The sequence below is a fragment of the Oncorhynchus clarkii genome, chromosome 20 (assembly GCF_045791955.1).
Source record: "Oncorhynchus clarkii lewisi isolate Uvic-CL-2024 chromosome 20, UVic_Ocla_1.0, whole genome shotgun sequence".
In the NCBI taxonomy this organism is placed as follows: Eukaryota; Metazoa; Chordata; class Actinopteri; order Salmoniformes; family Salmonidae; genus Oncorhynchus; species Oncorhynchus clarkii.
In genome coordinates this window covers 84,457,712-84,528,554 of record NC_092166.1, presented here as the reverse complement: position 1 = coordinate 84,528,554, position 70,843 = coordinate 84,457,712, and the positions used below count along the sequence as shown (strand labels likewise).

The 70,843-nt window shown below is 43.5% G+C and overlaps 5 protein-coding genes and 1 long non-coding RNA gene across 8 annotated transcripts in view; 5 read left to right on the top strand and 1 right to left on the bottom strand.

Moving 5' to 3' along the window:
- Positions 1-1,110, bottom strand: part of LOC139375737 (5-hydroxytryptamine receptor 7-like) — a 3,160-nt gene extending 2,050 nt beyond the window's left edge. The window contains exon 1 of the mRNA XM_071117551.1: positions 404-1,110. Within this exon, the coding sequence (XP_070973652.1) occupies positions 404-936 (533 nt within the window). The 5' untranslated portion in view covers positions 937-1,110. The remainder of the gene's footprint in view (positions 1-403) is intronic.
- A 13,489-nt stretch (positions 1,111-14,599) lies between these two features.
- LOC139377003 (pantothenate kinase 1-like) lies at positions 14,600-43,061 on the top strand. Of its 3 annotated transcripts, none has more exons than XM_071120054.1 (7): positions 14,600-15,604; positions 31,189-31,541; positions 34,517-34,770; positions 38,593-38,769; positions 40,781-40,904; positions 42,360-42,485; positions 42,630-43,061. In XM_071120054.1, exons 1-7 carry the CDS (start codon positions 15,346-15,348, stop codon positions 42,687-42,689), a joined length of 1,353 nt encoding a protein of 450 aa, XP_070976155.1. In that variant the 5' UTR covers positions 14,600-15,345; the 3' UTR covers positions 42,690-43,061. The 3 variants fall into 3 exon arrangements, with proteins under 3 accessions (XP_070976155.1, XP_070976157.1, XP_070976156.1); XM_071120056.1 differs by lacking the exon at positions 14,600-15,604 and adding an exon at positions 16,218-16,345; XM_071120055.1 differs by lacking the exon at positions 14,600-15,604 and adding an exon at positions 17,581-17,616.
- Positions 43,062-49,642: 6,581 nt separating this feature from the next.
- Positions 49,643-50,494, top strand: LOC139375736 (uncharacterized). Its single transcript, XR_011627838.1, has 2 exons — positions 49,643-49,939; positions 50,282-50,494. It is a non-coding gene; the product is annotated as an uncharacterized lncRNA (long non-coding RNA).
- A 2,196-nt stretch (positions 50,495-52,690) lies between these two features.
- LOC139377000 (CDGSH iron-sulfur domain-containing protein 1-like) lies at positions 52,691-57,254 on the top strand. Its single transcript, XM_071120049.1, has 3 exons — positions 52,691-52,933; positions 54,729-54,931; positions 55,213-57,254. Exons 1-3 carry the CDS (start codon positions 52,906-52,908, stop codon positions 55,300-55,302), a joined length of 321 nt encoding a protein of 106 aa, XP_070976150.1. The 5' UTR covers positions 52,691-52,905; the 3' UTR covers positions 55,303-57,254.
- A 4,044-nt stretch (positions 57,255-61,298) lies between these two features.
- LOC139375735 (CB1 cannabinoid receptor-interacting protein 1-like) lies at positions 61,299-66,519 on the top strand. The gene is made up of 3 exons (XM_071117550.1): positions 61,299-61,855; positions 62,940-63,084; positions 65,734-66,519. Exons 1-3 carry the CDS (start codon positions 61,683-61,685, stop codon positions 65,896-65,898), a joined length of 483 nt encoding a protein of 160 aa, XP_070973651.1. The 5' UTR covers positions 61,299-61,682; the 3' UTR covers positions 65,899-66,519.
- A 2,756-nt stretch (positions 66,520-69,275) lies between these two features.
- LOC139376998 (calcineurin subunit B type 1-like) overlaps positions 69,276-70,843 on the top strand; it is a 60,748-nt gene continuing 59,180 nt past the window's right edge. Inside the window, exon 1 of the mRNA XM_071120048.1 lies at positions 69,276-69,468. Coding sequence (XP_070976149.1) covers positions 69,466-69,468 — 3 coding nt within the window. The 5' untranslated portion in view covers positions 69,276-69,465. The remainder of the gene's footprint in view (positions 69,469-70,843) is intronic.

Genomic DNA, 70,843 nt, shown 5'->3' with positions numbered 1-70,843 from the left:
TGGCCATGCTGCTGCTCCAGTTTCAACTGTTCTGCCTGCGGCTATGGAATCCTGACCTGTTCACCAGACGTGGTGCCTGTCCCAGACCTGCTGTTTTTAACTCTCTAGAGACAGCAGGAGTGGTAGAGATACTCTTAATGATCGGCTATGAAAAGCCAACTGACATTTACTCCTGAGGCTATATAAATACATTTGATTTGATACACCAATTGGTGCCCACATGGGCTTATAAAACACGATTTCATCAAGTATGTGTGCAAAAAACACGAAACAAAAATGTAAGACTCAATTTAACAATTAAATGCATAATTAACCGTCATATTAAAACGGCTTTCACCTTGTCACACTACACAAACAATACGTTTCCTTCTATGCAGGTAATAGGCATTGGAATGACACTTACCTGTCTATGCTAATTACGCACAACGTCATTATGGATGCAGTGCAACACATCACGTCCATGGCAATAAAAACATTGCAGAAGACTTGGCCAAAAACCCATTGCCCCCCAATAAGGTCCGTTATACTGACAAACGGCATAACTGCCAGCGCGATTGAAAGGTCGGCAACCGCCAGAGACACGATCAGATAGTTGGACGGCTGCCGCAACTTTTTCACGAAGCACACCGAAATCACCACCAGCAAGTTCCCGCAGATAGTAAACAGCGTGAGCATGGTGAGAATCCCTCCAATAAATACCTTCTCCACCTTGTCGTAGTTCAGAATTTGCTCCCCACACCGAGTCCCATTCTCCATCAGCAGAGTTGAAGACTGCGAAGTGGCGGATACTGCCTCCGCCGCCTCTTGCGCAATCTTCAGCAAGTGTGCAACGAGCGCCTCTGAAATCATATTTGTTGCACCGGGCTCTTTCGCTTTCTCCATCACATAGGATTTCATGTTGCTGTTGTTGAAAGTTCCATCTGCATCCACGAACATGCTGGTTGGTTTTTATCCATGAACTTGCAACCCCGTAAAATGACATAGCCTACAGGCCTACGCACAGATGTGCATGTGTGATGTAAATGACTAATCTGCATCCTCCGCGCAGAGCGCACATTCATAGTAGTAGGAAACACGCAAATTGCTCTATTCTAAGAACATTATTCATTACGCAAGCATGTATCAAAAACGACCTTAAAACGTTTCTCTGTGAACATCTCTGGTCACCACGGAGAAATAACAGCTCCTGCGGCCGTGTCAGTGCAATTATACGCTAACTGATTGACAAGTGACGTCAGGAACACCTAGAACATTGGAGTCGTTCTAGGTGCTACAATATGGCCACAACAGCATCATTTTATTTGATTTTTTAAAGACATGCATATATATATATATATATTGTCGTAACCCTTTTTGGAACAGTAGCTAGCATAGAGTGTGCAGAGCTGTCATCAAGGCAAAGGGTGGCTACTATAAAATATATTTGGATTGGATTTGAACACTTTTTTTGGGGGGGGGGGGTTACTACATGATTCCATATGTGTTATTTCATAGTTTTGATGTCTTCACTATTATTCTACAATGTAGAAAACAGTAAAAAAAATAAATAAATAAAGACAAATCCTGGAATGAGTAGGTGTGTCCAAACTTTTAACTGGTAGAGTACATTGTTGTAACCCTTATTGGAGCAGTAGCTAGTCGGTGTGCCTAGGGGCTAGCAGAACAGGGTTTGAGACCTGCATATAATTGCTACACTAGTGTCAGAAGTGGGATGGAGCCTTTGATGGCCATGGCGTGTACATGTGAGGAACCTGTTGTAGAGAGGGTGGGGACAGCTCACCTGAAAGGAAGCGGTAAATGTAGCGACTTTAACTCAACACCTAGCGACCTTGTCAAGAGGTTCGGACCTCTTGGTGTAGCGGTTAAGATGTAGGCTCGACAGTTGCTCGACCCAGGTTTGAGTCCCAGTCAGGGCTGCCCCCTCCTGAATTAATTACAACAGATAAATAGTTAGGTATATGTAATGGCGGTGGCAGTAGCCTCAAGGTTACCAGCTTCAATATCCTGTATAATACCTACTGCTGTTGTGCACTTGACCCCTACGTGTGTGTGTGTGTGTGTGTGTGTGTGTGTGTGTGTGTGTGTGTGTGTGTGTGTGTGTGTGTGTGTGTGTATGTGTGTGTGTCAGCTTGGGTACTGGAACAGCAAAATACATTATCTGTGCAAATGTACCAATAAATGAAGTACAGTAATCTGATTGACACCTGCTCTCTGGATCACAGCTAAGTATGTCATGGAGCTGTCCCTGTATTAAAGGGTGTTTATCTGACCTGTCCTGTATTAAAGTAGGTTTATCTGACCTGTCCCTGTATTAAAGTAGGTTTATCTGACCTGTCCTGTATTAAAGTAGGTTTATCTGACCTGTCCCTGTATTAAAGTAGGTTTATCTGACCTGTCCTGTATTAAAGTAGGTTTATCTGACCTGTCCTGTATTAAAGTAGGTTTATCTGACCTGTCCTGTATTAAAGTGGGTTTATCTGACCTGTCCCTGTATTAAAGTAGGTTTATCTGACCTGTCCTGTATTAAAGTAGGTTTATCTTACCTGTCCTGTATTAAAGGGGATTTATCTGACCTGTCCTGTATTAGAGTAGGTTTATCTGACCTGTCCCTGTATTAAAGTAGGTTTATCTGACCTGTCCTGTATTAAAGTAGGTTTATCTGACCTGTCCTGTATTAAAGTAGGTTTATCTGACCTGTCCCTGTATTAAAGGGTGTTTATCTGGCCTGTCCTGTATTAAAGTAGGTTTATCTGACCTGTCCTGTATTAAAGTAGGTTTATCTGACCTGTCCTGTATTAAAGTAGGTTTATCTGACCTGTCCTGTATTAAAGTAGGTTTATCTGACCTGTCCTGTATTAAAGTAGGTTTATCTGACCTGTCCTGTATTAAAGTGGGTTTATCTGACCTGTCCTGTATTAAAGGGTGTTTATCTGACCTGTCCTGTATTAAAGTAGGTTTATCTGACCTGTCCCTGTATTAAAGTGGGTTTATCTGACCTGTCCTGTATTAAAGGGTGTTTATCTGACCTGTCCTGTATTAAAGGGTGTTTATCTGACCTGTCCTGTATTAAAGTAGGTTTATCTGACCTGTCCCTTTATTAAAGGGGGTTTATCTGACCTGTCCTGTATTAAAGTAGGTTTATCTGGCCTGTCCTGTATTAAAGTAGGTTTATCTGACCTGTCCTGTATTAAAGTAGGTTTATCTGACCTGTCCTGTATTAAAGTGGGTTTATCTGACCTGTCCTGTATTAAAGGGTGTTTATCTGACCTGTCCTGTATTAAAGTAGGTTTATCTGACCTGTCCCTGTATTAAAGGGGGTTTATCTGACCTGTCCTGTATTCAAGGGTGTTTATCTGACCTGTCCCTGTATTAAAGTAGGTTTATCTGACCTGTCCTGTATTAAAGGGTGTTTATCTGACCTGTCCTGTATTAAAGGGTGTTTATCTGACCTGTCCTGTATTAAAGGGTGTTTATCTGACCTGTCCTGTATTAAAGGGTGTTTATCTGACCTGTCCTGTATTAAAGGGTGTTTATCTGACCTGTCCTGTATTAAAAGGTGTTTATCTGACCTGTCCTGTATTAAAGGGTGTTTATCTGACCTGTCCCGTATTAAAGTAGGTTTATCTGACCTGTCCCGTATTAAAGTAGGTTTATCTGACCTGTCCTGTATTAAAGTAGGTTTATCTGACCTGTCCTGTATTAAAGGGTGTTTATCTGACCTGTCCTGTATTAAAGGGTGTTTATCTGACCTGTCCCGTATTAAAGTAGGTTTATCTGACCTGTCCCGTATTAAAGTAGGTTTATCTGACCTGTCCTGTATTAAAGTAGGTTTATCTGACCTGTCCTGTATTAAAGGGTGTTTATCTGACCTGTCCTGTATTAAAGTAGGTTTATCTGACCTGTCCTGTATTAAAGGGTGTTTATCTGACCTGTCCTGTATTAAAGGGTGTTTATCTGACCTGTCCTGTATTAAAGGGGGTTTATCTGACCTGTCCTGTATTAAAGGGGGTTTATCTGACCTGTCCCTGTATTAAAGGGTGTTTATCTGACCTGTCCTGTATTAAAGGGGGTTTATCTGACCTGTCCTGTATTAAAGTAGGTTTATCTGACCTGTCCTGTATTAAAGTAGGTTATCTGACCTGTCCTGTATTAAAGTAGGTTTATCTGACCTGTCCTGTATTAAAGTAGGTTTATCTGACCTGTCCCTGTATTAAAGTAGGTTTATCTGACCTGTCCTGTATTAAAGTAGGTTTATCTGACCTGTCCCGTATTAAAGTAGGTTTATCTGACCTGTCCCGTATTAAAGTAGGTTTATCTGACCTGTCCCGTATTAAAGTAGGTTTATCTGACCTGTCCCGTATTAAAGTAGGTTTATCTGACCTGTCCCTGTATTAAAGTAGGTTTATCTGACCTGTCTTGTATTAAAGTGGATTTATCTGACCTGTCCTGTATTAAAGTAGGTTTATCTGACCTGTCCCGTATTAAAGTAGGTTTATCTGACCTGTCCCTGTATTAAAGTAGGTTTATCTGACCTGTCCCTGTATTAAAGTAGGTTTATCTGACCTGTCGTGTATTAAAGTGGGTTTATCTGACCTGTCCTGTATTAAAGTGGGTTTATCTGACCTGTCCTGTATTAAAGTAGGTTTATCTGACCTGTCCCTGTATTAAAGTAGGTTTATCTGACCTGTCCTGTATTAAAGTAGGTTTATCTGACCTGTCCTGTATTAAAGTAGGTTTATCTGACCTGTCCTGTATTAAAGTGGGTTTATCTGACCTGTCCTGTATTAAAGTAGGTTTATCTGACCTGTCCTGTATTAAAGTAGGTTTATTTGACCTGTCCCGTATTAAAGTAGGTTTATCTGACCTGTCCTGTATTAAAGGGGGTTTATCTGACCTGTCCTGTATTATAGTAGGTTTATCTGACCTGTCCCGTATTAAAGTAGGTTTATCTGACCTGTCCCGTATTAAAGTAGGTTTATCTGACCTGTCCCTGTATTAAAGTAGGTTTATCTGACCTGTCTTGTATTAAAGTGGGTTTATCTGACCTGTCCTGTATTAAAGTGGGTTTAAATCCACCCTGAAGCCACCGTTCTAGTCTTGATCATCAATAGAATCCTGATTTTCGGGCATCAAAACTATCCTAATCTCTACCTTTTGAGTTTTGAAAAACTGAAAAAAACGACCTTTCAATCAGGCTTGAATGTCAAATTACCAAACCCCTATCCAGAGGGTCAGAATCTTATTTTTTCAGTTTTGTAAACCCAAATTCTAACATTTAAGCCTATCTGACTTGCCCAAATCTGATCAGATCATTTCAATTCGGCCAATTTCTCACAACACCGAAGATCAGGGAAATATGTAGAGGCTTGATTTTGAGTCATTTTTCAAATGTGTTCTTTGAGAAGAACACAACTATGAATCAAGGAGTATATCATCAGATATTGGCAATGAGACTATGGACCATTGAGCAAAATACTATTTGTACAGTATTTTACAATAGCGCCACCATGTGTCCTTATAGGATTAACTGACCAACTGTAGTCTTTAGCCTTAAAGTCTTCTGGAGACACTAACGATTAGGCCTTCTCAAGCAAACCAAAATCATCTTCAATGTTAATACACTGTAAATCACTCCTGCCGTGTTGGCTGGGGCTGCAGAGCAGAGCAGAGCAGAGCATCCCCCCGCCCCAAAAGAAGATGATAAGTGACACTATATCTGCCAATAACAGTGTTACATTGGACCTCTTCACATTGCTGCTGGTGTTACATTGGACCTCTTCACATTGCTGCTGGTGTTACATTGGACCTCTTCACATTGCTGCTGGTGTTACATTGGACCTTGATATGATAAGTTTCACCAGCTTGAACAGTAGACTGAACAAAAGAGCTGTTGACACATGGCAAGTTTTGAAAGGAGAAAATATCCCCACGTAACAGTGGTACTGTATATAATTGTAATGTTATTCTCATGTGAGCAATTGGAATACTATTTTGTTCTGTAGAATATTATAGTTTTACAATTAAAAATGTAACATTTTCTTTTAATTGTACACTGAACAAAAATATGAAAAACGCAACATGTAAAATGCTGGTCCCATGTTCCATGAGCTGAAATAAAAGATAACCGAAATTTTCCAGACGCTCAGAAATACTATTTATCACAAATGTTGGGCACATGTTTGTTTACATCCCTGTTAGTGAGCATTTTATCCTTTATCAATATAATCCATCCACCTGACAGGTGTGGCATATCAAGAAGCGTACACAGGTGCACCTTGTGCTGGGGACAATAAAAGGTCACTCTAAAATGTGCAGTTTTGTCACACGATACAATGCCGTAGATTTTGTTCAGTGTTGTTTGCAGGCCAAACCGTTCAGACGTTCTCATGAGAAGACCAATTTTTTGGGGATGTCTCTCCTGTTCTGACAAACACAGCTGTAGCTCAGCCACTTTCCACCGCAGAGAAGCAGCCCCGGTAAAAAACTTTATATCTCTAGCTTAAACAAAGATTTTGATGGGGATTTCTTCATTATGTTGCGCACGGGGGCGTCAATAGACTCTTAAGGATTAACGAGCTTAAATTACGAGAGTACACAGTCCTTGTGACGACTTTCCATGAATGACGCTGGTATAGTTGTCCTGGTATAGTTGTCCTGGTATTGTTGTCCTGGTATAGTTGTTCTGGTATAGTTGTCCTGGTATAGTTGTTCTGGTATAGTTGTGCTGGTATAGGTGTTGTGGTATAGTTGTCCTGGTATAGTGGTCCTGGTATAGTTGTCCTGGTATAGTTGTTCTGGTATAGTTGTGCTGGTATAGGTGTTGTGGTATAGTTGTCCTGGTATAGTTGTCCTGGTATAGTTGTCCTGGTATAGTTGTCCTGGTATAGGTGTCGTGGTATAGTTGTCCTGGTATAGTTGTCCTGGTATAGTTGTCCTGGTAAAGTTGTTCTGGTATAGTTGTCCTGGTATAGTTGTGCTGGTATAGTTGTCCTGGTATAGTTGTCCTGGTATAGTTGTCCTGGTATAGTTGTCCTGGTATAGTTGTTCTGGTATAGTTGTGCTGGTATAGGTGTTGTGGTATAGTTGACCTGGTATAGTTGTCCTGGTATAGTTGTCCTGGTATAGTTGTCCTGGTATAGGTGTTGTGGTATAGTTGTGCTGGTATAGGTGTTGTGGTATAGTTGTCCTGGTATAGTTGTCCTGGTATAGTTGTCCTGGTATAGTTGTTCTGGTATAGTTGTGCTGGTATAGGTGTTGTGGTATAGTTGTCCTGATATAGTTGTCCTGGTATAGTTGTCCTGGTATAGTTGTGCTGGTATAGGTGTTGTGGTATAGTTGTGCTGGTATAGTTGTCCTGGTATAGTTGTCCTGGTATAGTTGTGCTGGTATAGGTGTTGTGGTATAGTTGTGCTGGTATAGGTGTTGTGGTATAGCTGTCCTGGTATAGTTGTCCTGGTATAGTTGTCCTGGTATAGTTGTTCTGGTATAGTTGTGCTGGTATAGGTGTTGTGGTATAGTTGTGCTGGTATAGGTGTTGTGGTATAGTTGTCCTGGTATAGTTGTCCTGGTATAGTTGTCCTGGTATAGTTGTCCTGGTATAGTTGTCCTGGTATAGTTGTCCTATAGTTGTTCTGGTATAGTTGTCCTATAGTTGTTCTGGTATAGTTGTCCTGGTATAGTTGTGCTGGTATAGGTGTTGTGGTATAGTTGTCCTGGTATAGTTGTCCTGGTATAGTTGTCCTGGTATAGTTGTCCTGGTATAGTTGTCCTGGTATTGTTGTCCTGGTATAGTTGTCCTGGTATAGTTGTCCTGGTATAGTTGTGCTGGTATAGGTGTTGTGGTATAGTTGTGCTGGTATAGGTGTTGTGGTATAGTTGTCCTGGTATAGTTGTCCTGGTATAGTTGTGCTGGTATAGGTGTTGTGGTATAGTTGTGCTGGTATAGGTGTTGTGGTATAGCTGTCCTGGTATAGTTGTCCTGGTATAGTTGTCCTGGTATAGTTGTTCTGGTATAGTTGTGCTGGTATAGGTGTTGTGGTATAGTTGTGCTGGTATAGGTGTTGTGGTATAGTTGTCCTGGTATAGTTGTCCTGGTATAGTTGTCCCATAGTTGTTCTGGTATAGTTGTCCTATAGTTGTTCTGGTATAGTTGTCCTGGTATAGTTGTGCTGGTATAGGTGTTGTGGTATAGTTGTCCTGGTATAGTTGTCCTGGTATAGTTGTCCTGGTATAGTTGTCCTGGTATTGTTGTCCTGGTATAGTTGTCCTGGTATAGTTGTCCTGGTATAGTTGTCCTGGTATAGTTGTCCTGGTATTGTTGTTCTGGTATAGTTGTCCTGGTATAGTTGTTCTGGTATAGTTGTTCTGGTATAGTTGTCCTGGTATAGTTGTCCTGGTATAGTTGTCCTGGTATAGTTGTCCTGGTATAGTTGTCCTGGTATTGTTGTCCTGGTATAGTTGTCCTGGTATAGTTGTCCTGGTATAGTTGTCCTGGTATAGTTGTTCTGGTATAGTTGTCCTGGTATAGTTGTTCTGGTATAGTTGTTCTGGTATAGTTGTCCTGGTATAGTTGTCCTGGTATAGTTGTTCTGGTATAGTTGTGCTGGTATAGTTGTCCTGGTATAGTTGTTCTGGTATAGTTGTCCTGGTATAGTTGTTCTGGTATAGTTGTTCTGGTATAGTTGTTCTGGTATAGTTGTCCTGGTATAGTTGTCCTGGTATAGTTGTTCTGGTATAGTTGTTCTGGTATAGTTGTTCTGGTATTGTTGTCCTGGTATAGTTGTCCTGGTATAGTTGTTCTGGTATAGTTGTCCTGGTATAGTTGTCCTGGTATAGTTGTTCTGGTATAGTTGTTCTGGTATAGTTGTTCTGGTATAGTTGTTCTGGTATAGTTGTGCTGGTATAGGTGTTGTGGTATAGTTGTTCTGGTATAGTTGTTCTGGTATAGTTGTCCTGGTATAGTTGTTCTGGTATAGTTGTCCTGGTATAGTTGTCCTGGTATAGTTGTTCTGGTATAGTTGTCCTGGTATAGTTGTTCTGGTATAGTTGTTCTGGTATAGTTGTTCTGGTATTGTTGTCCTGGTATAGTGGTCCTGGTATAGTGGTCCTGGTATAGTTGTCCTGGTATAGTTGTCCTGGTATAGTTGTTCTGGTATAGTTGTTCTGGTATAGTTGTTCTGGTATAGTTGTGCTGGTATAGTTGTCCTGGTATTGTTGTCCTGGTATAGTTGTCCTGGTATTGTTGTCCTGGTATAGTTGTCCTGGTATAGTTGTCCTGGTATAGTGGTGCTGGTATAGTTGTTCTGGTATAGTTGTTCTGGTATAGTTGTCCTGGTATAGTTGTCCTGGTATTGTTGTTCTGGTATAGTTGTCCTGGTATAGTTGTCCTGGTATAGTTGTGCTGGTATAGTTGTCCTGGTATAGTTGTCCTGGTATAGTTGTCCTATAGTTGTCATGGTATAGTGGTGCTGGTATAGTTGTCCTGGTATTGTTGTCCTGGTATAGTTGTCCTGGTATAGTGGTGCTGGTATAGTTGTTCTGGTATAGTTGTTCTGGTATAGTTGTCCTGGTATAGTTGTTCTGGTATAGTTGTCCTGGTATAGTTGTCCTGGTATAGTGGTGCTGGTATAGTTGTCCTGGTATAGTTGTCCTGGTATAGTTGTCCTGGTATAGTTGTCCTGGTATAGGTGTCGTGGTATAGTTGTCCTGGTATAGTTGTCATGGTATAGTGGTGCTGGTATAGTTGTCCTGGTATTGTTGTCCTGGTATAGTTGTTCTGGTATAGTTGTCCTGGTATAGTTGTCCTGGTATAGTTGTCCTGGTATAGTTGTCCTGGTATAGTTGTCCTGGTATAGTTGTCCTATAGTTGTTCTGGTATAGTTGTCCTATAGTTGTTCTGGTATAGTTGTCCTGGTATAGTTGTGCTGGTATAGGTGTTGTGGTATAGTTGTCCTGGTATAGTTGTCCTGGTATAGTTGTCCTGGTATAGTTGTCCTGGTATAGTTGTCCTGGTATTGTTGTCCTGGTATAGTTGTCCTGGTATAGTTGTCCTGGTATAGTTGTGCTGGTATAGGTGTTGTGGTATAGTTGTGCTGGTATAGGTGTTGTGGTATAGTTGTCCTGGTATAGTTGTCCTGGTATAGTTGTGCTGGTATAGGTGTTGTGGTATAGTTGTGCTGGTATAGGTGTTGTGGTATAGCTGTCCTGGTATAGTTGTCCTGGTATAGTTGTCCTGGTATAGTTGTTCTGGTATAGTTGTGCTGGTATAGGTGTTGTGGTATAGTTGTGCTGGTATAGGTGTTGTGGTATAGTTGTCCTGGTATAGTTGTCCTGGTATAGTTGTCCCATAGTTGTTCTGGTATAGTTGTCCTATAGTTGTTCTGGTATAGTTGTCCTGGTATAGTTGTGCTGGTATAGGTGTTGTGGTATAGTTGTCCTGGTATAGTTGTCCTGGTATAGTTGTCCTGGTATAGTTGTCCTGGTATTGTTGTCCTGGTATAGTTGTCCTGGTATAGTTGTCCTGGTATAGTTGTCCTGGTATAGTTGTCCTGGTATTGTTGTTCTGGTATAGTTGTCCTGGTATAGTTGTTCTGGTATAGTTGTTCTGGTATAGTTGTCCTGGTATAGTTGTCCTGGTATAGTTGTCCTGGTATAGTTGTCCTGGTATAGTTGTCCTGGTATTGTTGTCCTGGTATAGTTGTCCTGGTATAGTTGTCCTGGTATAGTTGTCCTGGTATAGTTGTTCTGGTATAGTTGTCCTGGTATAGTTGTTCTGGTATAGTTGTTCTGGTATAGTTGTCCTGGTATAGTTGTCCTGGTATAGTTGTTCTGGTATAGTTGTGCTGGTATAGTTGTCCTGGTATAGTTGTTCTGGTATAGTTGTCCTGGTATAGTTGTTCTGGTATAGTTGTTCTGGTATAGTTGTTCTGGTATAGTTGTCCTGGTATAGTTGTCCTGGTATAGTTGTTCTGGTATAGTTGTTCTGGTATAGTTGTTCTGGTATTGTTGTCCTGGTATAGTTGTCCTGGTATAGTTGTTCTGGTATAGTTGTCCTGGTATAGTTGTCCTGGTATAGTTGTTCTGGTATAGTTGTTCTGGTATAGTTGTTCTGGTATAGTTGTTCTGGTATAGTTGTGCTGGTATAGGTGTTGTGGTATAGTTGTTCTGGTATAGTTGTTCTGGTATAGTTGTCCTGGTATAGTTGTTCTGGTATAGTTGTCCTGGTATAGTTGTCCTGGTATAGTTGTTCTGGTATAGTTGTCCTGGTATAGTTGTTCTGGTATAGTTGTTCTGGTATAGTTGTTCTGGTATTGTTGTCCTGGTATAGTGGTCCTGGTATAGTGGTCCTGGTATAGTTGTCCTGGTATAGTTGTCCTGGTATAGTTGTTCTGGTATAGTTGTTCTGGTATAGTTGTTCTGGTATAGTTGTGCTGGTATAGTTGTCCTGGTATTGTTGTCCTGGTATAGTTGTCCTGGTATTGTTGTCCTGGTATAGTTGTCCTGGTATAGTTGTCCTGGTATAGTGGTGCTGGTATAGTTGTTCTGGTATAGTTGTTCTGGTATAGTTGTCCTGGTATAGTTGTCCTGGTATTGTTGTTCTGGTATAGTTGTCCTGGTATAGTTGTCCTGGTATAGTTGTGCTGGTATAGTTGTCCTGGTATAGTTGTCCTGGTATAGTTGTCCTATAGTTGTCATGGTATAGTGGTGCTGGTATAGTTGTCCTGGTATTGTTGTCCTGGTATAGTTGTCCTGGTATAGTGGTGCTGGTATAGTTGTTCTGGTATAGTTGTTCTGGTATAGTTGTCCTGGTATAGTTGTTCTGGTATAGTTGTCCTGGTATAGTTGTCCTGGTATAGTGGTGCTGGTATAGTTGTCCTGGTATAGTTGTCCTGGTATAGTTGTCCTGGTATACTCCAGTCCTCAAGTGGCCTGATTGGAGTCACACTTTTTTTTTTTTTTACATCCCTAGCAAACACAGATGATTTGTCAAATGTCATTCTAAACTGAAGGTCATGATTAGGTGATTATTGGAGTCAGATGTGTTAATAAGCTGGGGCTGGGTGCAAAACTGTGACACCAATCACAGGCCCTGGAGGAATGGAATTGCCTCGCCCATGTTCTAATGTCTCTCTCTTCCACTTCCTGTTTCTGTCCACTAGATGGTAGTAATGCTCCAGTCAGATAACCCTCAGTTTAGTTTCTATGGGCAGTCGTCAAAACTACATTTACCAAGTGAAAGCCAACTAACTCTACACCATGTGTATTATTCACTGTATAGAATAATTTACTGTAAAACCACTGAATTTTTTTTCGTAAAATCACAGTGCAAAGAAAATGTGAATATTAATTACAGGAAATGTCCAGAAAAATGCATGCATGCAAAAATGACCTATTAAAGTACTGTGAAATAACATATATATATTTTTTTACAGCGTACTGTTCCTCATACATGCTTAATTGAGTCTTATGTTGTGATGCAAATAGCACAAAAAAAAACAGTACATACTGGTGAACATTTCTACAAAGATCGCAGACATGAACAAGACTAGAATAACATCTCTCATAGGGTGAAACCGATAGATTAAAACAAATGTACATTTCAATAGGAACAAAATAATATCCTTTTAGGCACTTGTTATATGGGGCAGACAGCAATCAGACTATCACATTTTTTGTTGTATGTTTTTGATCCCTTATTGTACCAGGTAAATTGACTGAGGCCTCGATTGGAAGCATTTAGGCTTTTAAAGACAAACGTTCAAACATTCGCAAAGATCCCATTCACCTTAAAATGCCTTAGGCTACGTCGCCTCAATCGGAAATGGTCTTTAAAAAGATGCAATTCCTAAACATAGCCCTGCTGTAGTGAGCGGTGGGGGCAAGGGGAGCAAACCCGGGTGGCTGGCGTAAAATACAAACACCACACGCATCGCGCCAACAGGGTGGACCACTTGGTGGGGATTGTAAACGCGCCTCATATAGCGAGGATCGCTACACTGCCCCGTCCGGAACGAGTAGGTACCAGTGGAGGCTGCTGAGGGGAGGACGGATCATAATAATGGCTGGAACGGAGCGAATGGAATGGCATCAAATACATGGAAACCAAGTCTGAACTCAGTCCAAACCTGAGTATGTCTTGTATAGAATCAGGTTCTGGATGAGTGCATTTCATTTTTAAATGATTAACCTTTTTAGATTTGTGTTTAGGTGAGACAGTCATGTCTGTCCATCTGTGAAACAACTGTTTTTGAAAGCTGTATAGTTCAAATTACTGTCTTTATTTTACCAAATGTTTAATTCAATTGAATTCAACACATGGAAACCATGTATTTGATATATTTGATACCATTCCACTTATTCCACTCCAGCCATTACCACAAGCACGTCCTCCACAATTTAAGGTGCAACCAACCTTCTGTGGTATGTATGTTCCGTGCGTCAACTACTCAGCACCCTCACACGTCCGGGCCGCCATCCCACTTCTGACACCAGTGTAGTGAACCTTCGGGGCAGGGAACGAAGCAAATCTGGGTCGCTGGCGTGAAAGGCAAACACCCTACGAGTCACACCAATAAGGTGAACCCACTTGGTTGGAATTGTGACATGGCTCGTGTAGCGAGGATCGCTACAATACAAACATTGAAATAAACAAACAACTGACTGAAATACAAAAAAATGAACGCTCATTTAAAAATTACACAATTTAAACTACACAGTAATTAAGCAGTCTCACAAACTAGGGTATAGAGAACTTTTGGACTGGAACAGCTTCACTCAAGAACCCGAGGAGCCTTAATCTATTATGTATGTAACAGTATAACTGTAGACCGTCCCCTCGCCCATACCCGGGCGCGAACCAGGGACCCTCTGCACACATCACCCACGAAGCATCGTTACCCATCGCTCCACAAAAGCCACGGACGGCCCTTGCAGAACAAGGGGAACCACTACTTCAAGGTCTCAGAGCAAGTGACGTCACCGATTGAAACGCTACTTAGCGCGCACCACCGCTAACTAGCCGTTTCACATCCGTTACATGTACACACGTGGATGAACACCAGGTGGGACTGCAAAACTATTACACAACTTGGAATATGTCACTGTACTGTCTGTGTTTACAGTAGGCCTTCAGTAGAACAATCAACTATAACCAGGACTAATTATATATAAATATTCTGAAAATCCTACCAACCCAACACCAGATCAGTGTGCCCAGACCATTACTGACAAACGATGAACAATCCAACCATTTGTTGACCTGTTGGTATAGTTTCAGTGCCAGAACAATACAAGGTAATGTCGACAACACCCAAAGATACACGCTGACAGTTTCCTCGTGATGTAGTCTACAAAATATCGACCCTTCAACTCTGACCCACTGAGTGATACACAGGTGAAAACCAAAGCTTCATAATCCCCTCTGAAAAGCTAGGGTGGGGAATAACAACATGACATAGCAGAGAAGTAAACAGCTTTTCCATCTGCATCAGTTTCAACACATAGGAAAATGTTCATCACAGCCTGGCTGGTCATGCCCTCTGCTTGGCGGCGTGTGTGTTATAAATCACCTCAACATGACGGCAACTGACGACAACTGCAGCACATACCTAGAAATATGGCACAGCCATGGCTGAACGTTAGCCTACATCCAGAGAGAAGTAACTTTACATAATCTAACAATAATTATTTTATCCATAGCCCAAGGTTACGCTATAACACGACCGTTCTGCTTATTGGATTTATAAACCTGAACGCTTGTTTGTATTTTCTGTATAGAACGAGAACGGGTGCCTTTGGGACCGTACTATCTGGGATCGTTGGGACGTCCCTACCCCTCATTGCAGTCGACATGGTTAAGGTAATGCGTTAAGGTAATGCGTTAAAGTAATGCATTAAGGTTATGTGTTAAGGTAATGGTAGGGACGGCCCAAGGATCACAAATAGCAGTGACCATAGCTCGTGTCCCCCGGAGAGGGCAAACGGGTTCGGGAGCCATTACTTGTGACGTAACTAGCTCGTTAACCGGCTGTTTTAACTCAGACTGCGGTAGCGGCGGGGTGTAAAAGTCGGAAGTAAATGACCGACAGTGACCTCCTGGCCAAAACGTGTTGAGGCGGATAGGTCTTTACACCTCTTGTCAACTAAATAAAACGCGCACATTATTGGTATTAAGAGCGAAGAAATATTTTATACTCGAGCAATTTCGTTAAAAAAATATATAATTAAGGAGGGTGCGCAGGGTTGTATTTTATCGTACGAGCTAGATAGAGATAGCAGCTCTTTGTCTCGTTTCGGTTAGTTTAGTTAATTTAGTCTGATATCTGAAGTAGCTAGACAACTGCGACAATGGATAAAGCAAAATCAATTATCGGACAAAAAGGGTCAGGATCTTGTCATGCCAACGGACTTCAGAGGGAGTTTCATTCCCAGGCTAACATCGGTGGCTGTAACGCATACAAATCAAGTGGAAACTGTAGTGGTGACAGTAGCGATATTGAACACTTCCATCACCTGCAGCCCGATCACGTCGAAGCCAATGGGTCATCTCCTGCGAAAAGATGCCGGTTACGAAGAAGAGTTGAGTCGGTGAAGAGAAACAGACCACGTAAGTGACACTGACATCTGTGTTTACTCGTCAAAAATTACACAATTTATGTTAGGCAGCTACATGGAGGGTTTTCAAACCCCTCAACCGTAACATGTATTTAACTATTCCACAGCTATCACACCCAGTGGTTTAAAGTCCTTTTATTAAAAATACTTAAAAATACTACTTAAGTAGTTTTTGGTGGTATCTTTACTTTACTATTTATATTTCTGAGTGTTGGAGTGTGACCCTAGCTATCCATTAAATACTTTTTTTTTTAAACTAGAAAATGGTGACCCCCTTTGCTTAATATAAGGAATTTTAAATTATTTTTTACCTTTGATACTCAAGTATATTTAAAACCAAATTCTTTTAAACTTTTACTCAAGTAGTATTTTACTGGGTGACTTTTTTCTATGACACATGGGTATTTTTCCCACCACAGATCACACACGATTTTAGTCTGTCAACTAATCATCGAGCACTTAATTACCGGCAGGTTAATCAGGTGAGCTAGTTTAGGGTTACAACAACATTGTGATAGGCCTACGTGTTACATGTAATTAAAGAAGCTGCAATTAAAGAAGTTGCATAGCCAGCTATGCACTGAACGTCTTGCATGATCATTATAGGGGCCAGGTTGGCGTCCCAGTGAGGATAGCCTTGGTGTTTTGGTTGATGCTCGTGTGTTGTAGACATTCTGTCTGTATACGTTTAGTCTTTTGCCCGGCAGCACCATTTCACAGAGTCAACATTCAGGTATGTGTAAAGGTGCTGTGACTACTTTAGACTGTTAGTTAGCCACCCTATTAAACTAGTTTGCTCCTAATATTAACATTGATGTGCTAGATATGATCTATTGTTAGATCCAGCCACGCTGTGGTGTTAGATCCAGCCACGCTGGGGTGTTAGGTCCAGCCACGCTGGGGTGTTAGGTCCAGCCACGCTGGGGTGTTAGGTCCAGCCACGCTGGGGTGTTAGGTCCAGCCACGCTGGGGTGTTAGGTCCAGCCACGCTGGGGTGTTAGGTCCAGCCACGTTGGGGTGTTAGGTCCAGCCACGTTGGGGTGTTAGGTCCAGCCACGTTGGGGTGTTAGATCCAGCCACGCTGTGGTGTTAGGCCCAGCCACGTTGGGGTGTTAGGCCCAGCCACGTTGGGGTGTTAGGCCCAGCCACGTTGGGGTGTTAGGCCCAGCCACGTTGGGGTGTTAGGCCCAGCCACGTTGGGGTGTTAGGCCCAGCCACGTTGGGGTGTTAGGCCCAGCCACGTTGGGGTGTTAGGCCCAGCCACGTTGGGGTGTTAGGCCCAGCCACGTTGGGGTGTTAGGCCCAGCCACGTTGGGGTGTTAGGCCCAGCCACGTTGGGGTGTTAGGCCCAGCCACGTTGGGGTGTTAGGCCCAGCCACGTTGGGGTGTTAGGTCCAGCCACGTTGGGGTGTTAGGTCCAGCCACGTTGGGGTGTTAGGTCCAGCCACGTTGGGGTGTTAGGTCCAGCCACGTTGGGGTGTTAGGTCCAGCCACGTTGGGGTGTTAGGCCCAGCCACGCTGGGGTGTTAGGCCCAGCCACGCTGGGGTGTTAGGTCCAGCCACGCTGGGGTGTTAGGTCCAGCCACGTTATTTTGTCATTCAATAAAAAACAAGTGACTCCTTTTTGTTTTGACAATAGTTGCACCGTGATTGCTGTCTTCTCAGTCAGAAGGTGAAATCAATACTGATAAGAAGGCTTGGTGTACTTCGGCCAATTAGCGGCCACCCCTATCTCTGCAAGGCTGGGTGCAAGAGCCAGGGCACCCCCCCCCGAATGTACAGCATTCCCTTTTCCCTGGTTTCTGTTAGAAGTTTAAAACTTGGGAGACGAAGCCACGATGCAAGAAAGTGTTTTATTTGCTGTGACAATAGAAACTGGGGAAACAAAGGATTGTAAAAACACTGATCTTAACTTTGCATGCCTGCATTCTTTCGGGTATTCATGAGTGTGTTTGCGTTCACCAGAGCACACCACTATGAAACCCAGAAACGTAAAGAAGCCGGGTAAGTTGGTTTGCTATTGTTTCCACGACGGTGGAATTTGAGCCTCTTGGAACTCGGAACATACAGAATGATAGGAAACAAGGTACAGTGTTTTTTTTTTAGTTTGTCAAGAGTAGATTACAAATGTTGTCACAAGTAGGGCTATTCTGCACTGCCATTATTTAACACCCTCTGGGACACTGAGAAACATTCTCTCCAGTATTGTCGAGTTTCTTTCTAGTACAGACCTCCCGGCAAGTTCAACGGTCCCATTGGTTAAGCCTGCTAGTCGGCATTCCTCAGCTCTAATTGTGTTAGACTGGAGAGAGCAAATAGTGTTCTCTGTTATGCCCTAGTTGTCTTGCATGTCCTACTCTGGGTTTTAGAGGTACCTCTATGAGATTTCAGTCAAGTTGTCGGTGAAACCGTCCACAGCATTGTATCTCTTGGTCCTATCGACTATATTCAGAGCATAATGTTGGTCCTATCGTCTATATTCAGAGCATAATGTTGGTCCTATCGTCTATATTCAGAGCATAATGTTGGTCCTATCGTCTATATTCAGAGCATAATGTTGGTCCTATCGTCTATATTCAGAGCCTAATGTTGGTCCTATCGTCTATATTCAGAGCCTAATGTTGGTCCTATCGTCTATATTCAGAGCCTAATGTTGGTCCTATCGTCTATATTCAGAGCCTAATGTTGGTCCTATCGTCTATATTCAGAGCCTAATGTTGGTCCTATCGTCTATATTCAGAGCCTAATGTTGGTCCTATCGTCTATATTCAGAGCCTAATGTTGGTCCTATCGTCTATATTCAGAGCATAATGTTGGTCCTATCGTCTATATTCAGAGCCTAATGTTGGTCCTATCGTCTATATTCAGAGCATAATGTTGGTCCTATCGTCTATATTCAGAGCATAATGTTGGTCCTATCGTCTATATTCAGAGCATAATGTTGGTCCTATCGTCTATATTCAGAGCATAATGTTGGTCCTATCGACTATATTCAGAGCCTAATGTTGGTCCTATCGTCTATATTCAGAGCCTAATGTTGGTCCTATCGTCTATATTCAGAGCATAATGTTGGTCCTATCGTCTATATTCAGAGCATAATGTTGGTCCTATCGTCTATATTCAGAGCATAATGTTGGTCCTATCGTCTATATTCAGAGCCTAATGTTGGTCCTATCGTCTATATTCAGAGCATAATGTTCACATCAGAAGCCAATTTTGTTGGATAATAATTAATCTGTTCTCCAACTGTAAATGTTGATCTTTGGTGCCAATTTGAGATAGGTCTGACACTGAGATTGTGTTTCACATGCTAATGTAACAATGCATACTCCAAGTTTACTGAAGCCATTTACCATGAACGATATGATTTAAACCACTAACTTTGTCTAATGCCATGCAGAATGTAGTCACATAAATGGCATGCATACCAACCGAGCCTACAGGTGAACATATCAGTAACACACATATCAGGACCAAAAATGGTGTGATTTAATATCAGCATCAATATAGAGAGAGCCTTCAAATGAGGCCTAATTTTAATCTGAAGTGGTGTACTGTATTACACAAGAATATATTGCACATTCAACTTGGCAACACCCTCAACATTCTTTCTGAGCTGTCATTTGGATGACCTCGTCTCTTAACATTTACCATTGATTGTTAAAGCTATAGGTTATCTACCCAGGGGGGGGGGGGGGGGGGGGGGGGGGGGGGGGGGGGGATTGCATGAAGTACTGCATCAGAATTGGCTAAAGCAAACACAGTTCCTATTTGCCTACACCTCAGCTGGTCATGATATGCTGACAGGCAAAACATTTTGTGACTATATCAACAATGGAGTAATAAAACAAACACCACAATGTATTGTTTTGAGTAGTATTTTCCCTTAAATATGCTGTACATTTTTAGTATCAATTAATTGTAGCACCACATCACTGCAGAACATTTCAATTTAGGCGCGTTTAGAGAGACGTTGAGTAGGCAAACCAGTAGCCTATCAGGGCTCTCCAACCCTGGTCCTGGAGAGATACCGTCCCGTAGGTTTTAACTCCAACCCTGTTCCTGGAGAGATACCGTCCTGTAGGTTTTAACTCCAACCCTGTTCCTGGAGAGCTTATCTTCCTGTAGGTTTTAACTCCAACCCTGGTCCTGGAGAGATACAGTCCTGTAGGTTTTAACTCCAACCCTGGTCCTGGAGAGATAAACCTCCTGTAGGTTTGAACTCCAACCCTGTTCCTGGTGAGACACCCTCCTGTAGGTTTTCACTTTAACTGTTAAAAAAATCAGGAGAGCCCTGATGTAAACCTACAGGACGGTATCTCTCCAGGACCAGGGTTGGAGTTAAAACCTACAGGACGGTATCTCTCCAGGACCAGGGTTGGAGAGCCCTGATGTAAAACCTACAGGACGGTATCTCTCCAGGACCAGGGTTGGAGAGCCCTGATGTAAACCTACAGGACAGTATCTCTCCAGGACCAGGGTTGGAGTTAAAACCTACAGGAGGGTGTCTCTCCAGGACCAGGGTTGGAGATGCCTGGACTAAAGCCTTTCTACAGAGCATCTGGGAGTAGTGCGAAGTTGACGCTGATCTTGGGTCAGTTTTGCAATTTTCACCACTAATGGTTAAGGTTAGGATTGGGGAAGCTGAAACTTCACCCAGGAGCGTCTGACATAGTCAGTGAAGGAAGTGAGGAAAGGAAAGGGTGGATTTAAACGTGTGGTGATCTTCACGGAACAGCTCTCATTAAGAAAGATTCCAGACTGGACACCTGATTCCATCAGTCGAGTTCTTCCACTAGTTACAGTTCACTGATGAGATGATTAGCAAGTTTTGTGGACACCGACACCGGTTTCACTTGTAGGTGTCAGCCACAGGAGTTTGGTGTCGCCTTTAATTGGGGAGGAAGGTAATGTCTGGAGCGGAATAGGTGGAATGGTATCAAACACATGGTTTGATGCCATTCGCTCCGTTCCAGACATTATTATGAGCCGTTCTCTCCTCAACAGCCTCCACATTGGTGTAACGTCAATTCAATAAAAAAAATCTATACACTATCGTTCAAAAGTTTGGGGTCACTTAGAAATGTCCTTGAAGGCCAGCCTCCCGGAGTAGCCTCTTCACTGTTGATGTTGCGACTGGTGTTTTGTGGGTACTATTTAATGAAGCTTCCAGATGAGGACTTGAGAGGCGTCTGTTTCTCAAACTAGACACACTAATGTACTTGTCCTTTCACTCGCTTATGCACCGGTGCCTCCCACTCCTCTTTCTATTCTGGTTAGAGACAGTTTGAGCTGTTCTGTGAAGGAAGTAGGACACAGCATTGTGTGAGATCTTAAGTTTCTTGGTAATTTCTCGCATGAAATGGCCTTCATTTCTCAGAACAAGATTAGACTGATGAGTTTCAGAAGAAAGTTCTTTGTTTCTGGACATTTTGAGCCTGTAATCAAACCCACAAATTCTGATGCTCCAGATACTCAACTAGTCTCAAGATGGACAGTTTTATTGCTTCTTTAATCAGGACAACAGTTTTCAGCTGTGCTAGCATAATTGCAAAAGGGTTTTCTAATGATCAATTAACCTTTTAAAATTATGAACTTGGATTAGCTAACACAACGTGCCATTGGAACACAGGAGTGATGGTTGCTGATAATGGGCCTCTGTACAGTTAAAGTCGAAAGTTAACATACACTTAGGTTGTAGTCATTAAAACTCGTTTTTCAACCACTCCACAAATGTCTTGTTAACAAACTATAGTTTTGGCAAGTTGGTTAGGACATCTACTTTGTGCAAATACTAATTGAGTGTATGTAAACTTCTGACCCACTGGGAATGTGATGAAAGAAATAAAAGCTGAAATCATTCTCTCTACTATTATTCTGACTTTTCACATGCTTAAAATAAAGTGGTGATCCTAACTGACCTAAAACAGGGAATTTTTACTAGGATTAAATGTCAGGAATTGTGAAAAACTGAGTTTAAATGTATTTGGCTAAGGGGTATGTAAACTTCCGACTTCAACTGTAGATATTTCATAAAAAATCTGCCTTTTCCAGCTACAATTGTTAATATTGTAAATTACTATGGCTACACTATTTTTCTTAAAAAAAAACAAGGACATGTGACCCCAAACTTTTGAACATCAGTGTATATTTAACCAGGAAAAGCCCATTGAGTCTTTTTATTTTATTTTAAGGAAGAGAGACTTGGCCAATAAGGCAGCAGCAATCAATACCACATTTAAAACATAACATTACCACCCAAAGAAGGGTGGGTTCTTGTCTCTTGCATTGTAATAGAAATCAAGAGGAGATGTGCAGTATGGTGAACTTCACCAGGGTTGGGCTCCATTTCAATTCAGAAAGTACATTCCAATTCCACATTCCAATTCCACATTCCAATTCCACATTCCAATTCCACATTCCAATTCCACATTCCAATTCCACATTCCACATTTATCATTGAAAAGAATTGAAGACAGTTTGGAATTGGAATGCACTTCTTGAATTGAAATGGTCATTGACCCCAACCCTGGGCTACGGGGTTTACCAGTCACTAATCCTGTAGCATTGATAGGGCAAAGAGAAAGAAACTAAAGGGAGTAGGAGAAGAGAACATTTAACCTCCTGGCCGCAAACTGATATTCAGATTATAGGTACACGGCATACAGGATGTGAACGAGAACCACATACCGGAATTAGAAGACATTCTGAATAAAGATCACTTACAGATAGATAGATAGATATGTTACCTCTACTGTGACCTTTTACATTCGTATTGTATACATCTCCACCATACCTCCCCTCTCCACACACAGACACCTTCTCCACCTTCTTGTGGTTGCAGAGAGCCATGGGAGGGAGGGGGGAGGAAAACGGATACCTCCCCTCTCCACACACAGACACCTTCTCAACCCTCTTGTGGTTGCAGAGAGCCATGGGGGGGGAGGGGGAGGAAAACGGATACCTCCCCTCTCCACACACAGACACCTTCTCAACCCCCTTGTGGTTGCAGAGAGCCATGGGGGGGGGGGGGAGGAAAACGGATACCTCCCCTCTCCACACACAGACACCTTCTCAACCCCCTTGTGGTTGCAGAGAGCCATGGGGGGGGAGGGGGAGGAAAACGGATACCTCCCCTCTCCACACAGACACCTTCTCAACCCCCTTGTGGTTGCAGAGAGCCATGGGAGGGAGGGGGGAGGAAAACGGATACCTCCCCTCTCCACACAGACACCTTCTCAACCCCCTTGTGGTTGCAGAGAGCCATGGGAGGGAGGGGGGAGGAAAACGGATACCTCCCCTCTCCACACAGACACCTTCTCAACCCCCTTGTGGTTGCAGAGAGCCATGGGAGGGAGGGAGGGAGGGAGGGAGGGGGGAGGAAAACGGATACCTCCCCTCTCCACACAGACACCTTCTCAACCCCCTTGTGGTTGCAGAGAGCAATGGGAGGGAGGGAGGGAGGGAGGGAGGGAGGGAGGGAGGGAGGGAGGGAGGGAGGGAGGAAAACGGACACCTTTCACCCACATGTCCTGGTCTGTCTGTTGCCCCTTCATCTGGACACACACACACACACACACACAGTTGGACAGGGCAGGTGCCTCTGGTGGGGTGACTGTCATGTGCCCCTAGCCTTGCTCCCTGATAAAGAATGATTCCACTACCAGGTTTGCCTATCGCCTAGTAATTCTTCAACCTAAGAAAAGGTTGGAACAGCAGACCTTGGTCTCGTTTAATCAGTTGGAAGTGAGGGTTATCTTAATCTTGTTTTAGTTTTATAGTCTTTGCTCTACAGTGTGCTTTTATTTTTTATATATTTTCTTTGAAGGCTCTTTAAATATGATTTCAAAAAACATGTTTTTATTATAATTATTACTTCCCTGCATGTTTTCGTGGATTCCTATCAGATATGGTTTAAGGACAATTCCATATTAACGGAATTACGCTTCGACAAAAAAACCATTTGATTTCAAAGTTTAACAAACCATACATGTCTATGCACAAGGATTACTTTCAACAATTTTCACTGAAAAATTTACAAAAAACTAATTTAGTGGAAGAACTGTGCCGATGCAAACTTTGGTAACGGACTAATGGTCAAATCTCCCTTAGGTTTTTAATCAAATTTATATATATATAGCCCTTCTTAGATCAGCTGATATCTCAAAGTGCTGTACAGAAACCCAGCCTAAAACCCCCAAACAGCAAGCAATGCAGGTGTGACTCTGTTTTAAAAAATCTCCTCCCAATTAAGATTAAAAGATGTCTGCAGAAAGAATGGGTTGTCAGCTATGATATGGCACCTTGAGTTTTGAAGTACATTGTGTGAAATTGATTTACACTCAGTAATTGAATTACATCATGGGTCTCTGATTTGTACTTCACAGAAATTGATAAATATGGCTATGATTGTTGTTCTCCACGTGTTTCGTAGGTTTGGATATCGCAGTGGCGTAGAGTGGAGCGCAGTACTAGGGCTGGGAGATATGGCCATCATATCATATATGGTATTATTCACATTTATGATGGTATTTTATGTTTTTTGATTTAATGAAAGTTCTACATGTCACTTTATGAGTAGTGTGTGACCCTAGGGTGGCAACACACATATATATATATATATATATATATATATATATTCTAAATGATTTCAATGGGTCTTTCTCCCTTCTGATTGGTTTATACTGTTCAATTCAACTTCAACCTAAAATAATTCCTGCAATTTCCATCAATTTCCGCATTTCCTGCACTCATTTCAGATCATTTGAGAATCAAAAATACTAGGCCTTATTTTTAAACCAAATGATGCAATTGCGGTTTAGATCAAAACATTTGGGTGAACTTTTGGAATCGTGGAAATAGAATGTTTATTATAATTCTATAGTTGGAATATAAAGCAAGTGGGCAATTTGAGTAGTGTTTGACATAACAATGAATGAAAATGCCACGGAGGAGTTATTGTGACAGGGTAGGAACCAAAGTGACGTTCAGTGTTTCCTAGGGGACCCTATAGTCTTTGGCTACATTACATCTTCATTCATATAGCCAACATATTCATACTTCGCCTATTCCATCTTTGATTTAAAAGATACTGTTACACGAACAACATGTTGATTTAAGCCTCCTCCAGTACAGGCATCAGGCTGTATTAGCTAGCTCAATACTTTTATTAGCTGCGATTAGCATTAGGGGCTAACACGATTTAGCCTAACTGGCTAAGAAAATACAAACTAGCTGTTTGCAGATGTAAGAAACACAAACTAATATTGTAATTATAGAACGCTTGTTGATTGATATTAAGATCAAATTGGTGACAACATCGTTGTCATCAACGTTGTTACATGTGCTGCGTTGACCAAGCAGACTGAACGAAAGTGTCTCGTGGTCGAGCAACAACACATGCGCTCCTTGACTGACAGGGGGCGGGACTAGGTCTGTGTGGAAAGGGGCGTGGCGAGAAAGCGGAGAGGGATGACTCAAGTAGCGGAGTAAACTATAAAAATGGATGTTACACACAGCGCTACACAATTTTAACAAACCAAACATTAAAATAACGTTATAGAAGGTAAAGTAAAAACCCAAACCGGTCCGTGCATAAATACCGGTGTATATAGTAAAATATGGTATACCGCCCTATGCAGTATTGTAGAGTTTTGTGCAGTACCGTAGAGTACAGTGCAATATTCTGCACTATACCCTCTACTGTGCTCTACTGACTGTACCGCGCTCTACTGACTGTACCGCGCTCTACTGACTGTACCGTGCTCTACTGACTGTACCGCGCTCTACTGACTGTACTATGCTATTCAAACTTGTGAAACATACACTCCCGGTCAAAAGTTTGGAAACACCTACTCATTCCAGGATTTGTCTTTATTTTTACTGTTTTCTACAGAAGATATCAAAAGTATGAAATAACACATATGGAATCATGTAGTAACCAAAAAAGTGTTAAACAAATCTAAATATATTTTATACTTTGAGATTATTAAAAGTAGCCACCCTTTTGCCTTGATGACAGCTTTGCAATCTCTCTGCATTGTCTCAACCAGCTTCATGAGGCAGACTTTGCCTCTTGTCAGGCAAAGCCTCTCCTAATTCCCAGCTATGACATTTTCCCTCATTACTTATAATATCAGAGCACTGCTAAATGAACACACTGCAGACAAGGAGATGAGTGAAAGTCTCTTAAAATGTCGATTTACATTTTATAGTAGCTATTAGTTTCTTTGGTAAATGTAAACTGTAGAAAGTAGCCTAGTTCTAGTCGCAGAAGGGCCAGCTCTTCGAGGCAACATGTTCATGGAATAGTGTCGGGCAGGCTCTGGAATGGACATGTATAACTTTAGACCGTCCCCTCGCCCATACCCGGGCGCGAACCAGGGACCCTCTGCGCACATCAACAACAGTCACCCACGAAGCATCGTTACCCATCGCTCCACAAAAGCCGCGGCCCTTGCAGAGCAAAGGGGAACCACTACTTCAAGGTCTCAGAGCAAAGTGACGTCACCGATTGAAACGCTACTTAGCGCGCACCACCGCTAACTAAGCTAGCCGTTTCACATCCGTTACACTAGCACCACCGCTAACTAAGCTAGCCGTTTCACATCCGTTACACTAGCACCACCGCTAACTAAGCTAGCCGTTTCACATCCGTTACACTAGCACCACCGCTAACTAAGCTAGCCGTTTCACATCCGTTACACTAGCACCACCGCTAACTAAGCTAGCCATTTCACATCCGTTACACTAGCACCACCGCTAACTAAGCTAGCCGTTTCACATCCGTTACACAAACAAACAATGAAGTAGCGCACCGCCCAAGCTTGAATGTAGTGCAACGTGCTTCAGAACACATGATGACTAGAAAGACCAGCAAAGAGGCCTCGTTCTAGTATGCATCTCAATTAATCGTTCTCCCTAAACATTGAAGTGAGACTCGGGCCTGGAATTTCATGATTTTTGGGGGCAAGGCCATTTGCCCTTTCCAAAGGTACCTAATCTGCCAGGGCATCAAGGCCATTAACCAAAATAGCCAATTAAATTGATTGGATAACCGAAAAACAGTAGTTCTTACTGTTAAGAAAAACACAAGTGTGTGTGTGTACAAAAATAATTAGCTTACATACCTATGGGTATTGGCTACAGCCTGTCTTGTCCAGACCGATGCTGACCTGAGGGAGGAGCTTGAAATGTTGCCAGCCTTTTTAATTACATACGGTGCATTCAGAAAGTATTCAGACCCTTTCATTTTTTTCAACATTTTGTTACGTTACAGCCTTATTCTGACATGGAATATCACCCACCTTGTAATCTGAGCAGAGGCAAGTCAACATTTTAAAATACACCAAATGACCAAAAGTATGTGGACACCAGATCGTCCAACATCTCATTCCAAACTCATGGACATTAATATGGAGTTGGTCCCCCCTTTGCTGCTATAACAGCCTCCCCTCTTCTGGGAAGGCTTTCCACTAGATGTAGGAACATTGCTGCTATAACAGCCTCCACTCTTCTGGGAAGGCTTTCCACTAGATGTTGGAACATTGCTGCTATAACAGCCTCCACTCTTCTGGGAAGGCTTTCCACTAGATGTAGGAACATTGCTGCTATAACAGCCTCCACTCTTCTGGGAAGGCTTTCCACTAGATGTAGGAACATTGCTGCTATAACAGCCTCCACTCTTCTGGGAAGGCTTTCCACTAGATGTAGGAACATTGCTGCTATAACAGCCTCCACTCTTCTGGGAAGGCTTTCCACTAGATGTAGGAACATTGCTGCTATAACAGCCTCCACTCTTCTGGGAAGGCTTTCCACTAGATGTAGGAACATTGCTGCTATAACAGCCTCCACTCTTCTGGGAAGGCTTTCCACTAGATGTAGGAACATTGCTGCTATAACAGCCTCCACTCTTCTGGGAAGGCTTTCCACTAGATGTAGGAACATTGCTGCTATAACAGCCTCCATTCTTCTGGGAAGGCTTTCCACTAGATGTAGGAACATTGCTGCTATAACAGCCTCCACTCTTCTGGGAAGGCTTTCCACTAGATGTAGGAACATTGCTGCTATAACAGCCTCCACTCTTCTGGGAAGGCTTTCCACTAGATGTAGGAACATTGCTGCTATAACAGCCTCCACTCTTCTGGGAAGGCTTTCCACTAGATGTTGGAACATTGCTGCTATAACAGATTCCACTCTTCTGGGAAGGCTTTCCACTAGATGTTGGAACATTGCTGTAATAACAGCCTCCACTCTTCTGGGAAGGCTTTCCACTAGATGTTGGAACACTGCTGCTATAACAGATTCCACTCTTCTGGGAAGGCTTTTCCACTAGGATGTTAGAACATTGCTGCGGGGACTTGCTTCCATTCAGCCACAAGAGCATTAGTGAGGTCGGGCACTGATGTTGGGCGATTAGGCTCGCAGTCTGTGTTCCAATTAATCCCAAAGGTGTTCGATGGGGTTAAGGTCAGGGCTCTGTGCAGGCCAGTCACGTTCTTTCACACTTAAAGTTGCGCTGGACAGTTCTTGCTGGGCAGAAATTTGACAAACTGACTTGTTGGAAAGGTGGCATCCTATGATGGTGCTACATTGAAAGCGCGCTGTGTGCGGCTGGTTGGGTTGTGTATCGGAGGACGCATGACTTTCAACCTTCGTCTCTCCCAAGCCCGTACGGGAGTTGTAGCGATGAGACAAGATAGTAGCTACTACAACAATTGGATACCACAAAATTGGGGAGAAAAAAAGGGGTTAAAATAAAATAAAATAATACTACTTTTGTAGATTCACAGGCTAGTGCTTTTGCTGTTCCTTACACCTGATTGGCTCACGATTTGATAAGGAGGCGCATGGTTGCATTCCCGATGTCGGTCTTCACTTGTGGAGTACTTTGGAGCTGCGATACCCGTGAGAATGACCTGATCACGTGACCGGCATTGGCTAATAAGAATTGAGATATCTGAGCAAGCCACGTGAGCTGGGAGAAGGGAATTATAATCATTATACTCAGGGCACAACAGACACTTTGGTTGCAGAAGGCATGGAATTCTGTTTTAGGGGGCATTAAGAATACTATTGTTGTCTGAATACAACCTTGTTTTCCTACTGCATGAACGGGGCGGCAGGGTAGTGGTTAGAGTGTAGAGGTGGCAGCGTAGCCTAGTGGTTAGAGTGGAGGGGTGGCAGGGTAGCCTAGTGGTTAGAGTGTAGAGGTGGCAGCGTAGTGGTTAGAGTGTAGAGGTGGCAGGTTGTCTAGTGGTTAGAGTGTAGAGGTGGCAGCGTAGCCTAGTGGTTAGAGCGGAGGGGCGGCAGGGTAGTGGTTAGAGCGTAGAGGTGGCAGCGTAGCCTAGTGGTTAGAGCGGAGGGGCGGCAGCGTAGTGGTTAGAGTGGAGGGGCGGCAGCGTAGCCTAGTGGTTAGAGTGGAGGGGCGGCAGCGTAGTGGTTAGAGCGGAGGGGCGGCAGGGTAGTGGTTAGAGCGTAGAGGTGGCAGCGTAGCCTAGTGGTTAGAGTGGAGGGGTGGCAGGGTAGTGGTTAGAGCGTAGAGGTGGCAGCGTAGCCTAGTGGTTAGAGTGTAGAGGTGGCAGCGTAGCCTAGTGGTTAGAGTGTAGAGGTGGCAGCGTAGCCTAGTGGTTAGAGCGGAGGGGCGGCAGCGTAGCCTAGTGGTTAGAGCGGAGGGGCGGCAGCGTAGCCTAGTGGTTAGAGCGGAGGGGCGGCAGCGTAGCCTAGTGGTTAGAGCGGAGGGGCGGCAGCGTAGCCTAGTGGTTAGAGCGGAGGGGCGGCAGCGTAGCCTAGTGGTTAGAGCGGAGGGGCGGCAGCGTAGCCTAGTGGTTAGAGCGGAGGGGCGGCAGCGTAGCCTAGTGGTTAGAGCGGAGGGGCGGCAGCGTAGCCTAGTGGTTAGAGCGGAGGGGCGGCAGCGTAGCCTAGTGGTTAGAGCGGAGGGGCGGCAGCGTAGCCTAGTGGTTAGAGCGGAGGGGCGGCAGCGTAGCCTAGTGGTTAGAGCGGAGGGGCGGCAGCGTAGCCTAGTGGTTAGAGCGGAGGGGCGGCAGCGTAGCCTAGTGGTTAGAGCGGAGGGGCGGCAGCGTAGCCTAGTGGTTAGAGCGGAGGGGCGGCAGCGTAGCCTAGTGGTTAGAGCGGAGGGGCGGCAGCGTAGCCTAGTGGTTAGAGCGGAGGGGCGGCAGCGTAGCCTAGTGGTTAGAGCGGAGGGGCGGCAGCGTAGCCTAGTGGTTAGAGCGGAGGGGCGGCAGCGTAGCCTAGTGGTTAGAGCGGAGGGGCGGCAGCGTAGCCTAGTGGTTAGAGCGGAGGGGCGGCAGCGTAGCCTAGTGGTTAGAGCGGAGGGGCGGCAGCGTAGCCTAGTGGTTAGAGCGGAGGGGCGGCAGCGTAGCCTAGTGGTTAGAGCGGAGGGGCGGCAGGGTAGCCTAGTGGTTAGAGCGGAGGGGCGGCAGGGTAGCCTAGTGGTTAGAGCGGAGGGGCGGCAGCGTAGCCTAGTGGTTAGAGCGGAGGGGCGGCAGCGTAGCCTAGTGGTTAGAGCGGAGGGGCGGCAGCGTAGCCTAGTGGTTAGAGCGGAGGGGCGGCAGCGTAGCCTAGTGGTTAGAGCGGAGGGGCGGCAGCGTAGCCTAGTGGTTAGAGCGGAGGGGCGGCAGCGTAGCCTAGTGGTTAGAGCGGAGGGGCGGCAGCGTAGCCTAGTGGTTAGAGCGGAGGGGCGGCAGCGTAGCCTAGTGGTTAGAGCGGAGGGGCGGCAGCGTAGCCTAGTGGTTAGAGCGGAGGGGCGGCAGCGTAGCCTAGTGGTTAGAGCGGAGGGGCGGCAGCGTAGCCTAGTGGTTAGAGCGGAGGGGCGGCAGCGTAGCCTAGTGGTTAGAGCGGAGGGGCGGCAGCGTAGCCTAGTGGTTAGAGCGGAGGGGCGGCAGCGTAGCCTAGTGGTTAGAGCTTAGGGGCGGCAGCGTAGCCTAGTGGTTAGAGCGGAGGGGCGGCAGCGTAGCCTAGTGGTTAGAGCGGAGGGGCGGCAGCGTAGCCTAGTGGTTAGAGCGGAGGGGCGGCAGCGTAGCCTAGTGGTTAGAGCGGAGGGGCGGCAGCGTAGCCTAGTGGTTAGAGCGGAGGGGCGGCAGCGTAGCCTAGTGGTTAGAGCGGAGGGGCGGCAGCGTAGCCTAGTGGTTAGAGCGGAGGGGCGGCAGCGTAGCCTAGTGGTTAGAGCGGAGGGGCGGCAGCGTAGCCTAGTGGTTAGAGCGGAGGGGCGGCAGCGTAGCCTAGTGGTTAGAGCGGAGGGGCGGCAGCGTAGCCTAGTGGTTAGAGCTTAGGGGCGGCAGCGTAGCCTAGTGGTTAGAGTGAGAGAATCCCAGAGCAGACAAGGTAAAAATCTGTCTTTCTGCAGTTAGGCAGTTAACCCACTGTTCCCCGGTAGACCGTCATTGTAAATAAGAATTTGTTCTTAACTGATGTGCCTATTTAAATAAAGGTTTCATTAAATACAATTTGAAAAAATTTAATTGAACAATTAAATGCTTTGTACTTTTCTGATGACAGCGAATTGACAGGCAAACGACACACTTCAATGCTAACTTATTTCTTCCTTTGCCTTGACAGCCTTCCCCTGGTTTGGGATGGACATCGGCGGTACTCTGGTGAAGCTGGTCTACTTCGAGCCTAAGGACATCACGGCGGAGGAGGAACAGGAAGAGGTGGAAAACCTGAAGAGCATCCGCCGCTACTTGACCTCCAACACGGCGTACGGGAAGACGGGCGTCCGAGACGTTCACCTGGAACTGAAGAACCTGACCATGTGTGGCCGGACGGGCAACCTGCACTTCATCCGCTTCCCCACGCAGGCCATGCACCGCTTCATCCAGATGGGCAGCGACAAGAACTTCTCCAGCCTCCACACCACGCTCTGCGCCACGGGCGGAGGGGCCTACAAGTTCGAGAACGACTTCAGAACGGTGAGTGAGAGAATTAGACAACGGGTGACCTGACAACCTTGCAGCCTCATTTCTACCAGCATGTCACATGAGTAACGAAGAAAAAAAACTCTAGACAACCTTTACTCCACACAGAGACGCATACGAAGCTGAACAATTAATAAAATGGCCACCCAGACTATTTGCATTGAACCCCCCCCCCCTTTGTTTTCACACTGCTGCTACTCGCTGTTTATTATCTATGCATAGTCACTTTACCCCTACCTACATGTACAAATTACTTTGACTAACCTGTACCCCTGCACATTGACTCGGTACCGGTACCCCCTGTATATAGCCTCCACATTGACTCTGTACCGGTACCCCCTGTATATAGCCTCCACATTGACTCTGTACTGTAATACCCTGTATATAGCCTCCACATTGACTCAGTACCGTAATACCCTGTATATAGCCTCCACATTGACTCGGTACCGGTACCCCCTGTATATAGCCTCCACATTGACTCTGTACTGGTACCCCCTGTATATAACCTCCACATTGACTCGGTACCGGTACCCCCTGTATATAGCCTCCACATTGACTCTGTACCGGTACCCCCTGTATATAGCCTCCACATTGACTCTGTACCGGTACCCCCTGTATATAGCCTCCACATTGACTCTGTACTGGTACCCCCTGTATATAGTCTCCACATTGACTCTGTACCGGTACCCCCTGTATATAGCCTCCACATTGACTCTGTACCGGTACCCCCTGTATATAGCCTCCACATTGACTCTGTACTGGTACCCCCTGTATATAGCCTCCACATTGACTCTGTACTGGTACCCCCTGTATATAGTCTCCACATTGACTCTGTACCGGTACCCCCTGTATATAGCCTCCACATTGACTCTGTACTGGTACCCCCTGTATATAGTCTCCACATTGACTCTGTACTGGTACCCCCTGTATATAGCCTCCACATTGACTCTGTACCGGTACCCCCTGTATATAGCCTCCACATTGACTCTGTACTGGTACCCCCTGTATATAGTCTCCACATTGACTCTGTACCGGTACCCCCTGTATATAGCCTCCACATTGACTCTGTACTGGTACCCCCTGTATATAGCCTCCACATTGACTCTGTACTGGTACCCCCTGTATATAGCCTCCACATTGACTCGGTACCGGTACCCCCTGTATATAGCCTCCACATTGACTCTGTACCGGTACCCCCTGTATATAGCCTCCACATTGACTCTGTACCGGTACCCCCTGTATATAGCCTCCACATTGACTCTGTACTGGTACCCCCTGTATATAGTCTCCACATTGACTCTGTACCGGTACCCCCTGTATATAGCCTCCACATTGACTCTGTACCGGTACCCCCTGTATATAGCCTCCACATTGACTCTGTACTGGTACCCCCTGTATATAGCCTCCACATTGACTCGGTACCGGTACCCCCTGTATATAGCCTCCACATTGACTTTGTACTGGTACCCCCTGTATATAGCCTCCACATTGACTCGGTACCGGTACCCCCTGTATATAGCCTCCACATTGACTCTGTACTGGTACCCCCTGTATATAGCCTCCACATTGACTCGGTACCGGTACCCCCTGTATATAGCCTCCACCTTGACTCGGTACCGGTACCCCCTGTATATAGCCTCCACATTGACTCTGTACTGGTACCCCCTGTATATAGCCTCCACATTGACTCTGTACTGGTACCCCCTGTATATAGTCTCCACATTGACTCTGTACCGGTACCCCCTGTATATAGCCTCCACATTGACTCTGTACCAGTACACCCTGTATATAGCCTCCACATTGACTCTGTACTGGTACCCCCTGTATATAGCCTCCACATTGACTCTGTACTGGTACCCCCTGTATATAGCCTCCACATTGACTCGGTACCGGTACCCCCTGTATATAGCCTCCACATTGACTCTGTACTGGTACCCCCTGTATATAGCCTCCACATTGACTCGGTACCGGTGCCCCCTGTATATAGCCTCCACATTGACTCTGTACCGGTGCCCCCTGTATATAGCCTCCACATTGGCTCTGTACCGTAACACCCTGTATATAGCCTCCACATTGACTCTGTACTGGTACCCCCTGTATATAACCTCCACATTGACTCTGTACTGGTACCCCCTGTATATAGTCTCCACATTGACTCTGTACCGGTGCCCCCTGTATATAGCCTCCACATTGACTCTGTACCGGTGCCCCCTGTATATAGCCTCCACATTGACTCTGTACTGGTACCCCCTGTATATAGTCTCCACATTGACTCTGTACCGTAACACCCTGTATATAGCCTCCACATTGACTCTGTACCAGTACACCCTGTATATAACCTCCACATTGACTCTGTACCGGTACCCCCTGTATATAGCCTCCACATTGACTCTGTACCGGTACCCCCTGTATATAGCCTCCACATTGACTCTGTACCGGTACCCCCTGTATATAGCCTCCACATTGACTCTGTACCGGTACCCCCTGTATATAGCCTCCACATTGACTCTGTACCGGTACCCCCTGTATATAACCTCATTGTTGCAATTCATTTTTTTATTTTTTATTCAGAAAATATTTTCTTAACTCTATTTTCTTTAAACTGCATTGTTGGTTAAGGGCTTGTAAGTCGGCATTTCACGGTAAGGTCTACTACATCTGTTGTATTCGGCGCATGTGACTAATAGAGTTTGATTTGATTCCAGTCAAGGAAGGGTGTTCTGTGTTTGATAAGACATTGCTTTTAAAATGTTGTCTGGACTTGAGGCCGATGCTTTACTGTACCAGTGCTGCGAAGACGAGCTGTGCTGTCAGGCACTTGGTTGTGGTGCTGACCGGCTGGGCTTCTATGTTCTCTGGTCGCAGACCTGATTTGTTTACGTAGTCAAGGTTGAGGGAGCAGGTGACTGAGGTTTTGCATCATCCTTTCATTTTCCTCACGCCTCTCTCTCTCCCCTCCCCCTCTACAGATGGCTGATTTAGAGCTGTTGAAGCTGGATGAGCTTGACTGTCTGATTCACGGCCTGCTCTATGTGGACTCCGTGAGGTTCAACGGCCACCCCGAGTGCTTCTACTTTGAGAACCCGTCAGACACCCAGAACAGTGTGAAGACACCGTGCAGTCTGGCCGACCCGTTCCCTATGCTGCTGGTCAACATTGGATCTGGGGTTAGCATCCTGGCTGTGTACTCCAAAGACGACTACAAACGGGTCACCGGCACCAGGTATGAACTTTAAGTTTTTAATTTTTTAAAGCCTTGCAAGGTCTGTATTTTTATGATTTCTGGTAGTGTTTAAAATCTGAAAGGTTTCAGGACATTGCTGTTCACCAGTGCCAATTCAAATCCATTTGTTGTATTGGTTTTACATACAGTATCTACATTCTTTGACGACAGTCCGAAGTCCTTTTTACTGATTATCAATGGACTGGGTTTTCCCAGGTGAGAGTTGTTTTCTAGCATGTGGGGGAGTCATTGAACAGAAAGGAACTGTAAATCTTCCAAAAAGCCCCAGATTTGTAGTTTTCCTCGTTAAAAAGAGAATCATCATACCTTGTAATGTCAACAGAGATTACAGAGAAAAACAATCATTTACAACTCTCTTCTTTACTACGAAGTGACAGACTCATTCGTTTTGGTTCTGTCCATATGTAGCTTGTTTTTGGTTGTTTTTGGTTGCAGGTTCAGGAATGGCTGAAGAATTGAAACATTCACCTGGAGCTAACTCTGCAAATAGCACTGCTGGGTGATTTAAAAAGTCATAGTCAATCAATCAATAATAGATACTGTCTGTCTGCTCGTTGCACAGGGACAGTCTATATTTACCATGTTCCCTAGACAGTAGATACTGTCTGCCTGCTCGTTGCACAGGGACAGTCTATATCTACATCAGTTCCACCTTGGAACATCTCTACATAGAAAACGTCACTGGGATGAAACTGAAATGATGCTGGTATTTGTAATTTTTAAACATTCCGTTAACCACGGCCAAGTTATCCTTTACCCAACCTAACTAACCCTGACTTAACCACGGCCAAGTTATCCTTTACCCAACCTAACTAACCCTGACTTAACCACGGCCAAGTTATCCTTTACCCAACCTAACTAACCCTGACTTAAGCACGGCCAAGTTATCCTTTACCCAACCTAACTAACCCTGACTTAACCACGGCCAAGTTATCCTTTACCCAACCTAACTAACCCTGACTTAACCACGGCCAAGTTATCCTTTACCCAACCTAACTAACCCTGACTTAACCACGGCCAAGTTATCCTTTACCCAACCTAACTAACCCTGACTTAACCACGGCCAAGTTATCCTTTACCCAACCTAACTAACCCTGACTTAACCACGGCCAAGTTATCCTTTACCCAACCTAACTAACCCTGACTTAACCACGGCCAAGTTATCCTTTACCCAACCTAACTAACCCTGACTTAACCACGGCCAAGTTATCCTTTACCCAACCTAACTAACCCTGACTTAACCACGGCCAAGTTATCCTTTACCCAACCTAACTAACCCTGACTTAACCACGGCCAAGTTATCCTTTACCCAACCTAACTAACCCTGACTTAACCACGGCCAAGTTATCCTTTACCCAACCTAACTAACCCTGACTTAACCACGGCCAAGTTATCCTTTACCCAACCTAACTAACCCTGACTTAAGCACGGCCAAGTTATCCTTTACCCAACCTAACTAACCCTGACTTAACCACGGCCAAGTTATCCTTTACCCAACCTAACTAACCCTGACTTAACCACGGCCAAGTTATCCTTTACCCAACCTAACTAACCCTGACTTAACCACGGCCAAGTTATCCTTTACCCAACCTAACTAACCCTGACTTAACCACGGCCAAGTTATCCTTTACCCAACCTAACTAACCCTGACTTAACCACGGCCAAGTTATCCTTTACCCAACCTAACTAACCCTGACTTAACCACGGCCAAGTTATCCTTTACCCAACCTAACTAACCCTGACTTAACCACGGCCAAGTTATCCTTTACCCAACCTAACTAACCCTGACTTAACCACGGCCAAGTTATCCTTTACCCAACCTAACTAACCCTGACTTAACCACGGCCAAGTTATCCTTTACCCAACCTAACTAACCCTGACTTAACCACGGCCAAGTTATCCTTTACCCAACCTAACTAACCCTGACTTAACCACGGCCAAGTTATCCTTTACCCAACCTAACTAACCCTGACTTAACCACGGCCAAGTTATCCTTTACCCAACCTAACTAACCCTGACTTAACCACGGCCAAGTTATCCTTTACCCAACCTAACTAACCCTGACTTAACCACGGCCAAGTTATCCTTTACCCAACCTAACTAACCCTGACTTAACCACGGCCAAGTTATCCTTTACCCAACCTAACTAACCCTGACTTAACCACGGCCAAGTTATCCTTTACCCAACCTAACTAACCCTGACTTAACCACGGCCAAGTTATCCTTTACCCAACCTAACTAACCCTGACTTAACCACGGCCAAGTTATCCTTTACCCAACCTAACTAACCCTGACTTAACCACGGCCAAGTTATCCTTTACCCAACCTAACTAACCCTGACTTAACCACGGCCAAGTTATCCTTTACCCAACCTAACTAACCCTGACTTAACCACGGCCAAGTTATCCTTTACCCAACCTAACTAACCCTGACTTAACCACGGCCAAGTTATCCTTTACCCAACCTAACTAACCCTGACTTAACCACGGCCAAGTTATCCTTTACCCAACCTAACTAACCCTGATTTAACCACGGCCAAGTTATCCTTTACCCAACCTAACTAACCCTGACTTAACCACGGCCAAGTTATCCTTTACCCAACCTAACTAACCCTGACTTAACCACGGCCAAGTTATCCTTCTTTGAAAGAGTTAAGTCAGGCTGAGGTTGGTTTAAGGATTACTTGGTCATGGTTAAATCAGGCTTAGGTTGGTTAATTAAAGGATAACTTGGCCATGGTTAACTTGACTAGGGTTAAGTCAGGGTTAGGTTGGCAAAAGGATCTGTTGTGGAAAAAGAACCCAATTGTCATGACTCAAGTAAAAGTCACCCAGTAAAATACTACTTGAGTAAAAGTCAAAGTATTTGGTTTTAAATATACTTCAGTATCAAAAGTAAAAAGTATAAATCATTTCAAATTCCTGATATTAGACAAACCAGACGACACAATTTTTGTTCTTTTTCTTTTACAGATAGCCAGGGGCACACTCCAACACTCAGACATCATTTACAGATAGCCAGGGGAACACTCCAACACTCAGACATCATTTACAGATAGCCAGGGGAACACTCCAACACTCAGACATCATTTACAGATAGCCAGGGGAAAACTCCAACACTCAGACATCATTTACAAATGAAGCATTGGGTTTAGTAAGTCCTCCAGATCAGAGGCAGTAGGGATGACCAGGGATGTTCTGTTTAGTGAGTCCTCCAGATCAGAGGCAGTAGGGATGACCAGGGATGTTCTGTTTAGTGAGTGAATTGGACCATTGTCCTGTCCTGCTAAGCATTCACAATGTAAGTACTTTGAGGGTCAGGGAAAATGTAAAGAATAAAAAGTACATTGTTTTCTTTAGGAATGTAGTGGAGTAAAAGTACATGTTGTCAAAAAATATAAATAGTAAAGTACAGATACCCTAAAAAAAAACAACTACTTAAGTAGTACTTTTAAGTATTTACACCACTGAAAAGGATAACTTGGCTGTGGTTAAGTCCAGGTTAAGTGACAGGGCTTTGGGTCAGCTTACAGTTCCACTGTGACCTGTTCTGCCTACCTCCACAAGCACCCCCTGTCTCAGGCTGAGAGGGGACCCCCTGTCTCAGGCTGAGAGGGGACTCATTTTTAGGCCACTGTTGTATGTTTATTCAGAACCACTTCCCATGACCCCGGCACGAGGGACGAAGCCGTAACTTGAAGCATGCATGCGTGTAACTACAAAATTTCACACATTTACGATTTGATGTCATTGCCCATTTGATGTGTTCCTGTGCCTGATGCCTTCTGTGTCCTCCTCTCAGTCTTGGTGGGGGTACGTTCCTGGGCCTGTGCTGCCTGCTGACTGGGTGTGAGACATTTGAAGAGGCTCTGGATATGGCTAGCAGAGGCGACAGCAGCAATGTGGACAAGCTGGTGAGGGATATCTACGGAGGAGACTATGAGCGTTTTAGCCTCCAAGGATCTGCTGTGGCCTCCAGGTGAGCAAAGGACCACTCAGTACTGGAATTATACTGGATATACCATGATAACTATACTGGATATACCATGATAACTATACTGGATATACCATGATAATTATACTGGATATACTATATATATATATATATATCTACCATGATAATATATACACTGAACAAAAATATATAAATGCAACATTTTCAAATATTGAAGGAAATCCTTTAAATGCCAAGAGTGTTTGAAGCTGTCATCAAGGCAAAGGGTGGCTACTTTTGAAGAATCTCAAATATTAACTTATTTTGATCTATATAACACTTTTTTTTTGGTTACTACATGATTCCATATGTGTTATTTCATAGTTTCAATGTCTTTACTACCATTTTACAATGTAGAAAATAGTCAAAAGAAAGACAAACCCTGGAATGAGTAGGTGTGTCAACGTTCGACTGGTACTGTAAGCATGTACAGTTGAAGTCGGAAGTCTACATACACTTAGGTTGGAGTCATTCAAACTCGTTTTTCAACCACTCCACAAATGTCTTGTGAACAAACTATAGTTTTGGCAAGTCGGTTAGGACATCTACTTTGTGCATGACACAAGATATTAACACAACAATTGTTTACACAATTCCAGTGGGTCAGAAGTTTACATACACTAAGTTGACTGTGCCTTTAAACAGCTTGGAAAATTCCAGAAAATTATGTCAAGGCTTTAGAAGCTTCTGATAGGCTAATTGACATCATTTGAGTCAATTGGAGGTGTACCTGTGGATGTATTTCAAGGCCTACCTTCAAACTTAGTGCCTCTTTGCTTGACATCATGGGAAAAAATAAATCAGCCAAGACCAGAGAAAATAATTTGTAGACCTCCACAAGTCTGGTTCATCCTTGGGAGCACTTTCAAAATGCCTGAAGGTACCACGTTCATCTGTACAAACAATAGTACGCAAGTATAAACACCATGGGACTATGCAGCTGTCATATCGCTCAGGAAGGAGACGTGTTCTGTCTCCTAGAGATGAACGCACTTTGGTGAGAACAGTGCAAATCAATCCCAGAACAACAGAAAAGGACCTTCTGAAGATGCTGGTGGAAACAGGTACAAAAGTATCTATATCCACAGTAGAACGAGTCCTATATCGGCATAACCTGAAAGGCTGCTCAGCAAGGAAGAAGCCACTGCTCCAAAACCGCCATAAAAAAAGCCAGACTACGGTTTGCAACTGCACATGGGGACAAAGATTGTACTTTTTGGAGAAATGTCCTCTGGTCTGATGAAACAAAAACAGAACTGTTTGGCCATAATGACCATCGTTATGTTTGGAGGAAAAAGGGGAGGCTTGCAAGCCGAAGAACACCATCTCAACCGTGAAGCACGGGGGTGGCAGCATCATGTTGTGGGGGTGCTTTGCTGCAGTAGGGACTAGTGCATTCACTTGTGGAATGCTACCTGAAATGTTTGACCCAAGTTAAACAATATAAAAGGCAATGCTACCGAATACTAATTGAGTGTATGTAAATGTCTGACCCACTGGGAATGTGATGAAAGAAATAAAAGCTTAAATAAATAATTATCTCTACTATTATTCTGACATTTCACATTCTTAAAATAAAGTGGTGATCCTAACTGACCTAAAACAGGGAATATTCACTAGGATTAAATATTAGGAGTTGTGAAAAACTGAGTTTAAATATATTTGGCCAAGGTGTATGTAAACTTCCAACTTCAACTGAATGTAATGTAATGTAATGTAACCATAAATGTAATTGTTATGGTAGTTAATGAACTGTAGAAGCACATTTATATAAGCTACTGCTACACAGTACAAGGTGCAATGTAGGTTAAGTAACAGTGTCTTTTGTCCCAGAAGGGATCTATATCACTGGCCTTGTTTTATGATGTTCAATTCTCTATTAATTCTAAACAAAACTCGTAATGGTATCGTTTTTAAATTTTAAAGAAGAATTTGTTCATTCCTAATAGAAGTTCTCGTGATTTCTTATGTTATGCTGTTTGTTATTTTAACACAGCTTTGGCCACATGATGAGTAAACAGAAACGAGACTCCATCAGCAAAGAGGACCTGGCCCGGGCTATGCTGGTCACCATCACCAATAACATCGGTTCCATCGCACGCATGTGTGCCGTCAACGAGGTCATCGCACAAACATTCTCCCTGCAGTTTGCGTTTTATATTAATATTCATTCACTTACTTCATGTTTTCAGGAGAAGTAGTTGTCTAAAGGGCTTATTTGCATTTACACTTTTCTTACATCCGAGTCATTTTAGTCAGTTATCCAGAGTGACTTAAGATGAACACACTAAGGTAGTGTAACCGGTGTGAAATGGCTAGCTAGTTAGCGGTGGTGCGCTAGTAGCGTTTCAATCGACGACGTCACTCACTCCGAGACCTTGGAAGTAGTTGTTTCTGTAAGAGCTGCGGGTTTTGTGGAGCGATAGATAACGATGCTTCGTGGGAGGCAGTTGATGACGTGTTCAGGTGGTCCCTGGTTCAAGCCCAGGTTTGGGGGGGGGGGGGCAAGGAGAGGAACGGAAAGCAAATACTGTTACAGTAGCTAGGTGAGACAACCACATTTCAGTCTTTTTTTTTTGGCTGGTTTTCTGTATGCTTTCAGCTTCTTTAGTGTTTCCATGGTGATCAAGCAGCATTGTACAGGGCTTTGAAAGCGCACCGAACTTCAGCTCCGCCACCACCATCTGGCCCGTAGACCTTTTTCCAAAAGCGTGAACTACAGTATAGAATTACTCTATTGCCGAGCAACAATGTTTTAGTGTCCGTGATCTCTCTCTTATAGTGATAGCTCTGACAAGAGGCCAAGAGGCCCGACACATAAGCTTGAATAAAATAAGTGATACTAGCAAAGAGTCGTGTGCAGGTTTCTCTTTTATTTGACGTTCCCACACACCTGCTACAAGATCACTCCGATGTGGGGCTGCTTTAAAAATCAATTAAAAATAAAAGTGTCAGTGATCGTACAGACAGGACAGATACTGTACCAGCTGACTTCCTTCTCTGCTCTGGCCTTGTACCGTTGATAACAGGGGAAGTACAGCAGACTCCTGTCTTTTAGCTCCACTTTGTGGTAATCATGAGTACTTATTTGTATCCCCATTGGTTGTTGGTATTTTATTAGGATCCCCATTGGCTGTTGGTGTTTTATTAGGATCCCCATTGGCTGTTGGTATGTTATTAGGATCCCCATTGGCTGTTGGTATTTTATTAGGATCTCCATTGGCTGTTGGTATTTTATTAGGATCCCCATTGGCTGTTGGTATTTTATTAGGATCCCCATTGGCTGTTGGTATTTTATTAGGATCCCCATTGGCTGTTGGTATTTTATTAGGATCCCCATTGGCTGTTGCAAAAGCAGCAGCTACTCTTCCTGGGGTCCACATGAAACATGACATGATACAGAACATTAATAGACAAGAACAGCTCAAGGACAGAACTACATAAATACATTTAAAAAAAACAATGTTTCTGGAGTTCTGTTATGAACTGTATATTGATCGTCTCTGCATGTTTTGGATACATTCGATATTTAACATTTAAATTGATGCCAGTACTATGACATTTTTCACTTTCAGAAAATCGAGAGAGTTGTGTTTGTTGGGAATTTCTTACGGATCAACACTGTGTCTACTAAGCTGCTGGCCTACGCCATGGACTTCTGGTCCAAGGGACAACTGAAGGCCCTGTTCCTAGAGCACGAGGTACAACGCTCGATTTGAGTTGGAAGATTTAGATTCTGTCAGACTGAATGTTGTCAACTCTACCCCCAAAGCTCCCAGAGTTCATAATCGTAATTTGAGTATTAGTAATAATACTATATTTACCACGTTGTATGTTTTCTGTAGGGATATTTTGGCGCGGTTGGGGCATTCCTGGAGCTGCTAAAGTCGTCTGAGGAGCCATGATGATATGCCAATGTCACCCCTCAAGAAGCTGCCGAGAAGCCGCCACAGGAAACTGGAAAAAGCCATTTTAATAATTTAACTCTAAATATCGTTGAACTATTTGTCTCTCAAATCCCCTCAAATAGAGGTTTTATTAATAAAGCTAATGTAATGTCTCATGTCATGAACCCTGTGTGGCAGGTAAGCGCTAAGGGTCACAGAGACTGTTAGTTTCTTGGTACTGTGTGTAAATATCTATTCTCGTAGTTCTAGAGTGCACTAAAGCCAAAACCTGCTGAGTCTGCAGTCTTCGGTATGGAGGAAAGGGAGTTTCTCTCAACATATGAATATTGCCTTGTCTGCTGCTGTTCTGTCCATCTTTGTGAAAAAGGCCAAGGGGGGGGGGGGTTGGTGGTGTAGTTCTATTTGTATCAAATGAAGGGACCAAAGAGGCTGATTCATCATAATTGACTGGCCCTTTTTAATTCAGCATGTCACAACGAGGGTCCACTCTCCTGTTGCTTGTGGCACATTCATCATAGCTTTATTAACGCATCATGGTAAACAGATATGGGGTGTTATAAACCCTTGGTTCACCAGCCTCCTCAAACTCTCTAGTCTCTTTTTAGTGATGAAGTTCTGTTGGTACGTCTGTCAGGTTCAGATGTATGTTATGAATCTAGATACTTTGGTTATTTTGAGATGCTGCATTACGAGTCCAGTACAAGTATCCACTTCTGTTCGTTTCACACTTGCCTATCTCACTAATAAAGTGGGCCCCATCTTCTCCAAACCCCAGACCATGATGACACCCCTCTACAGCCAGTGGTGATGTCTAGTGTTTTGAATTGCCTAGTAAGGACTGTTTTGTGGTGTTTTGTCTAACGTAGTTGTAAGAAAGGTACATAACTACTGGCAGCAGTTTGTCTACATAGTGATTTTTTTAAAAGTATTTTATCTTATGTCGGTGTGGGAGTTCCTCACCCAGTGCGAAGGGTTAATTTACCTGCAGTTTGGACAGGACATCTCTATTTTGGCACCCAAAGCAATTCCCATAGCTGCTATCAATTTTCTTGTTTTATACATCAGTTAAAGCTATTCAATGTGAATGTGCTTGTCGCTAGAATATTGAAGGACCACCACACTAGACATGATTTACCTGTTGGCTTAGGTATTTCAAACGGCAGCAATAACTGGGCAGCAAGTAGTCAAAGAAGCATCCCATTTATTGCGTCCATCATAATGACCTCCGCACCTCCTCTGTTAGAATCCAATGTCTCAACCTTTGCTATTATGACATCACAGAATGTTCAGTTTTTTTTTTTTTTTTTTTTTTTTTTTTTTTGCCTTCCTCCTCTCCCTGTTGGTTAATGACCTCCGCCTATCAGGTGGCACCGTTGTCAAACTGGGTAGCAGTTTACTTACTGGCTACTCTGTGCCACCCACTTCGCACCTCAAACTTGTTTTGTTGCCTTTTTGTTTTTAGTAGAACTATGATTCCGTGCCCTACGGTCTCTTTTTGTTTTCCTCTTCATGTAAAGTGTTTATGATTCAGTGTTGTTTTGTGAAGGCTTCAGTTAGGCCTATGTGAAGTCAGTCTCACTGCAACATGGGGTTTAGTCGGGTTAGTAGATGGTATCATTCAACTGCATGGGATTCTGACTTGATTTCATAAAGATCTTATTGGGAGGGGGGGGATGATTTTTCAAATGTTCCTGTTGTGGTTTTCTGTATTGTTTGTTGCTTTTGGCTCAGTTATTGCAAGCATCCCCTGTTCATATTTGCATGCATGCTCTTGTGAAAGTGACAATAGGCCTTGGTACTAGTCTGGATCAATGGTTAAATTTGGGATTACCATTTCAATATTTATGAGATTTGTATATTATATTTACCCCCAATAGCAGGTCCCAATTTACATTATATTTATTGAAGTGTAATAACTACTGATATGTTGAAACACCTCAAGCGTCCGAAAACGACGCCCTGCAAAGATGCGTCAGTAACTGACGTCCTGTAAAGATGCGTCAGTAACTGACGTCCTGTAAAGATGCGTCAGTAACTGACGTCCTTGTGCTGTGAGGTAACATTACGTAAAGACGTTTCTCTGTACTTACAAACCTCACATTTCCTGCCAAGTTAAATTGAGTGAAGTTAAAATAAAGTTGTTTTGTTTTCTTTTTTTTGCATCAATGTATTAGACACTCCCGAAGACGACCTTACAAGTCTGGTATTGAAGCATTGTGAATACATGCCTGCCGTTCAAGTCAGTTTTCAGTATGTTAGCCTGGCTCAATGTGAAGCTCGTCTTCCTCTAGTGTTTACATAGTGTACGCATCTCGTGAATTGGAGCCATCAAATCTGTATTATGAAAGGAGCTCTGTTTGTACAAGGAATATTACTTGCCACAGCACAAGGACATTTGCCTCATGCATCTGCTTTACGCCCATGATAAGGCTCTATTGAGTGATTTGGCGTTAAAGCAAAATCCTCAGAGGTATCTCTTGACCCTCGTTAGTTAGTGTTAATGAACAGGAGAAGCCTTAGTGGTATCCCCTGACCCTCGTTAGTGTTAGTGAACAGGAGAAGCCTTAGTGGTATTCCTTGACCCTCGTTAATGAACAGGAGAAGGCTTAGTGGTATCCCCTGACCCTCGTTAGTGTTAATGAAGAGGAGAAGCCTTAGTGGTATCCCTTGACCCTCGTTAGTGAACAGGAGAAGCCTTAGTGGTATCCCTTGACCCTCGTTAGTGTTAATGAACAGGAGAAGCCTTAGTGGTATCCCCTGACCCTCGTTAGTTAGTGTTAATGAACAGGAGAAGCCTTAGTGGTATCCCTTGACCCTCGTTAGTGAACAGGAGAAGCCTTAGTGGTATCCCTTGACCCTCGTTAGTTAGTGTTAATGAACAGGAGAAGCCTTAGTGGTATCCCTTGACCCTCGTTAGTGAACAGGAGAAGCCTTAGTGGTGTCCCTTGACCCTCGTTAGTTAGTGTTAATGAACAGGAGAAGCCTTAGTGGTGTCCCTTGACCCTCGTTAGTTAGTGTTAATGAACAGGAGAAGCCTTAGTGGTATCCCCTGACCCTCGTTAGTTAGTGTTAATGAACAGGAGAAGCCTTAGTGGTATCCCTTGACCCTCGTTAGTGAACAGGAGAAGCCTTAGTGGTATCCCTTGACCCTCGTTAGTTAGTGTTAATGAACAGGAGAAGCCTTAGTGGTATCCCTTGACCCTCGTTAGTGAACAGGAGAAGCCTTAGTGGTATCCCTTGACCCTCGTTAGTGAACAGGAGAAGCCTTAGTGGTATCCCTTGACCCTCGTTAGTTAGTGTTAATGAACAGGAGAAGCCTTAGTGCTATCCCTTGACCCTCGTTAGTGAACAGGAGAAGCCTTAGTGGTATCCCTTGACCCTCGTTAGTTAGTGTTAATGAACAGGAGAAGCCTTAGTAGTATCCCTTGACCCTCGTTAGTGAACAGGAGAAGCCTTAGTGGTATCCCTTGACCCTCGTTAGTGAACAGGAGAAGCCTTAGTGGTATCCCTTGACCCTCGTTAGTTAGTGTTAATGAACAGGAGAAGCCTTAGTGGTATCCCTTGACCCTCGTTAGTGAACAGGAGAAGCCTTAGTGGTATCCCTTGACCCTCGTTAGTGAACAGGAGAAGCCTTAGTGGTATCCCTTGACCCTCGTTAGTTAGTGTTAATGAACAGGAGAAGCCTTAGTGGTATCCCTTGACCCTCGTTAGTGAACAGGAGAAGCCTTAGTGGTATCCCTTGACCCTCGTTAGTGAACAGGAGAAGCCTTAGTGGTATCCCTTGACCCTCGTTAGTGAACAGGAGAAGCCTTAGTGGTATCCCTTGACCCTCGTTAGTTAGTGTTAATGAACAGGAGAAGCCTTAGTGGTATCCCTTGACCCTCGTTAGTGAACAGGAGAAGCCTTAGTGGTATCCCTTGACCCTCGTTAGTGAACAGGAGAAGCCTTAGTGGTATCCCTTGACCCTCGTTAGTTAGTGTTAGTGAACAGGAGAAGCCTTAGTGGTATCCCCTGACCCTCGTTAGTTAGTGTTAGTGAACAGGAGTTTAATCCCTGGTAAAGACCAGAGAACATGCTATAGAGTAGCTTCTGTATTCATCTATTTTATGTTCTGCCAATAACTCCAAAACAAGCAAGTGATTTGGTTGTTCAAAGCTTTTGTTTTGTTATCTTAAGAATTATGCAAACTGGTTTGTCTTTTGATCTGAGAATCCTTTTTTTTTGTGTTTTTTTGTTCTTGATTAAGTTTCTTCTGCTGATATTTAAACAACAGCATCTATAGTCTGGAAAGCTTTATAGGATGGAGCTTTTTATCACTGATCTGATAGGATGGAGCTTTTTATCACTGATCTGATAGGATGGACCTTTTATCACTCTGATCTGATAGGATGGAGCTTTTTATCACTCTGATCTGATAGGATGGAGCTTTTATCACTGATCTGATAGGATGGACCTTTTATCACTCTGATCTGATAGGATGGACCTTTTATCACTCTGATCTGATAGGATGGACCTTTTTATCACTCTGATCTGATAGGATGGATCTTTTGTCACTGATCTGATAGCATGGACCTTTTATCACTCTGATCTGATAGGATGGACCTTTTGTCACTGATCTGATAGGATGGACCTTTTATCACTCTGATCTGATAGGATGGACCTTTTTATTATGTCGATCTGATAGGATGGACCTTTTTTATTATGTCGATCTGAATGTACTGTACCTGTAAATATATCCACCAGAAATCTTTCTGCTAATGCAATGTCTAACCTCTTTACTGTGTGTAAGGCTACGTTCACACAGGTTGCCCAATTCTGATCTCTTGCCCAATCAGATCAGATCTTTTGCCAATATTGGGGCCAAAAGATCAGAATTGGGCTTCCTGTGTAAATGCAACTTAAGAAAAATTACAAGAAAAGGAACACTGGAAATATGCTGTCACAATGTGTGTTCTGGAATGTAAGTTATTTTCTGAAAGGAATAAATTTGTGAAGCTATTAAGATGTGTTGATTGGTGATTATTGATGCTGTCAGGGGGGGGGGGGGATTGGTAATTATTTAACTAGGCAAGACGGTTAAGAACAAATTCTTATTTACAGTGAAGGTCTACCCTGTCCAAATCCTAACCTGGACGATGCTGGGTTTGGTGATTCTTGATGCTGTCAGGGAGAGAGGGGGATTGGTGATCCTTGATGCTGTCAGGGAGAGGGGGGGATTGGTGATGCTGTCAGGGAGAGGGGGGATTGGTGATGCTGTCAGGGAGAGGGGGAGGTTGGTGATTCTTGATGCTGTCAGGGAGAGGGGGAGGGTGGTGATTCTTGATGCTGTCAGGGAGAGGGGGAGGTTGGTGATTCTTGATGCTGTCAGGGAGAGGGGGAGGGTGGGTATCAGAGGCTTTTCGGTCTTCCAAACTGGACATCAGCTTCTGCTACTAACCTTCAGCGGACTTTAACTGGGTTTTTACACTCAATCGACATCAAGTGCCAGCGCAATACTTATAGGCTTGAGGACCAAATACCCCTCGTGGTATCAAGCGGCACCGTCAACCGGGTGTTCGGAAGAAGCAACAGAAAATAATCATCCCCTTTCAATCATTTACTTGCCCAGTCAGCCCTCCGGGACAGAACCACAGGAACCACCTTTACCAGCGCTTCATTACTATTCCTCACTGTGGCACGAGGGTGGGGGTCACAGTCACCCCACGGGGGATTTGAGTGTGACTGCAGCAGGTGGGTATGCTCCTTTTTGAATTTCATCAAGTTGACATTCAGTGATCCGTGCCCAGTGGGAACCTAGACTTCTTCCCTCCGTTTTATGGTTCCGCAGCAAATCAATGGGTGTGAATGGTACTACCCACATCAGATGTAGGTCTCCCTCCCCAGACAAGCTGGAGATGCCTCTCCCCACTTCATAGGGCATGAGCAAGATCCATGCCCCGCTACGCACCCCAGCCTGACCGACCCAGTCCTTAGAGCCAATCCTTATCCCGAAGTTACGGCTCTTTTTGGCCAACTTCCCTTACCTACATTATAACATGCCAGAGGCTTTGTTTGCCTTGGAGACCTGCTGCGGATACGGGTACGACCCGGCGTGAGATTTACACCCTCTTCCCCCGGATTTTCAAGGGCCAAGGAGATCTCACCGGACAATGCCGGAACCGTTACACTTTCCAGGGCTTGGGCTGGTCTCTCGGGGCGAACCCATTCCAGGGCGCCCTGTCCTTCACAAAGAAAAGAGAACTCTCCCTGGGGCTCCCACCAGCTTCTCCAGGATCGGTTGCATTACCGCACTGCATGCCTCGTGGCGCCCGTCTCCGCCAGTCCGTGGACATTCTGGAAGTAATTGAGAAAAATTCATGTAAAAATGTGTGAGATGAAAATGGACAAACTTAAGGGTGTGAAATATATTAGGATAGTCGGTGGACATTCTGAACCTTGTTTGAAGTCAGTAGGTCACATGACCAAGGATTGAAATCTGAATGTAAAAAAAAAGTTTGTACTTTGTTTATGCTCCCTAACTAATTCAACTCAGAATACAAAATGCTGCTCACATTTCCACTTTTATTAGCTTTGGAAAGTGAATTAATGTCAAAATCATGAAAATAAGACCTGTGCAATGTTTTGTGCAATTTTTCCAACATCATGACACTTATTTGGAGTCTGTGGCTCAGGTGGTTTGAAAACTATTGAGGTTTTAAAGTGTGAATATCCAACTTGAAACTTGTGTAGTGCTAGGGCAAAACCAAAACGTGCACCCAGAGTGAGCCCCAAGACCGAGTTTGGGTAACTCTGCTCCAGAGCAACAGTGAACCTTTCTCTCCCGAAGACTGCACTCCATTGTCTAGATTTCCTTCTGGGCACAAGAGGGCACCGTTTTCCCGGAGATAAATTATAATTCTCAATCGTGCATTTTACCTCGACGTTTGGCCCTCGAGACATTCTGTAGGACCGTCGGTATGGTGCGTTCATATATTTAGACACGTCACAGCACGACACATGTTGGGTGGCTTTTCCGAACAACTAAAAAGCAATACAAACTGACATACATACAGAGGTGAATATGGCGGACGTTTCTGAGAGGACGCTGCAAGTTGCAATCGCTATTTCATTCGCAGTCGGTTTCCTTTCTGGATGGCAGGCCAACCGAGCGCGGAGGAAGTTCCTGGATTGGAGAAAGAAACGACTGCAGGATAAACTCTCAGAAACACAGAAGAAACTGGACTTGGCATGAAAGTGAAGTAGGGTGTGTAAGTAATTGACCTATGCGTTGATTGCTTGTAGCTACATTGTATCAAACATGTTGTAACAGACATGTTAGATAACTGGAAACGTTGCATTAGGCCTAGCCTACATTCAGTGTACAAATGGCACAAATTCTGATTTAACCTAGGTTTGTTGAAAGGGTTGCAACCTGACATTTTAGCCTCGCAATCCATGGAGTCAGTTAACTTTTTATTATTTTCACAAGGGGGAAATACGAAATAATCCTATAATAAGTGGTTGAGTTGATTTCTTTGGTAGCCTAGCCTTAGTTTACAGTTGGGCATAATTACCGCATGATGTAATAATGATTGTTCTTCTGTTTTCAGGTCGTCACCAAAATACATGTTCAGCTGTCAGATCATGGACTTCCAATACAAGGATTGGGATCGTTGTCACAACCCGCAGAACTGAAGCAAGATACAATGACAAGCTTCTGAACATGTTTTGTGATTTGGTGACCGTGTTTTGCTGGGTGACAGTGTTTTGCTTCGAGACTACTGCCGTTTTTACGTTTTAATAAAAGTACGTGTTTTCTTACATCCTGTGTTTTGAAGATGCCTATGGTAGTTTACTGTCTTTTATATAGTGTAACTATTGTAACCAAATCCATTGCGCTGATTTTTCCCAATCCCATATCGACCTTACGCACAGGTGGAGATGTGAGAGGATTTGTTACTCCTATGTCATACCCTTTAAATATCCACAAGTGCATTGGGCAGTTTGTGTATAGGGCTCAGTTTGGGATGGGGCAGTATCAACCACCACTCTTATGAGCACCTATGTGAATTTAAATAAAATATATATACATACATTTATGGAAGAGAGATTTTATTGTACATACAAAATCAGCCAAGCGGACTAAAATCCAGAGTTCAGAGTCTGTTCAGTCTGCTACAATCAGCAATTTATGCTGTGATATAAGAATGCATGTGGATTATGTTAGCAATGTTCTCCAATATAACTAGGGGACTTTTATTTTGAAGGAGGAAGTATTTGATCAAGGAACCTATTTTACCCGGAAGTGATTCCGAGTGGTGTCATAAGTATACTGAACAAAAATATAAATTCAATGATTTTACTGAGTTAAAAGTACATATAAGAAAATCGGTCAATTAAAATAAATTCATTAGGCCCTATTCTGTGGATTTCACATGACTGGGCATGAGCACAGCCATGGGGGAACCAGGCCCAGCCAATCAAAATGAGTTTTTCCACACAAAATGATTTTATTTTAGGTAGAAAGACTTTATTATAGGTAGAAAGATTAGTGGTCCTGGGCTGGTGTGGTTACATGTGGTCTGCGGTTGTGAGGCCGGGTTGGACGTACTGCCAAAATCTCAAAAACTAATTTGGAGGTGGCTTATGGTAAAGAAATGAACATTACATTCTCTGGCAACATCTCTGGTGGACATTTCACACTCCCTAAAAACTTTTGTGTGACAAAACTGTACCTTTTGTCTCCAGCACAAGGTGCACCTATGTAAAGACCATGCTGTTGAATCAGCTTCTTGATATGCCTCACCTGTCAGGTGGATGGATTATTTTGGCAAAGGAGAAATGCTCACTAACAGGGATGTAAGCAAATTTGTGCACAACATTTGAGATAAATAAGCATTTTGTGTGTATGGAAAATTGAGGATATTTTATTTCAGTTCATGAAACCAACACTTTATATGTTGCGTTTATATTTTTGTTCAGTGTAGTTAGATGCTAGCTGTGTGTTCACATTCTGTGGGTCCCAGCTTATGTTGGGGTAGGAAGATATGGTAACTTTGAGGAGGTAGATGTGGTGGGGGGGATGGAGTGTAGCAGTATCATAACTAGGTGTTGACCCAGGAGTGGCAATGTGAGTGGGGGAGAGAGGAGCGGGAAGGCATTTTTCTTCGCCACATGGTCAATCCGACATTGCATTGGCCGTGCAGCACTGACGGTGATACGAGGCTGCAGAAGTCAGGGCATTCATACATAATGCACTTAGTAGAGCTGTTGTGAAGGAAGTTGTAAAGGAAGTGAGTTTGTGTTTAAACATGACCTCCCGCTCCCCCACCTACCATCAACCAATCATGTCAATGTGGCGCGTTACGGAGCCCTCTGCATTGTTCAACAATTTGGGAGGCGCATGGCGATGTGGTACGGAGCTTGAGTTGGCCTCTGCATGCATCCGGAGGCTACGCAATTGCGTCACACGAAGCATCTGACCACATTTGTCAGATCGAGCATAAATTGGCTTTGAAGCCTGGCCTGTAATATTGCAGGCGTTAAATTGAGGATAGGAGGACATTGGGTGTAAACATATTTTCGCTTGTAATAATTTTGGGCTCAAATGACAGGCAGAGCGAAATAGCAAGGAGGCTGTCGTGGTTTCTCTATCCCAGCTTCCTGCAACTATGAGTGTAGAAGCCAATTCAAAGCCAATGTATGCTTGATCTGTACATGTGATCGGAGGCTCAGTATGAGCGTGTGACCTAATTGTGGAGCCTCTGCAGGAATGCGCCTCCCAAATGTTGTAATAATGTGGAGGGCGCAGTATAGCTCCGCATTGACATTATCGGTTGATGGCAGGTGGGGGCGGGAGGTCCCGCACAAACTCACTTCCTTGACAATGTCGGTCACCACAGCTCTGCGCTGCTCAGCGAAGCCCAAGACGTGTGGATGGCCTGGTTTCTGCAGAGGCCATATCACCTAAACGCTGCAGGGCCAATGCAGACCTTCGGATTGACCATGTAATGCCTTTTAGGCTATAAGATATTTCAATGTGTAATTCGCACTCCGACCTGAGAAAGGCAGCAAACCAGCGTCTAGTCTACCGGAACACACAAGAAAAATAAGTGCGTTTACATTTTCAAACATCTTAAAGTATGTGCCATTTACTACGCATTATTTAAGACATACAGATAGTTAGCGACGCTTGTTCAACAGGACTTCCTGCATTCGTTCCAAGTTACAAGCCATGAGTTCAAACGTTTCCTTGTCAAAAGGTAAATATGCCATGTTAACTATCCAAAAATATCACTTCTATTAGCTAGTTAAGTACATACGTTGCAAAGAAAACGGTTGTTATTTAGCTAAATATTTCCAAATAATGTGAACTATTTTTATGACATTGGCTAATGTAATCTGTAATGGTTTTTGGCGATGGACGTAACGTTTGCATGCCTGTCATTTCGTAAAACTGCCACCTTGTATTATTGCCTACTATTAACTAGCCATGTCAGCTGGCTGTAAGAGTTTGTTAGGCCGAGAAGAGTATTTCTGTAGAAGGTTATACTGTATATCATTGGCATGTTTTAGCTCGAGCCTTACAGGCCCCATTCATTCCATACAATTAAATTCCTGTGTCAACATTTAAAGCCACATAATGTGACGACTGCAAGAGATGGATTATTTACAAAGGCAATGCAATACCTTTTCAGCTAAATATTCTGTCCTTCCACTTTATAACCTAGCAGTGCTAGTAGCCTTTGATCCCGAGGCCCAGTACTATTATATTACACACGTCTTTGGATGTAGTAGGGGTCTTCTGTATTGGGGGAGTTTTGTTTAAGAGCCCCGACACTCAGCCTGGGTTTATAGACTAGACGTAAGATATTTAACGTAAATCCGAGACACTCAATGAGTATATGATATGTTGTGTTTAGTATGGTTACATAAAATATTATTCTCGACATAACAGATGATTAGTTAAGGTGAAAACGAAAGTAAGGGTTGGTGTAAAACGCGAATATCTGGCAACCCAAAGGTTCCCGAGTTCAAATGTCATCATGACCAAACTTTAGCATTTGAGCTAATTAGCAGCTTTTCAACTACTTACCATGTTAGCTAACCTTTCTACTTACCATGTTAGCTAACCTTTCCCCTTACCATGTTAGCTAACCTTTCCCCTTACCATGTTAGCTAACCTTTCCCCTTACCATGTTAGCTAACCTTTCCCCTAACCATGTTAGCTAACCTTTCCCCTAACCATGTTAGCTAACCTTTCCCCTAACCATGTTAGCTAACCTTTCCCCTAACCATGTTAGCTAAACCTTTCCCCTAACCATGTTAGCTAACCTTTCCCCTAACCATGTTAGCTAAACCTTTCCCCTAACCATGTTAGCTAACCTTTCCCCTAACCATGTTAGCTAACCTTTCCCCTAACCATGTTAGCTAACCTTTCCCCTAACCATGTTAGTGTAACGGATGTGAAACGGCTAGCTTAGTGGTGCGCGCTAAATAGCGGTTCAATTGGTGGAGCGATGGGTAACAAAGCTTCGTGGGTGACATGTGCAGAGGGTCCCTGGTTCGCGCCCGGGTATGGGCGAGGGGACGGTCTAAAGTTACATTAGGTAACCCTTCCCCTAACCATGTTAGCTAACCCTTCCCCTAACCATGTTAGCTAACCCTTCCCCTAACCATAACCCTTTTAGCTAACCCTTCCCCTAAACTAATTCCTAAACTTAACCCGTAGCCTAAACCCGTAGCCTAGATAATGCTAGGCTCCGTTAGTCCATTATTGGGCTAATGCAGTTGTAAAGTAAAAAAAACACAACTTAAACATGTACTGCTCTTCCTACCATAAAACAACATGGTTTATGCATTCTGAATGTTGTGCAAGTGTGTGTGTGTTGGAACAGTGAAATACATTTCTGCCTGAACTGTAGTTATCTTAAGTTCTGTAGGGTTTTAACATACTGCTTTAACACTGAACGGTAAGCTATTCCAATAGTTTGTTGTATTGCAGTTGGAGGCATAGCTGAAGTAGATACTGGATCGGTCTGTGTTTCTGTTGTACAGCGGAGTTGGCGGCAGCCATCGGTGTGACTGCAGGAGCTACAGCTGCGGGCATCCTCCTCTTCCAGTACCTCTCCAAGGGGTCAGGGGTCAAGCCCAAGGTGAACTTGGACCTGCAGAAAGACAACCCCAAAGTGGTGCACGCTTTCGACATCGAGGACCTCGGGGATAAGGCGGTGTACTGCAGGTGTTGGAGATCTAAGAAGGTAGGCTAGCTGTCAATTTTATGCTCTTTATTTTAGTTTCTAGTTTCGCAACTTCTCGCTATACGTTGGAGCCATGTCTTAACCACAAGATAATTCATAGACACGTGGCACGGTACGAGGGGGTTGTGATGAGAGCTTCTTTTTGTTCGTTTGTAGCATATGCCTTTAACAAACGGTAGGCTAGTAAAAGGGGGTATGTTATTACTCGCATTTTGAGCAGAACAAGTCAAGGAATTGAAAGATTTTGTTCGGTGTATTCTAACAATGTTTCTCACCCTTAGTTTCCCTACTGTGATGGTGCTCATGCTAAACACAACCAGGAGACGGGGGATAACGTCGGTCCTCTCATCATAAAAAGAAAGGAGGCCTGAATCCAGTCACTCAATCAATCATCCCATCCATGTTATTCCGTGACTGCTGCTGACATACTGATGCACACAAGTGCTCTTCGCTACAGAAAGGATGACAGTGGTTGACAGTACCGTTGGTAGTTGCTCTGAAATATGGTGACCAAATCCATTTTCGGCTATATTTATTTTATTTATTGATTGAAGCCACCCTTGTCACAGGACCAAGCAGATATCATTTTTGTTGTTGTGGAAAATGACTTTGTAATCATACCTAGAATGATGGTAGATATTTCACTGGGATTACCAAGGAAACAGGGGTGTGGGCATACTGTAAAAGCATAGTGCCACGCTGGTTGTGTATATTTAATTGAGCTGTGGTATCTGTGCTGTTCAGAATGTTTTGTTTTTGATCAATGTTTGCCTTTCTTTTATACTGTAGACATCATCAGAGCGACAGCGTAGCCTAGTGGTTGGAATGTTCGGACTAGTAACCAAATGGTTGCAAGATCGAATCCCCGAGCTGACAAGGTACAAATCTGTCGTTCTGCCCCCTGAACAAGGCAGTTAACCCACTGTTCCTAGGCCGTCATTGAAATTAAGAATTTGTTCTAAACTGACTTGCCCTAGGACTTAGGTAAATAAAGGTAAAAAAAAAAATCAACTTATCTGTCCCATTATGATACCATAGAGATCGCAATGTATCCCTCCCATTATGGCACCTGTGAGTGTATGGGCAGCGCCATTGAGGAAATCTCAATTTTGAAGTAGTCCATTTTCTTCTTCTGCTACTTCTGAGTTGGTCAACAAACTGAAAGGGCTCATACTGCCCCCTAGAGGGTGTTGTCTGAACAGGTATGAAGCCAAGGCTGGTGATTTACTGCCACCTGGAGTTATGGAATGTTTGCGCACAAATATAATTCATTGGCTGATCCCGCCTGATGACCTTGATGGAATTATGTGAGACTTCCTTAACCCATAGGAAGTCCCACCCAGTTGACTACTTAAAAATGGTGAAAGTCCTCAATGGCAATGTCCATGCTAAAACGGGCTTTTCGGCAGTAGAGTCCTCTATGGTTGATACTCAGGAGTTTTTCCTGACCACGGGACTTGATCAAGGATATCTCTGTACCTTTTTATTGTAGCTGTAACTAGGGGCCCAGAGTTTTTCCATGGTCAGGAAAAACACCTGGGGCTACTGAAGCATCAAGGAAACGGATGAGGTGTGACCTTTTATTTTTGATTCAACTTGTGAAATCGATTGTAAAATGGTGTCACTTTTCAATGGATTTTAGATGACAGGTTCTACATCATTCATATCTGCAAATGAAGCCGTCGTAATGATTACCTTGTTGATTTTTAAGTCTGTGTTAACGGTGAATCAACAAGTTAAACTTGTTCCATCCATGCTACATACCATTTGGATTCCTGGGTTGTGTTCAGTGGGAGAAAAAAGCCAAACATGCGATGTTGTGAAACTAGGAGGTAGCTTTACTAGAGAAACACTCCCAAGTTTAGTTTTCGTTTTAAAAAAAAAAAAAAAAATGTTTTGCTACGTTTTGCCCTACTTAACACAGCCCTGTAGCCTACTGAATGTTTGAGTGGCTGAAACTGAACTTGTCAAGCAGCACTTCTGGTAACTAGCTTTAATAATTCACTGTTCTATGTAGTGCAGCGTTTCCCCCAAACTCTATCTTGGGGGACCCCAAGGAGTGCACATTTTGGTTTTTGTCCTGGCACTACACAGCTTAATCAAATGAATCAGCTTATCAACAAGCTTTGACTATTTGAATCCGCTGTGTAGTGCTGGGCCAAAATGTGCACTCCTTGGGTTCCCCAGGACTGAGTTTGGGGGAGACGCTGACACTAGTGTGAGAATGTTAATGTCTACAGTCTGTGACCTTAGATTTCTACAATATGTGACTTCATTTTAATCAATCATTTAATCATCCAATAAAAAAAACTATACAAATGTTCTTCCTTCTGCCAATTAAATAATACATGTGTTTTGTGGGAACCAAGTCATTTCATATCCAGTTTGACAAGTAGATGTCATATAGCGCCCTCTATTGCTAGACACTTGTTTACAAATTCAGCCAGTTCAAACCAAAAGAATGTATTAGATTTACTTCTAACGAACAGTTCAACCAATAAAAGGGAATGAATATGAGGTGTGAACACGAAGCATGCTCCTCTCCCCAGGTGAGCTCATTCAGATCTCTGACTGTAGTGTAGGCCTAGTGATGCCGACCCTGGGTCAAATTCCTTCAAAGGTGCTGCTCTTAATTTGGTATGTCTGGTAGCCTACAAAGGAACAAATGAAAATGGACGTGATAGTGGAGCCTTGCCTTGATGACCAGTTTCAGCACCATGGACGTTTTTTTATTTATTTCACTTTTATTTAACCAGGTAGGCAAGTTGAGAACAAGTTCTCATTTACAATTGCGACCTGGCCATGACAATTGCTTTTGACCTAGAGACCCAGTTGGTGTTAGATTTGCTTTGATTTATTAGGATCCTCATTAGCCGACGCCGATGGCAACAGCTATCCTTCCTGGGGCCATCTTGGATGTCGACAGCTAGTCTTCCTGGGGCCATCTTGGATGTTGACAGCTAGTCCTACTGGGGCCATCTTGGATGGCGACAGCTAGTCTTCCTGAGGCCATCTTTGATGGCGACAGCTAGTCTTCCTGGGGCCATCTTGGATGGCGACAGCTTGTCTTCCTGGGGCCATCTTGGATGTTGACAGCTAGTCCTACTGGGGCCATCTTGGATGGCGACAGCTAGTCTTCCTGAGGCCATCTTGGATGGCGACAGCTAGTCTTCCTGGGGCCATCTTGGATGGCGACAGCTTGTCTTCCTGGGGCCATCTTGGATGGCGACAGCTTGTCTTCCTGGGGCCATCTTGGATGGCGACAGCTTGTCTTCCTGGGGCCATCTTGGATGGCGACAGCTTGTCTTCCTGGGGCCATCTTGGGTGGCGACAGCTTGTCTTCCTGGGGCCATCTTGGATGGCGACTGCTAGTCCTACTGGGGCCATCTTGGATGGTGACAGCTAGTCCTACTGGGGCCATCTTGGATGGTGACAGCTAGTCATACTGGGGCCATCTTGGATGGTGACAGCTAGTCTTCCTGGGGCCATCTTGGATGGTGACAGCTAGTCTTACTGGGGCCATCTTGGATGGCGACAGCTAGTCATACTGGGGCCATCTTGTCTTCCTGGGGCCATCTTGGATGGTGACAGCTAGTCATACTGGGGTCTGACAGAATGTCACGACCCTGCGGGAAAACGTGGTTACCTAGGTTACCCCATTTGGCTCAGGAAAAAAAGCTTTACCTTTTTTCAAACACAGTTTTCTTGTCTGCTTGTTTTAGTAAATTACAAAACTACATTTCAGGAAAGTACAACAAGTCTAAAGATTATATTATTCATAATTATTTATCATGAGAGGGCAATAAACAATAACTAGTAATGCTGCAACAAAAGGTTAATCTCCCCATTCCGGTAAAAATAGTTAAATTGCTGAGGAGTCACTTTTGAGGACAAGCTCAAGTACACGGTACAAATATGAACATTTGAAATGTTTTATGTACTTCCTATTACACAAAACTGTATGAATACGGCTTGAAATGACTTGTATGCTTTTTAAATATAGCATAATCAAATAACTAAGATTTATCCTTAACTAAAATACATATTTGTATGTTTAGTGTTAGAAATTGTGCATATTTTATAACGGTCTCTTGATCAAAACGCCTGCCCCCATTGCTGTGATGGGCATCACACAGCTCTAGCTTGACTTCCCGAACTCGTTAGGAACTCGTCTCATATGAATCATCTTGTCTGTCTATGACAAACAAAGTGGTCTTGTTTAAAATATATTAATTATTTTGGCTATAAATCGATCTCTGGAATGTGCTACCATGATGAAACCACTCTACTGTAGTACCAAGTACATTTTGCTCTGCCCAGAGTGCCCTTGAAGTGCCCGTGAGGCCACAGGGCTCTTCTCGCAGGCTCTATTTCCCTATGTGGGAGCATTGCGAAGGGTAGGTGGCTATTTTTTAAACCTGGCTACATTAAATAACACAGCAGCTTTTTCGGCATGTTTGATATCTCCGTAAACTTGAAAATAAAAGAGAGCCGCACACTCTAGGAGCTCAGATGCAAACATTGAATTACCAACGTTTCGACAGCCAAGCTGTCTTTAGGGTATAATCACAAACATTGCGGGATGACTCGTTTATGTAGTGTCAAAAGACACAGGTGTCTAATCATGGCCAAGAGTGGCCTAATATCATTGGTTAATTATCAAATATTACGACGTCATACAAAGAACAGCATACAAACAACAAATGGATAGCATACGATCATAGATTAATTTGACTACCCAAGCTTACAAACAATTACAATGGCAAAGTCACAATAATCACAAGAATGGCTTCAGATCAAAGTCTACGTTGAGACCGAAGGGCGCAAGGGTCTTTAAGTTAAAGATCCAGGCAGCCTCTCGTTTTAACAATAAATTATCAAGGTCACCCCCTCTCCTAGGGAGGGTGACATGTTCGATGCCAATATAACGCAGAGACTAAATCGAGTGGCCTGCCTCCAAGAAGTGGGCTGCAACTGGATAAGTAAAGTTTTTACACCTAATGGTGCTACGATGCTCTGAGAATTCGCGCTTTGTTTTACCTACATAATTTTTAGCCGTTACATTTGTAATTTCCATCCAGTAAGGGCGCAAATAGACGTTCAGGAATATCTTGGGGTGGTAAATCAGAGTGTACCAATTGGTCTCTGAGATTTCTGCCCCGCGAGAATACGACCAAGGGAAGGTCCGAAAACACATTACCGAGACTATCATCGGACTTTAGGATGTGCCAATGTTTGTGAACAATTCCCTTAATTTGTTCAGAGCACTTTGAATAGCGGGTAGTTAGAACACAAGAATGCGTCTAAATACGTGTGCGTTTCTTTTTCTTCTAGATGATATCTCTGTATAACCAAAAAAAAAAAAAAATCGTTGTCAAAGTTGCCTCTTATACAAAGGGGTTCAATAGGAAAAACTGTTGTTTTTCCCCAATTTGTGGGCGTGATCGAAGAGAATTCCTTATTATTTATGTGATAATGCCAGAGAAGCGGTGTTTGGAGGATACAGCGCCTTCGGAAAGTGTTCAGACCCTTTGACTTTTCCCACATTATGTTACATTACATCCTTATTCTAAAATGGATGAAATAAAACCATTTCCTCAGCAATCTACACACAATACCACATAATGACAAAGCGATGAAAAAAAATCAGACATTTTTGCAAATGTATTAAACACCAACAGAAATACCAACAGAAATACCTTATTTACATAAGTATTCAGATACTTTGCTATGAGACTCAACATTGAGCTCAAGTGCATCCTGTTTCCATTGATCATCCTTGAGATGTTTCTACAACTTGATTGGAGTCCACCTGTGGTAAACTCAATATGATTGTACATGATTTGGAAAGACGCAAACCTGTCTATATAAGTGAATATTGACTGGGACGACAGATGGGTTGGTTGTTTAGCAACAAAACCGACGTGTGCGCAACTATGGGACAAAACAGACGGGGCTGGTTTAGATTGTTGACAACATGTATTTCATTTCCAATGTTTATTGAAAACATATACATTTGCGCGTGTCTCTAATACATCATTACAATTGTTGGGTAGCTATCTAGCGACTTTGTTTTGGTCATATTAGCATTGAAATGAAATCAGTCAAAACGCCTGAAAACAAGACATGGTATAAAGAACAAGATTAAAATAACTGAAAGGAGTCACGATTTCCCACATGGCAGTTTATTGTTATTGTTGCTATCTATCTGGCCATCCTGAATCACAACTCACGATTTCTGCCCCACTGAAGCGTCCGCATCGTTTTCGTGATGTTGTCAGCGAACCCACCTGTGATTTGACCATTTGAGACGGACTGCTTCGTTTCCCTCTATACTCTCCCGCTCTCTGCGTACACGGCGTGCACATTTCAACTGTCTTTTAAAATCAATAGGCCTATTTGAATCATTTATTTATCAAATTACAAAATGCAGGTTTATTATTTCTCTACCGGGCCAAGTTGTTTACCGGGCCAAATTGTTTTAGTCTTGATCTCCTTTAGATTACGTGTATAGGAGGATTATGTGTGTGTGTATGGGATTATTCACGAGGACAGTGGAAATTACTTTAGGCTCTGCCTCCAGCGATGAGTTTTTACATGTTAAACCTGTGCTTTCACGACACAACAATATTCTACATCGATAGTTCTGTTGGAAATCCGGAGTGGCCACCGTTTCACACCTGCGCCCCTCTCTTGTCAACTCACGTAGGATTGGATTTGAGCACAACCTCATCCCTCAACTTCAAGAAGAATGGCTCTCGAACTCGTCAAAATCGGAATATCGTTGAAAATGCTACCAAATAACAGTGCTGTGTACTTCAAATCGGACGGAGCGAGATTTGGCCAAACCAGAACGATTAAATTGCTAACGGGGTCAAAGTACAAGATTGAAGTGGTTGTCAAACCTGGGGATGTGGAGGCAACGTAAGTATGGTGGGGTGAAACGTATTACAGATAATCAGGCAATATTCTTCTGATAACCTATATAGTGTCTATACACTTCAATATGCTATATTTTGACACCGCCTGTTAATGTTTTGACTACATTTTATTATCCAAAATCAACATTATATCAGTGTTTCATAATGTGAAATAGAATCGGTGCATATATTATTATTATTATCATATTATGTCTCTGCTTTAATCTAATTTACTAATTTTATTAAATTGGTAATTAATTGAGAACATTGATTAAAAAACAAGCCGCACGAGGTTGAAAGCGACACGTCAGAGCGCACGCGGTTCACTCGAGTTCCCACTAGATTGCCAAACTGCAAAGTCAAAATTGGCTTTAAGAATATAAATTGTAGAACTAGACCAGGCTTCCAATTTGGCCAGATAGTGACGACAGTGACATTGGCTAGAGTCCGGAGGGTGCAGGGAGACAGAAGGCGCAGCCAGATTGTGTCAAATCCACTCCCGATTAGGCCTTCAGCATTTCCTGCAGTAGGCCAAACATGCTCTCAAATATGGCAAGCTGAGTTTGTGTTTCAGTCTTTTGTTATTAAAAATGAATTTAATGGATAGAATGATAAATTACACCGACGATCTATAATTTCACCCCGATTTTGTAGATCAGTCATTCGGGAGTTGTCTTTACTGGCAGCTGCAATGTCAAAACAACCACAGGTCCTTTCCCCCAGTTATACAGTCATCACCCATCATGGTTATTAGCTGATCTTGCTGGTCATCTATAAACGTTTGAACGTCTTGAAAAAACGATCTGGTCTGCATTTGTCCACACATGTACCCTTAAATCTCTACTCGGTACAGCCAGAAGAGGACTGGCCACCCCTCAGAGCCTGGTTCCTTTCGAGGTTTCTTCCTCCTATAGGGAGATTTGCTGTGCTTCTACATCTGCATTGCTTACTGTTTGTGGTTTTAGGCAGGGTTTCCTGTTAAAGCACTTTTGTGACAACTGTATGTAAAACAAAGAAGGGCTTTATAAAATAAATATTAATGATTGATGATCTCTCCCTAAATGTTGTGATCCTGTCCTGGTCGTCAGCACCATGAGTGTAGGTGGAGTCCAATTCCCCTTGGAGCAACAGTCTAGAGACCCCCAGTGTGTGGTCTACACTGGCGTCTACGACACAGAGGGCGTGACACACACCAAGAGCGGAGACAGACAAGCTGTACAGATCAGCATACAGGTAGCAAAGGGAAAACTCAGTTTGACTGGAATTTGTTTTGGATTTCTTTAGGGTTTTATTAGAATCCACATGAGCTGACGCCATGGCAACAGCTAGTCTTGCTGGGGGGGGGGGGGGGGGGGGTCCAACACATAATGAAAAATACATTACAGACAAAATATTTTACAATTTACAAGTAGACAAAACAATTACATAGATAAGTTAATTCAGAGCAGTTTACCAGTCACATTACAAATACTTTCTGATATCTACATCATCAAGCCTGGTCCCAGATCTGTTTGATATCTACATCATCAAGCCTGGTCCCAGATCTGTCTGATATCTACATCATCAAGCCTGGTCCCAGATCTGTTTGATATCTACATCATCAAGCCTGGTCCCAGATCTGTTTGATATCTACATCATCAAGCCTGGTCCCAGATCTGTCTGATATCTACATCATCAAGCCTGGTCCCAGATCTGTTTGATATCTGCATCATCAAGCCTGGTCCCAGATCTGTCTGATATCTACATCATCAAGCCTGGTCCCAGATCTGTCTGATATCTACATCATCAAGCCTGGTCCCAGATCTGTCTGATATCTACATCATCAAGCCTGGTCCCAGATCTGTCTGATATCTACATCATCAAGCCTGGTCCCAGATCTGTCTGATATCTACATCATCAAGCCTGGTCCCAGATCTGTTTGATATCTACATCATCAAGCCTGGTCCCAGATCTGTCTGATATCTACATCAACAAGCCTGGTCCCAGATCTGTTTGATATCTACATCATCAAGCCTGGTCCCAGATCTGTCTGATATCTACATCATCAAGCCTGGTCCCAGATCTGTCTGATATCTACATCATCAAGCCTGGTCCCAGATCTGTCTGATATCTACATCATCAAGCCTGGTCCCAGATCTGTTTGATATCTACATCATCAAACCTGGTCCCAGATCTGTTTGATATCTACATCATCAAGCCTGGTCCCAGATCTGTCTGATATCTACTTCACCAAGCCTGGTCCCAGATCTGTTTAACATCTGCATCATCAAGTACTGATTCAGAGATGAAGGACCTCTACTAAACACCATGTACTGATTCAGAGATGCGTGAAGGACCACAGGGACGTCCAGTGAGAACAGAGCCAAAGGATGTTTTTTAATTTCTAATTTCACCTTTATTTGATCAGGTAAGCTAGTTGAGAACAAGTTCTCATTTACAACTGCGACCTGGCCAAGATAAAGCAAAGCAGTGCGACACAAACAAAAACACAGAGTTACACATAAACAAATGTACAGTCGATAACACATAGATAATAAAAAATTTAAAAAGTCTATATACAGTGTGTGCAAATGGCGTGAGGAGGTAAGGCAATAAATAGGCCATAGTAGCGAACTAATTTAGCAAATTAAAACTGGAGTGATAGATGAGCAGATGATGATGTGCAAGTAGAAATACTGGTGTGCAGAAGAGCAGAAAGGTAAATAAAAACAATATGGGGATGAGGTAGATGTCAGGGGAAAAAAGGGGTTTTACTGTCCCCACACAACACACTGCAGTTCACTTTAGGTACTTATACAACAAGTGTGTGTGGTTTCTAGGAGGAAAGTGATACATGGAAATATAATTAACCGGGCAAAGTTATATTCATGGGCTCAAGGAGTTAGATCTTTACATATATGCCCATTACTGCATCACACATGTTAAATACAATCAATAATGTCCTTAATTGAACACCATAAAGGTTAAACATGCATAAAGCTTAAATAAACACTCCTCATATTGCAGTGCCTGAATAACATATCAATGAACATTGATGGCTAAACAGTAAGCAGTCCCGGGTAGAGCCTAAGCTAGCATTAGATACAGATGCACGATCTTCCCAATAAGGACTGAAATGTGACGAATGGCATGAGCTTCAACAGCACCCATGTAGCCTTAGCATTATCATTAGCTGTGGGCTACAAACATTTATCATGCTAACAAGCAATTAGCAGGTTAGGCAGGTCATGCTAACAAACAATTAGCAGGCTTGGCAGGTCACGCTACAAACATTTAGCAGGCTTGGCAGGTCACGCTACAAACATTTAGCCTAGCAAAGACACATACATGAGCACAAATACCAATCCCTGTAAACTGATTTTATTATCAACACTCAAATAGGGCCACATTTTATTTCACACACAGCAACAACTTGTTAGTTGTCAGCTCTGCTCCCTTTTGTCCATTTCTCTGTCTTTATCAGATTAGCAAGGTCATTAGAGGACACACAGGAGCAGTGATTGGTTCGTTGGCAGGCCAATCGTGGTCTGTAAGGGCCTTTTTTAAAAACAACCTCAAGGTCAACTTGTTTTTTTTTTTTTGCCCACAGGAGGCTGGTGGCATCTTAATTGGGGAGGACGGGCTCCAGGTAATGGCTGGAGTGGAATCAGAGGAATGGTATCAAACACATGGTTTCCATGGTTTCCATGCGTTTGATAATACCGTTCCATTTGCTCCGTTCCAGACGTTATTATATGAGCCGTCCTCATTTCAGCAGCCTCCTGTGATTTAGCTGTATAGATTGTATTTTCAATGTTTCCATAAATGGTGCACTAAAAGTATCAAAAAAGTGAACTGGAGTTAACCGATTAACTCTGCCGGTCCCATCATTTCCCCTCCCAGTTCCCAGAGGTGGGCTCTTTTGAAGTGGTGTGGCAGGTGAAGTACTACAACTACAACAAGAGGGACCACTGCCAGGGAGGCAACAGTTTCAACAGCATCGAGTACGAGTGCAAGCCCAACGATACGCGCAGCCTGATGTGGGTCAACAAGGAGCTGTTTATCTGATGATACCAACCAAAGCCTACACAGGCAGCATCAGGGTTGTGTTCATTAGGCACAAAAAAAAAACGGAAGATAACAGTGAAACTGTTACTACCTGTAATTAGCCAACAGAAATGCCTGTTTTTTTTTATTTCCGTTTGCAAAATGTTTTCCTACGTTGTGCCCTAACGAACACGACCCAGATGAACATGAAATGAGAGCTGAATGACGATCAGCTGCTGGGTAGTGATAGACAGTGTGTATCAGATCCAGCCAGAGTGGAACCCCTCATAGCATAACAATGCTGCTGTTAAATAACTAAAGATGTTTAATTTGCTGTATGTTGGCGTGTGTTATAGCTATGCGTATTAATGTTGGGTGTGTGTGTGTGTGTGTGTGTGTGTGTAGCATCTATGCATATATAAGAATGCTGTATGTTATTATGTACTCTGAATGTGAATGTTTACAGTTAGTTTTTACAAAATATTTGGACTAATCCATACATTTTATTTTATAGTTGTGCTGATTTTGACTAATCAGAATGTCATATTTCTGACTAATGAGAATGTCACATTTCTGACTAATCAGAATGTCATATTTCTGACTAATCAGAATGTCACATTTCTGACTAATGAGAATGTCATATTTCTGACCAATCAGAATGTCATATTTCTGACTAATGAGAATGTCATATTTCTGACCAATCAGAATGTCATATTTCCGACCAATCAGAATGTCATATTTCTGACCAATCAGAATGTCATATTTCTGCTGCTCCTTCTGCTCATGTTTCTCATTTCATTCTTTAAATTTTTTTAGAGAACTAAATATGCTGAAGGGTTATTATTAGTTGGGAAAACTGTAATTTACTGTGAGATGTGTAGTGAAAAAGCAGCACCATGTAAATGATCAGAGCATCGTGAAGTGTACCCATGAACTTTAAAACATTGCGATTACTGGATGTGTTTAAAAAAAAATAATGTTTATGGTAGATTTAACCATTTTGTGAAGGTATTTGAATAGTAAATATGTTTGGAATGACCAATGTGTGTTTTCTTTTGTAATTACTGTGTAATTACTATTTTCCCATGTCATTTCTTAATATCTGGCCATTACTATACCATAACATATAGTCAAGTGCTACCTGGGTAATTGTGGTTTTTGGGTCAGTTGCATTAGCAAAATGATCTTCTATAGTTATGCTGTCTAAGAAAAACACAAAAAGAGCAGGCTTTGTATGCTTTCATAGCTTCTAGTATGAGTTTGAGGACTTGCATGCTTTGGAAATGAAGTATGAGAACGTTCACCACTGATGAATCTTGCATAAAAATAACTCTTTAAGGAAGTTACGTAATAATTGGGTTAGATCTCTGCAGCTCAGTTGGTAGAGCATGGCGCTCGCAACGTCAGGGTTGTGGGTTTGATTCCCATTGGGACCACTTATTGTTGGCTATGTGGGATTAGGCGAGATGGGTGAGAACTTTAGTGGTTAATGCTGGAGGATAGACCCCATAGGACCACCTGTCCCTAACGAGTGGTGGACTGGGCCATAGGACTACCTGTCCCTAACGAGTGGAGGACTGGGCCATAGGACCACCTGTCCCTAACGAGTGGAGGACTGGGCCATAGGACCACCTGTCCCTAACGAGTGGAGGACTGGGCCATAGGACTGACTACCTGTCCCTAACGAGTGGAGGACTGAGCCATAGGACCACCTGTCCCTATCGAGTGGAGGACTAGGCCATAGGACCACCTGTCCCTAACGAGTGGAGGACTGGGCCATAGGACCACCTGTCCCTAACGAGTGGAGGACTGGGCCATAGGACCACCTGTCCCTATCGAGTGGAGGACTGGGCCATAGGATGACCTGTCCCTAACGAGTGGAGGACTGGGCCATAGGACCACCTGTCCATATCGAGTGGAGGACTGGGCCATAGGACCACCTGTCCCTAACGAGTGGAGGGCTGGACCATAGGACCACCTGTCCCTAACGAGTGGGGGACTGGGCCATAGGACCACCTGTCCCTAACGAGTGGAGGACTGGGCCATAGGACCACCTGTCCCTAACGAGTGGAGGACTGGGCCATAGGACCACCTGTCCCTAACGAATGGAGGACTGGGCCATAGGACAACCTGTCCCTAACGAGTGGAGGACTGGGTCATAGGAACACCTGTCCCTATCGAGTGTAGGACTGGGCCATAGGACCACCTGTCCCTAACGAGTGGAGGACTGGGGGGGGTGGAACTGGACACAACTACCACAGGGCCCTTGTGTCACCTCTAAAAGATAAGCAGTAGCCGTACAGTGGGTGTGTAGAATAGGGATAATCTAGCATGCACTGCACAGTTTCCACCACTGAGTGGCACTGGTGCACATATGTAAACAGACATTTGCCAGGGGAAAAAAAAAAAAACTCTGTTCCCCAAGATGCACTGTAATGTACCTCTCCCATAGAGGTAGAGGACGCAACATTGTATCTGTCTCATTATGGGACCTGTGAGAGCATGGGCAGCGCCATTGAGACCATCTCCATTTTGAAGTAGTCCATTTTCTTCTTCTTCTACTTATTTTCCTTTCTATTTAATAATGAAACATTTTTTGACCTTTATTTAACCAGGCAAGTCAGTTAAGAATAAATTCTTATTTACAATGACGGCCTAAACCGGCCAAACCCGGACAACGCTGGGGCATTTTGTGCCGCCCTAGACGACTCCCAATCACTGCCGGTTGTGATACAGCCTGGATGAGTTGGTAAACAAACTCAAAGGGTGCATACTGCCACCTAGAGGGTGTTGACTGAACAGGTATAAAGACAATGTTGGTGATTTACTGCCACCTGGAGTTATGGAATGTTTGCTCATGAGTATAGTTCATTGGCTGATCCATCCCGATGGCCTGGATGGAATTATGTGATCCTTCCTTATTAAGCCATAGGAAGTCCCATCCAGTTGACTACTTACAATATGGTGAAAGTCCTCAATGGCAATGCCCATGCTAAATTGGCTTTTGGGCACTAGAGTCTTCCATTTCTATTGGTGACAGTATAGCAACAAGATGGCATTGAGAATGTGCCGAGATCTTGAAAATAAAAGTTCTCTGTTTCACCTAATGCTCAAGCGGGATGAATCTGGCGGGGATGTGCATGTGAGCTGTCCAATGCCATTGTGCCCTTGAACAAGGCACTTCCCATAAAACTGCTCCACGGCCAACCTTGTCTTCTTCTAATGTGGGTGCTACAGTGGCAAATGGCAGTGCATTTCAGTCTCTCCGTGTACATAGACTGCTATAAAGGTGAGGAAACAAACAAGTTATTATGTAACGCAGAGGAGTGACTTTTATCTTGAAATGTAGGCTACTTGCTGTCTCCTCTCCACACATCTCTTGTCCCTCCTCGGCGATACTGACCCCGCCCTATGGGTCTCCCTGTGCCACTGCAGTGAAACCGACGTTAAAAAGAGAGGGTCAAAAAACAAGAACCTGAATACCACTAGCACCGTGTTTTTGTAATAGCGAGACCCTCTTTTTATATCGTTTTTTTCTCCCCACGTCCACATTTCCTGGTCAACCTATTTCATCATCCAACCGGCAAGATGGTAAGCAAACTGTCGCCACTCTTATTTTCACCCACCAACCAAAAGATAAACACAGTGACTATGGTAACATGCCTGAATTTGTATGAACTATAGCCGACGGGGTTTGTACAGTTTTGTCGTGTTATTACCGTGTTATATGTGTGTCACCGAGTAAAGAACCCGTTCCTCCCTCGCAATGAAGGAGGAAACGGTTTTCTTGCCAATGTTGCCTCTGTATATTGGCCAATGCTATGGCCGATACCTGCCCTTTCTAGTCGTAACCCTGCTTACACTCTAAACCCAACTTTATCCTGCTATAGATCAAAGGCAACATCACAACAACAAAGTAACTCCATGTTTAAAACCAATGTGCGACACTAGGAGATGAACATGTTACTTTGCTGTTTCCCATGTCAGTGAGTGGCTAATTTGACTGATGTCCGACCCTGCCCTAAAAGTCGAATCTGCTTTATAAATAAGACTAACGTTACATGGTGTTTACGTTGCATTTAACAAGCTGGACTAGACATGACCAAATCAAGGAGGGGTGATGAGCAAAGACCCCCCCCGAAGCGTGTAGCCTACATGTTACAACACTGTTATCACCCTCTTTCATGTCGTGTTGCTACATTGTATCATTTCGTTATTTAACAAAAAAAATCAAGACTACAAGGTAGCTACTGTCATATGCGAGCTAATAATTAATGTCTAATTATCAGCCAAGCGTAGACACATACATAATTCTATGACGTACAAACCATTCTTCATATTTAATTGCATGTCATCCATAGGCCTAGGTTAAATACATAGATAGCACATGTCATAGACATGTCAAACTGTTTTGGAATAAGACCTATTCCCTATTGGTAGACGTGTAAAACAGTCAACAGGCTACTCCATTGTCAAGGCTACAACAGCGAGGCTACTCTGGGTTATCGTTGAGTGAGGGCAGGGAAGGCTTAGAAGGCTGTTGCTTAAAAGCATGGCAGCAGAAATGACCTGATACAGGGACCATATGCTGCCTAGCAATCAAGCACCACCCACATACAGATCGACTGAGCGAGCTCCTGCTAGCACTAGCTAATGTAAGACAGATAAAAGCCGTGGCGAACCACCAGCGCGCGATATGATCCACCCCGACTAGCTGCCTGGAGGCTCTGGCTGTGTGGTGCCTGCCAGACCAGCCCACTCATACCGGATTCAATCAGAGTAACTGTTGCATTGCTTCTAGCACAAGGAACTAATACAATTGTGAATAGGCCTATACGATTGTGAATAGGCCTATAAGATTGTGAATAGGGCTATTAGATTGTGATTAGGTCTATTAGATTGTGAATAGGGCTATTAGATTGTGATTAGGTCTATTAGATTGTGAATAGGCCTATAAGATTGTGAA

Excerpts from the sequence above, each read along its gene's own strand:
- LOC139377003 (XM_071120054.1), top strand. The coding sequence starts at position 15,346 with ATGGATAAAGCAAAATCAATTATCGGACAAAAAGGGTCAGGATCTTGT. Across the intron at positions 38,770-40,780 it reads GGATCTGCTGTGGCCTCCAG|CTTTGGCCACATGATGAGTA; the intron begins GTGAGCAAAGGA and ends ATTTTAACACAG. Across the intron at positions 42,486-42,629 it reads CCCTGTTCCTAGAGCACGAG|GGATATTTTGGCGCGGTTGG; the intron begins GTACAACGCTCG and ends TGTTTTCTGTAG.
- LOC139377000 (XM_071120049.1), top strand. The coding sequence starts at position 52,906 with ATGAGTTCAAACGTTTCCTTGTCAAAAG. Across the intron at positions 52,934-54,728 it reads AAACGTTTCCTTGTCAAAAG|CGGAGTTGGCGGCAGCCATC; the intron begins GTAAATATGCCA and ends TCTGTTGTACAG. Across the intron at positions 54,932-55,212 it reads GGTGTTGGAGATCTAAGAAG|TTTCCCTACTGTGATGGTGC; the intron begins GTAGGCTAGCTG and ends TCTCACCCTTAG.
- LOC139375735 (XM_071117550.1), top strand. The coding sequence starts at position 61,683 with ATGGCTCTCGAACTCGTCAAAATCGGAATATCGTTGAAAATGCTACCA. Across the intron at positions 61,856-62,939 it reads CCTGGGGATGTGGAGGCAAC|CACCATGAGTGTAGGTGGAG; the intron begins GTAAGTATGGTG and ends CCTGGTCGTCAG. Across the intron at positions 63,085-65,733 it reads CTGTACAGATCAGCATACAG|TTCCCAGAGGTGGGCTCTTT; the intron begins GTAGCAAAGGGA and ends TTCCCCTCCCAG.